Source organism: Zeus faber (assembly GCF_960531495.2).
Source record: "Zeus faber genome assembly, chromosome: 12".
Classification (NCBI taxonomy): domain Eukaryota; kingdom Metazoa; phylum Chordata; class Actinopteri; order Zeiformes; family Zeidae; genus Zeus; species Zeus faber.
Genome location: NC_137196.1, coordinates 8,915,871 through 8,981,068, shown reverse-complemented (window position 1 = coordinate 8,981,068; position 65,198 = coordinate 8,915,871). Strand labels below are relative to the sequence as shown.

The 65,198-nt window shown below is 42.9% G+C and overlaps 2 protein-coding genes across 2 annotated transcripts; both read right to left on the bottom strand.

Moving 5' to 3' along the window:
- Nucleotides 1–8,945: 8,945 nt before the first annotated feature.
- Nucleotides 8,946–15,578, bottom strand: ifi30a (IFI30 lysosomal thiol reductase a). The gene is made up of 7 exons (XM_080011706.1): nt 15,335–15,578; nt 14,718–14,906; nt 14,408–14,482; nt 14,191–14,280; nt 13,951–14,103; nt 11,247–11,315; nt 8,946–9,458 (listed from the first exon to the last, which is right to left on the bottom strand). The coding sequence occupies exons 1-7, from the start codon at nt 15,464–15,466 to the stop codon at nt 9,390–9,392; spliced, it is 777 nt and encodes a 258-aa protein (XP_079867832.1). The 5' UTR covers nt 15,467–15,578; the 3' UTR covers nt 8,946–9,389.
- Nucleotides 15,579–23,188: 7,610 nt separating this feature from the next.
- On the bottom strand, nt 23,189–54,140 carry pik3r2 (phosphoinositide-3-kinase, regulatory subunit 2 (beta); the record flags this gene model as incomplete). The annotated part of the gene is made up of 15 exons (XM_080011439.1): nt 53,754–54,140; nt 37,733–37,825; nt 35,835–35,909; nt 35,441–35,593; nt 35,065–35,275; nt 34,632–34,717; nt 32,892–32,994; nt 32,197–32,295; nt 31,852–32,032; nt 30,219–30,338; nt 29,260–29,402; nt 26,042–26,218; nt 25,868–25,939; nt 24,769–24,942; nt 23,189–23,396 (listed from the first exon to the last, which is right to left on the bottom strand). The coding sequence occupies exons 1-15, from the start codon at nt 54,070–54,072 to the stop codon at nt 23,189–23,191; spliced, it is 2,214 nt and encodes a 737-aa protein (XP_079867565.1). The 5' UTR covers nt 54,073–54,140.
- Nucleotides 54,141–65,198: the final 11,058 nt, after the last annotated feature.

Here is a 65,198-nt window from a genome sequence, read left to right as displayed (position 1 = left end):
AATTATCCTTTAGGTGATGCGTATAACACATGCAAAACAAACAAACAGGTACTGTTGACTTCAGTGAGGAAACGTTCACACTGCAGGCAAAAGTGGCCCAAATACGAATTTTCTTTGCTCATTTGTGACTTGGATCTGTTTTTTGTTTTTTTTGTTGTTGTTTTTTCATAACAGTGTGTACAGCACAGCTGACATGGAATCCAATCTTTTCAATTTCGGATTTGGGCCACTTTCCACACGTGGTCCCAAATCAACTGAAGCGTTATGTATTGACTTGAGAAAATAAAAATTTGCCCTGTTTTTCTAAGTTAATGAGATATGTATGGCGTTAATTCAGAAAAAAAACAACAGCTCTCGTTCGTACTCGAAAGCTCGATTTCACAGAAGCAAACATGTCCCGACTCTTTAGTTAAATCCGGTTTTATTTTGGTTTGGGTTTGAACATTAGAAGATACTCATGTCTTTAAGTAATATAGACGGTGTTGTAGTTAGCTTGTCGACTTTGCGCGGGCACCTCAGGGCATTGCGGTTGTTCAGGCGCAAAGCCCGTTGTGACCTGCTGGTGCTCCTCCAGGATCACTTGAACCAAGATGGCTGCTTCACGGGTATAAGATGATGCATCTGAAATGCATTACACTTCAGTAAGAATGAGAGCTTCTCGCAGGATCACAATCCTGCTCTGTTTGGTGGTATTACTCTGCTTTCCCGAATGAACGAGATACGACCTTCAATTCGGGAAAAGAGAACAGGTTTTAGTTTTCCATGAAAACGTATTTTTGTTAATTCAGAAAAACAGTGAACGCTTCCCCTTTCTGTATAAATCAGGTGCAAGTCCGATTTTTTTGCGACGCGACCTCAGTCTGAACAGTCAACTCGGAATTCATGCAACTTTTACGCCACTCTAGAGCGACATCCGGCACAATTCTGCACTGACGGGAGTCACTACGGGAAAACAAACATGGCAGACAGCTGCGAGGGAGGTGGTCAGTGGAGGGGCAGGCGCTGATCCTGACGGTGCTTCCGAGACAGGGTGCCCATCCGTCCGGTTTTAGGTCGACAGTCTCGTTTTGAAATATTGGACTAAACGTTGACGTTTTATTTGACTAAATTTCCTTATTTAACACCGTCCCAGCAGTGTGAAGGTAGCCTTTTGAGACATGAGTGCTCATATGCTAAAAGCTCCGCAGAATGTCCGTTCAGCTTCGGGTCATAATGCCATGTCGGCAGAAAGCAGAAAGTTGCCAAAAGAGAAATGATCAACGGCAAAAACACCATTATTTTGTACTTAATCAATGAACTTATCGATCCAAGGTACATTCCCGCTCAAATTAAACCATATTCACCTGTAATACTGTTTAAATCTCATTTGCTACAGGTGGAGGTTGAAAGCTAGTGTACCTGGAGTTCACCTGGGTCAAGTAGGAAGAGAGCATTGGAAAAAGACAAACAGACAAACAAAAATCCTTCCCATCGCTGCCCCACTCCCCAGTCGTCTGGGGCTCCAGTGTGGTGCACTCTACAGTACCTGGGCGTGTGGGCCAGAGTGAAGCGCCGTTGGAGTCTGATGCTGCGGTTCATCAGCAGCTTCCTGAAGAGCAGAGGGGAGTTGCGGGGGGAGGCGCGGGGGGAGCCGCTGGGGGAGATCTTGGGGGAGCCCGCCGGCGAAGCCCCTACGGGCCTGGGCTTGAGCTGGAGGAAGGGCAGCCGGTTGGCGCGGCGATCCTCCGTGGGCTCCTCAGCTCCCGGCCGCTCGTCCTCGGAGCTCTCGGAGCACGGCTCGCTCATGGCGCCCGAGAAGACCACCGCTTTCCCGAAGACCGGCCCGTCTCACCTCCCTCGCTCTTCTCAACGACCCCTCTTCTGGTTTAACTCCGGAGCCCCCCTCGAGGACCTCGTGCGTCGTCACGGATACTCACGGAAATCTCTCTTCACGTCGCATTCATGGCCGGACCGAGCGCCCGCCCCCCCCCCCCCACAAAAAAGGACCGGTTTCAGTTCGCCTGACCGGCTCTGCCTTTCATCCCAAAGTCCAGGTGGAGCTACTCAATCTCGGGTCCATTTCTCTCTGGAAACAGAACGGAGCAGAAACCAGAAGTTCTGCTGCGGGTTTGAGACACCAACTCAAGGCCACTTTGAGACTGCACAAAAGGGGAACTCAAAGCCTTCCCCGAAAAGGGCCGCTCTATCCCACTTTTCACTTTTATTGGAAATTTGATCTGTCCTTTTCCATCCGTGTCCTCCGGGAAGACCACACCGCGCGTTGCGCCCGGCGATAGATGCAAATATTACCGTCGATGTGCTCTCCCCCTTTCTCCCCTCCCTCGCCTCGGATGTGTTTACATAACTTCTAGGCCTTCCCTCTCTCTCCATCTAAATATGGACGTCGGACTTACAGAGAGGGCATAGAATGATACATGGCCGCCTCCTGGCTTATCCCCCTCCTCCTCCTCCTCCTCCTCCCCTCTCTCTGCTCCTGCTCTCACTGCGCATATTCTTCATCAATTTCATACCGTGCTTCATAACGACTTCCTCTATCGGTCCCTCCACAGAGTAAACATTAAGCCGCGGACGGGTCCGGAGCCGGGGTTGCTCTCGCCCGCCGAACACACCGTACACTATGGGGCGTTTTTTTTTTTTCCCCTTCTCTTTTCTTCTCCGCCGAGGCCCCCGAAGGAGCCCGCGCTGGAAAGAAACCTCATTTCCTCTGAGTCAGCCCGTTCGCCTTTCACATGCTCCGAGTGTAGCGGGAACAGTCACATGCAGGACCTCTGACTGTGGAGGAGGGAGGGAGGAAACCCCCCCCCCCCCCCCCAAAAAAAAAACAGAGGTAGATAAAAGCTATAAAGAGAACGTGGTCCTGTCACGATGGCGCTCTCGATCCCTGACTGGAGGCCTCATCCTACTAACCAACTCCAGCGAACCCCCCCTCCCCACCACCACTCCAACTCCCACTCCCACTCCTCCTCTCCTCTTCCTTGGGCTTTTTGTTATGTGCTACACCGGTGCTGTCTGGAGGAGCTGGAATAACCTGGGGAGCCGAAACATCTGACGCAGCAGCAGCGAAAACCTATGACAACCAGCCGGCGGCCGCCGCGGAGGAGACGGCGCTCTTCTCGAAAAAAAAAAAAAAAATAGAAAAAAGAAAAAAGAAGACGGAGACACACGAGTTGTTGTTTTGTTTGTTTGTCGGCATGTCGGCCTTCACCTGACAATGCGCCTCCTTTCGAAAATCGAGGACCGAGGTTAAAAAAAAGTAAACTATGAGACAAACCGTGCCTTGTAATTGCCGTGAGATGGGTTTTTTGTTTTTTTTTGCCGTCACATAAAAATAACAACTAAATTGTCCAACCCCCTAAATTGTGTAACTCCTCCATCTGATCGAGCATCGAAACTACACCAGCCAGGCCGACACATGGCCCTTCCTCTTCCTAAACAAGGAACACGGGAGGTATTTCAGTCCATGCAAGGAGAACAGCAGAAGTCGGAGGCAGCTTCTATGAACTACCCTGGTTATAAAAGCGCCGACCCCCACCCGCCCCGCCCCACCCCCGCGCTAGGTGCAGCACATACGAGAATAGCGTGTTCTGTCTATTGTCCAGGACTCCTGCAGGTGGCCTCCGTCTACTCCTCCCTTTCAAAACGCAGCCTCTACTCCCCCTTCCCCTCTCCGCCGAGACAGGAAGGAAAGTCCGAGAGTGACGGGGGAGAAAAAAAAAAAAACCCCACCAAGTTGTAATTATTTGGAGGAAAAAAAAAAAATCATTGTTTCGTTTTCAGAGTACACATACACTATACTGTATATTTGTGTTGTAGTTTTGGAGACGGCGCCTCCATTTATATCTACTACTCTCCAACTTTCAACGTCAGAGTTTGCCCCCCCCCCCCCGGGGCCGTGGTGGTGGTGGTGGTGATGGCGGTGGTGGTGCTGGCGGTGGTGGGGGTGTTATGAGCAGTTTACAGTGGAACAAACACGACGTTCACTCCCTTCTCTGCTCTCGGCGTCGTCAGGACCACAGCAGGCTCGGCCTGACAAAAGCCAATAACAACTCCCTCTATTGCCCCGTTAGACAACTGCGGGGGGGGGGGGGAAGAAGCCCTGACATTTCAGTGTGCGGCTGCAATGCGTCAGGTTGGAGTAACTACTGGAGTACGGACGATGTCAGCATCTTCTGGTTTTTTTTTTTTGGTTAATATAAATAAATAAATAAATAAATAAATATATATATATATACATGAAGTATATAATAATACAATAATTAATAACCCTGAAGTCAGTTGTGAGGAGAAATAAGTAACATTGACTCACACGTTACATCGGAGTGTCCGTTGTTGTTGAGTGACACAGCTGTGACCGTGAACCCTGTACGTATAAGCTGGTTGTTTTGGCGATGCGGTGTTGAAGATAACCGCGAATCGCCGCGGCGAGGACTTTACGTTGAGCGTACGTCCCGGTTCGCCGAGCGAAGAAAATGGTTATCTCTCATCACCCACGTCACGCAGCGAGTGGCAGAGATAATGTCGTGTTTGGGACAGCGGCGAGCTCCTTCTCTACGCTGGAAAATCAATGCCGATGGGTCTATTTCTAAATAAAAACACACGTTTTGTCCCTTAAGTCCCAGTAGGCATATCCCGAACCAAGGGGCAATTATTGATCGACCACAAAGACAAAATCGGATGACATCAGCAATCAGCTGAGGGGGCCCGAAAAATATTAAAGAATGATTATCATTTTTTGCCAGAACTATGCTTCCGGACGAGCGATGCCTCGTAAACACCACAAGACTTCAGATAGGACGCAGACACATTTGAGTCTCAGACACATTTTGAAGAACTTCATATGGAAATGGCGCGCTCCCACCAGCGGCATTCCTTGGATTTGAGAAAAGGTCAGAAACTCTTTAGACTCAACTCCTGTAGTGTGTGTGAGAGACACCCAAGATCTCTGCTCCCCTGTGATCACGTAAAGTATGGGCCGCGGCCCCCTGGTGGGTCCTGAAGGTACTGCAGGTGGGCCACAAGAGGTCATTTACAATAGATAAATAAATAAATATAACGTTTTTAAGTTTTAAATTTTGTAATTAAGTTTGAAATAACCATTCAATATTTATGATTATATATTTACATTTAAGTAATCACAACTAATAAAACAAAGCCATGGGATTTACATTACATGCCGTTCTTCATTTATCTGACCTATTTATTATTTGCTAACCCTAATTTTACATTTGTTGCTTTACAAATTGCTACGTGTATGGGGATGGATTATTATTTGCACTGCTTTGCCGTAGTCCTAGGTTCAAATAGAATTGTTCTGTTTATGAAATAAAAAATATGGAGGGAAATATTTCATCTTAGTCTCGTGTGTTGATCAGAATGATTAAAGGTTTGGGTGGGCCACAGAAGATTTTCAAATTTAGAATTTTTGGCCACCGCATTCTTAAGTTTGGGAACGGCTACTCTAGTGTGTGCACTACTGAGATGGAAAAACGTATTTGATTGTGTAATGCTCGGTATTGCTAGGAATTTAGAAGTGTTTTGAAAGTCTTTTGGTGCATTCCAGTCATAACGGTAGAAGTGAACACTATCAAGGCTTTTTGTGTATGTTTTTATGTGTTAGTATTGCATATTACAGTATATTATAATATACACCAATCAGCCACAACATTAAAAGCACCACTAATAACCACTAAAATTGTGTAGCTCCCCCTCGTGCTGCCAAAACAGCTCTGACCCGTGAGGGCATGGACTCCACAAGACCCCTGAAGGTGCCTGTGGTATCTGGCACCAAGACGTTAGCAGCAGATCCTTTAATTTTAAGTTGTGAGGTGGGGCCCCATGGATCGAGCTTGTTGTTCCAGGACTTCCCACAGATGCTCAGTAGGACCCTAACCCCGACCATCCACATGATGTAGAAGAAAACATGATTCATCAGACCAGGCCACCTTCTTTCATTGGTCCAGTTCTGATGCTCACGTGTCCATTGTAGGCGCTGTTGGTGGTGGACAGGGGTCAGATGGGCACTCTGACCAGTCTGGAGCTATGCAGCCTCATATGCAGCAAGCTGTGATGCACTGTGTGTTCTGACACCTTTCTATCATAGCAGCATTAACTTTTTCAGCAACTTGTGATACAGTAGCTCTTCTGTGGGATCAGACCAGACGGGCTGGACTTCGCTCCCCACTCGCATCAAAGAGCCAAGAGCAGCCATGACCCTGTCACCGGTTGTCCTTCCTTGGACCCCTTTTGGTAGACACTGACCACTGCACACCAGGAACACCCCACAAGACCTGCCGGTTTGGAGATGCTCTGAGCCAGTCATCTAGCCATCACAGTTTGGCCCTTGTCAAAGTCGCTCAGATCTTTGCGCTTGCCTATTTTTTCTGCTTCCAAAACATCAACTTCAAAAAACTGACTGTTCACTTGCTGCCTAATATATCCCACCCCTTGACAGGTGCCACTGGAAGAAGATGAATTTGTTTTAAGATGAGATTTTAATGTTGTGGCTGATCTGTGCATAATAAAATGACTTTGCATTGCTGCTGACAAAATGTCATACGATTTATGCCAAATTAGTATATCAATGTTTATAGTACGTCTATAACCCTAGTATACATCAAATAATATGTGAAAAGTTCCAGAAAAACATTCTTCATCTGGCTTACAACAAGTGTTTCCCACAATGCATTGTGAAAGACTAGCAAATATATTTTGATATATAAAAGTGGTTTCCTATTCCCACTGAAACATAATTTTTATCTGTTCCTCCGAGTGACGTACCAAATACCTCACAATCTGGAAAAGAAATTCTGATTGTAAACGGATAGATGATAGAACTTCTAGTGTTTCAATTCATCTGTCAACAAAGGAAATCAAAATGTGATCTTGTTTATGTGAAGAACTTAAAGGTTTCTTTTATTAATTTTTTTATTTTATGGCATTAGCCCTGGCTTGCAATTCTTTGTCTCACGGTGGACAGAACATCCCCTTTCCAGAAACCCATCGTCGGGGTCAGCTCGGACGCCGACCACATGAAAGATCTGCGACTCACTAGGCTCTGGGGATGTGGCTGGTGAGAGTCCCGAGGCTCTGGCCGGCCCGGACGCCGGGGGCCGGGGTCACACTAAGGGTCAGCAGGGGCTCCTCGTCCGTCCACACGCGAACGGGCGGTCGGCAGGACAGCCTGGGCAGCTGCAGGCGGCCGGAGAACAGCCTCTTCACAGCAAAGGTACAGCCGGGCAGCGGCAGCGGCTCCGAGTCCCACTGTCTCTGGGCACCGGAGAAGTGTTGAGAGTCACAAGAATTGAATTGCCACAAGTCAGACTCTAAAGGGAACTACCAATCATTTCATATGAGGTTCATATGATTATGAGCCCACATGATTCCGATCGTCTAAAACGGTCTGAACCGGAGGGCAAACAACGAGGGTGTGATTGATTGTTTCTGAGTTTCTTTTTACAGAAAACATTCGCACTGGGAAGTTCGGCCTGTAAGTTGCTGACTTAACTGGATTTGAAGCCCGGTTTTGTTTCTCGTTTCCCATATCAAGATGTGCGGTTTCAAAGCTTCCTCTGAAGTGTTTTTCAGATCACTGGTTTTGAAACCTGGAAAAGGGTTTCTCATACTCGGAAATATTCACATTAACCTAGATTATCCCCATTTATCTCAACGGAAGTAACTTTAAATTCGGAATCCTGCTCCAGCAAGATCTCTGGCTTTTGGTTTTGAGGACTTTTATTAACATTGAAAAATCAAAAGACTTTACTTGTCTTTCCATGAATATTAGCCATTAACTCTTATCATTCTTTAACACACAAATACTCTCAATGAAAATGTCACCAGAAATGGCATTTTATTTTTTAAACACCATTTGTCAAGCACATGAGCAACATAAATCATGACCTCAAAAGAATATCTCAAAGCATTAAAATACATATAGTAGTAAATATTTTGCACTGAAGGGATACTTAAAAATACTTATAAAGCTCAATAACATTCCTCACGTATATTAGTTATATTACATTATAATTTATGTTAATACAATATAAACTTGTATATATAAAGCTGATTACTAAACTACGATAAATGGATTTCTGGCTGATATCGCAGTGGTTTTGTGTAAAAATAAAAAACCAACATGGTTTAACGAGCAAAATGTTTTTCTAAGATGAAAATTAATTTTAAATCAAGTTTCAATTCAAAATACGGTTTCTTACCTCATTGAAGGTGACAAACGTATTCGACAAACCTCTCCTCATTCCCAGTCACCTGTCAGTCAGCTACAAAAACACAGGACCACTGGGAAAAATCCACAGAGAAGGGGCGCTTGGAAGGAAATGAAACACATCAAAAACACCACGACAGAACCGCTGTTTTGAATCTCCAACATTGAGGAAATACTTTGGGACAAATGGCGTAAGAAAATGACCACAGTGTGACAACTGTGAAAAACAAATAAGGCAGAGATAAGAAACAAAGGCATTTCCTGCTTTTGAAGAGAAAGGTAGGCCATCATCGATGTGTGCCTATCTGAGGGTAAAATCAAAACACTCAACCACCCAGAGATTCTGGTTGGGCCGGGCCACAAATTCCCAAAATGTTTACATCACAGTTGACCCGAGTCCACCTTTAAATAAAGCTACAACATGTTTAATATGAGCCGAGTCCATGTTTAACACATGATCTGCACCAATTACTGAATAACTTTTACTTCACGGTTTGAAGGTCTGCTGCCTGTGTCCCAGCGATTAGAGTGTTAAAATCCTTTAAAAATAAGATCAAGACACTTTAAACCCCGTTGAATGAAGTTTGGTCCAAGGGAACCCAGAGCCAGGCAATGTTTTGGTTTGATCTTTTATTGTTCTTCACTAGCGTCGGATACTAAGATTGAGACACCGTCATGTTGTGGTGAGCAATTTCATTGGCCTTGATGAAGATAAGAAACATGATTGTGATTTCTCACAATGAGGTCTGAAGTTTTATTGAGATTTTGACCTAACATAGAATATCTCTTTATTGTCATTGTACAGGTAGGATACAACAAAAATTTGTCCTCATAATTATAGTTTGATTCATCTTTGAATGTATAAGCAGATATGATTATGCAAAGATTATATTTAATGCGTATATTCCATATGATTGTCATAAAAAAATTTACCATATTCAGTAAAAAAAAAATTCTTTTTCATGCGTGATATATAATTGATACAATCACTCTTCCCTTTATTAAAAAATTAAAATTAAAAGACATTAAAAGACTACAGGTACTTCAACCATGTTCATCCGCTCTAATAAAAGAATATGTGCAATAGTGCAAAGTGGCAAAAATACAGCATGTTTACCACCTACGCCGAGCAAAGAACCGACGTTAGGCCGGCCGTGCTGCTGATCGTTCACTCAGCGTGACAGTAGTTTTTGTACCGTCTCGACTGACCGTACCCACAGGCTTCAGGCTTGTAGCCCTGAAGGGAGGAAAAGGAGGAAAGGTCAAAAGGTAGTCAAACAGAAGCACATCACCCCTACAAAGCATATTGTATCGCCCATGTACACTGTAGCATTGTTCCACCAATCATATTACAACCAGAGCTTATTCACAGAGAAGGAGTTATTAGAGGATAAGTTTACTGGTTTTCAACCCAGGCCTTGTTAGTAGTTAGTTGGTATCCATCATTTGTAACTGTTCACAGCCCCACTTTACTTTTGAGAAACTTACTGATCTGCTGCAACTTCTCACTGTGCCAGAGTGCAGCCCAACAGGGCAGGAAAGTCCCATGTCTACGAGTGTATTTGTGTGCGAGTATTACATTCTTTTTTACATGTTTTGAATACATTTATTACGACTTTATGCAGTTGCCGAAGTCCATCTCAAGTGTAACGGTTAGCTACAGTATGAAGCGGCACAACTTCCTGTTTCTAGTCATACGTTGGCATGCAAATGCAGGATTTGCTACCATTTTCTTATATCTTGGGTAACATATGACACAGTCTGACAATATTGTGAGCGTGCCATTTTCGAAATAAATAAATAAATAAAACAAATAAAATCTGAAAAAGATTTATCATTAAGGCTTATGTGTTTCCCCCATTGGACTGCATTGAAACAAATAGAGAGAAGCTGTAGCAGAGTAGTAAGTTTCTCAACTTGTATAGCATTTAGCGAGGTTGTGTTCTGCACAGTTATAAGTGGAACCAACATTTTCATAAGATGTGGGTTGAGAAATGGCAAATATTTTATTAATAATAAATAATAATAATAATAATAATAAATACAGTTGCAGGCAGCAATACACAGGGTCCAATTTAGTCGTGTTGGGTGCCTTTTACAGTTTCCCGGGTTTCTCTAAAACGCAGCTCGATTTTCTGAGTTTACTTGAATGTACCCCGGTTCCCCCCGGTCTCGTCTCCTGGTTGCTCATCTGGAGGAGCAACCACTATACAGTCTACGCAGCGCAACCCTCCTGTCTTTAAAACAACCGTCCATGTAAGCCTGTAAAACCTAAATTCTCTTTGTTAGAACACTCCGTGTTGTCTGTGGAAATAGAGCTGCTCTCTCAGTGACAGACAGGTGACCGTTTGGTGCCGTGCCGGGCAATCATGACGTAGTGACAGAAGCTAGTTTTCCGATGCATTTTGAGTCCATGAAACGCATCATGGACTCCTACAGATTATATCTTACGACTTCCTCGAATCCCGCAAAGTAAGGAGTAACACAACGCCACACCTAACAGAATGCCTTCATTTACAAAAAGAGAAAAATAAAATACGACGTCAATCAGGCGACGTGCGCATACGCACGCATGCACAGATGCACACGCATGCACAGATGCACACGCATGCACAGATGCACACATTTTGAAACCACTACAGAGAATTGGAGTCTACACTACGCAGCTCGCATGATACGAACAGACGTTCGGAGCCACAAGCTGTACATATATAAGGAATTGGATGATTCTTACTCAAAAAACGAGAACCACCCGAACGAAAGTTTTAGAACGTTGGCGTATCGGCATGAACGTTCTGCTACTTGCGATAAAATTTAACCGGTTTTTCCACTAATTCCTGCTCCGAATGTATATCGATATGGATAACACTTGAACCATGAGATGTCCCGGTTCTAATGAGACTTCAACCATGTCCTTGGGTCCAGCGGTTGTCGCGTTCCAGACACTTTGAGCCCGAAAAACACCAAGGAGAGTAATAATAAAAATCTGTGGGCTAGACCCCCAATAATAATAGTGTAACGCTACCTTGTACGTGGTGCAGACGAGCGCCATGAGGGCATCCATGGCTTTCTTCTGCAGCTCATCTGTGTGCTCCTGTAAAATAATGTGTGTTGAAAGCAATGGGCAAAGGGGTTATTTTGGGAAAAACTATATGAAATTTAAAACAAACATATATCCCAACAGCCCCCACTTTTACACTTACGATAAATTCAAATCAATAAACATTACATAAGAACAATCCACTTTATTCCAGCTCATGACCATGCAATCCACTTTTCTGGCTGAACCTTTGTTTGGCTCAACTTGTCATTAATGCTCCTGCAAAGTATTAAGGAGCCAATGGGCTTGATTCACCAAATGTGCAAAATAAACATCTAATTGCAGGACCAAATTACACCCTTTAGGATCACTTACAGTATTTGGTAAAAGGCTTGTGGTTAATGATGGGATATAAGCTATATGGATCAGCCACAACATTAAACCACCACTAATAACTAACACTGTGTAGTTCCACCTCGTGTCGCCAAAACAGCTCTGACCATGGAGGCATGGACTCCACAAGACCTCTGAATGTGTCCTGTGGTATCTGGCACCAAGACGTTAGCAGCAGATCCTTTAAGTCCTGTACGTTGAGAGATGGGGTCTCCATGGATTGGGCTTGTTGTTCCAGCACATCCCACAGATACTTGATCGGACCCTAACCCCGACCATCCACATTATGTAGAAGAAAACGTGATTCGTCAGACAAGGCCACCTTCTTCCATTGCTCCATGGTCCAGTTCTGACGCTCTGTTCTGTCCATTGCAGGTGGCTTTGGCGGTGGCAGGGGTCAGCATGGGCACTCTGACCAGTCTGCTGATACACAGCCCCATTGTCAGCAAGCTGTGATGCACTGTATGTTCTAACACATTTCTATCATAGCAGCATTACCTTTTTCAATAATCTGTGCTACAGTAGCTCTTCTGTGGAATCGGATCAGACAGGCTAGACTTCTCTCCCCACGTGCATCAATAAGCCATGGGCGCCCCCTGTCGCCGGTTCACCGGTTGTCCTTGCTTGGACCTCTTTTGGTAGGTACTAACCACCGCATACCAGGAACACCCCACAAGACCTGCCATTTTGGTCTGAACCAGTCGTCCAGCCATCACAATTTGGCTGCTCCATGGATCTGCGCTTGGCGCTCGTGGCCTGCTGGGGCGTCTGGTCGGCTGTGGTGGGGCGGGCTTCACACTTGTGGAGCGGAACGTGGGTGGGCATGAGGGTCCCGCCGGCTCGCCTGCTTGGAGGGCGGGGTCTCAGTCTGTCGGTGTGGGGCCTGGATCAGGCCTGCGGTCCGTGCCTGGCGCCCGTGGCCTCGGTTCTGTGCCTGCGTCTTGTGCCTGCACTTGGGGGGGGGGTTGGATGTGTGCGCCCCCTGGGGTGGGGGGGTCTCCTTGTGCTCCCTGGGACTGGGTTATGCTCCTCGGGGCCAGGCGTGGGGTTCGTTCCGCGGGCCTCCGGCTTCTCTGGGGGCCCGGGGGTCTTCTGTGGCTGCAGGGCAGGGTGCTCGGGGCATTCCTGCAGCCATGGGGTGTCTACGCAGCTGCGGAGTTCTGGGCACTTTCCACAACATAATACCAACCTTATACACCACTACCAATTGGGATAAGTCTTGTGCATTCCCTGGTCACACACACACACACACACACACACACACACACACACACACACACACACACACACACACACACACACACACACACACACACACACACACACACACACACACACACACACACACACACTCCTTCCTCATTTACTGCCATAACCATGCCAGGAATAGGCCACGTGCCCAATAGTAGTTCCAGTTCTCCTGTTTTTCAATACATTTTGTCATCCAATGTTTATGTTTTCATGTAAATGTTGTTTGGTTCTATCTTTAATTGTCACACCGTGGTGAATCTCCCTTTCTTGAGTAGTGATGAGTTGTTTATAGACCCAAACACGGTAAATAGTTCTCCAAAGAGGGGGATTGGTGGTGATTCTGTATAACCAAAAACTGTGTTTTCATCTTCTTATAGGTCATGCACAGGACAGAGTTATTGCAGCAGTTCATGATGATTTAAGAATTAATAAAGAGTTGCATTGCAGGTTGAGATGTATATTTAATACAACACAGACAATTAATTCTATTATATAATTATAGAACCCAGAATCGCGATTCTGGCGCTGCCCCTTGAGGCCGCCTGCGCGAGCACCGCGTGTCGATTACGCACATTTGAGTATTTTTCAAGCTTATTGTGCGTAATCACCAGGTGTCATGACATTTCACTGCATATATGTATGACCGTATGTATGTGACAAATAATCTCTTGAACTTGAGAACGTGAACTCCACTTGCAGACTAACTCTGTCCTAGATGCAATGGCACAAATATGTGTTGTGTCCCCAGCATGCTGACAGCACAGGTTAAAAAATAAATATATAAAAAAAAAAAAAATTATTCACTTCACCTGTCAGTGGTTTTAATGTTGTGGCTGAACGGTGTATGTTTATCTCCTGTATGTAAATCAACATGGGGAAGCACCTGAAGCCACGCAAAAATCGAGGGACCGAAACCATGTTTCATGAATCCAAAGTTGATTTGCTGTAGGTGTTCACCAAGAGCAAAAGTAAGAAGAATTTAAAATTGTTTTTTGTAAAAGTAACCAGAGATTTTTTCCAGCTACTCAAGGCGCTGACAACATACCCCGTTGATGGTCACCCAGGGGACATAGTCGTGAGGAGGCTTCAAGGAGGCCGTCTTCATGGCATTCTGGTGCATCAGCTGGTTGCCCTGGTCACCGTCCACACAGCTCTGGATGCTCTCCCAGCTCAAGTCAGGTTGGTAGAGTTCCACACACTGTGGCCCCAAAGCAATGAAACTCAAGGTTAATAATACAGCCATGACAACTGTGAAAAAAACAAATAAATACAAATTTCCCCTTACGCTCTTGGCAGAATGAACGACATCAGTTGAGGATTCCATGCAGTAAATTATCTGGAAGGCAGTGCTTTTCGCCATGTTTAGTAGACACGTCTGTGGGGTTTAACAGCGCATACTTTTAGGAACATGATTTGCTAACAATTTGGAACAACCCAAGACTGTTTTATTAAAATGTTATTAGAACAATAACCATTGAACCCGAATGTAGGAGGTTGCTTACCTCGATCATGTTGCCCAGACACTCCTGTTCTCCGTGCTGGCAAGTAAAATTGTATTTCTGCCCAACAACCGTTTCCTGGAAGAAAGCAGCAACATTTATTTCAGAATTTCCTAATACTCCTAAAGAAGTTCAATCTCAACCCTAGAAAATGGGCGTTTCTGATATTCTTGATGGTGTTGCGGTGTCACTGAAGGGATTCAAACTATCAAATAAATTAATTGGGTCATCTTAGCGTTTCCTCATACCTGAACTAACTAAAGACAAGACACATATCTGAGCTCACTTCCTACTCGAATCGTGAATTCCTTACGTGTGCGTTGCCGTACGGCACCAGCGTGACCTCCAGGATGTCTTGCAGCATGGACCACGTGGGGAAGAGCATCTGGGTGAGGTATCCCCTGCAGCCCGGACACAGGGTCTCGTAGTACAGCTCCAGGCGGACCGGCTCGTCCGTGTGCAGGGATCGGGTCAAATTGGCTTCCAGACACTGCTTCACAACCTTTGGCACAGGTGAACAACGTTCCTTCAGTGTGTGTCAGCACACACACTATTTTTGACCTGGTGGGTCATGGCCTTGATAACCATGATTGGGGGGGAGGGGGGACGGACTAATTCCTTTCCCCTGCTTGGGTCAATATTGGCCCTTTATGCTACTCCCTTACTGGGACTGAGCCATCTGATTTGTGAAAGTGTTTTTTTTCATGTGTCTCTTCTTGACAGAGGATTCGGTGTGTTTAAGCGAACGTGTGGTTTGAAAAACAACGCAACAATGCACATAACAATACTTATAAATATACATATGTCATATATATATATATATGTAATGAAATATCTTTTGTATTTCTTTCCCACAGGCGTTTCCCGCATTGTTAATAAATTCGACTTTCCTTATCTTGAAGCCCACCGCATAAGAATGACATGTCCTACCCCACACTGGATGGCAGACTCCTCGGAGGAACACCACCGTGCCGGGGAATACGAGCAAGAGGAAGAACGAGCCGACAGCCCGAAGTCTGCACTCAGCCAGACCGTCAAAAGGAACAACGGAGCCGCCCTCATCTTCGGCTTCGGGAGGGGAAGGTTTCGGTTCTCAAGGGGGTCGTCGGCGTCCGCGCAGCTGCCTACGGAGGTCCTACCGGGGAGACGCAGCCCACTGCGTCCGACACATGCAACTATATAGCGACACGGCGCTTCCGGGTTTTGGTCCCCCCCCTTCCTGGTGATTGGCTGTCAAAGTCACGTGACCGCCGCTCCGCGTGAAGAGAAGCGGCTCAGCGTGCGCGTGACGTTGTTTTGTAATGAGTCAACACATCACGAGGAAGATCAGGGTCATTAACTTTGAAATAAAGAAAAATGGAATTTATGAACTGGTCTCACACTCACTACATTACCCCGCCCCCCCCTCCCTCATTTTTGTTTTCTAGTCCTGTCATTGCAGACGGTCGGGTGCCTCGACCCCCAAGAACCCTTGGTCCAGAGGTCCAAGTGAATGCACAGAAAGTGGACGACCGGCATCGCCCACACTGAGCGCGCTGAAACATTAAACTGTCGTTCGCGAGTCGGGAGCTGACCCGAGTCAGGAAAACGGTTCCTGGAATATGAGACAAGATCAGACAAGATGGAGCTCATTCGGCTTTAACCCTTCGATGCCTGTCTGACGGTAGCGATTGCGCCCATCCCGACTGACCATCCACCCGTTAACGAGAGAAGTCTTTTTTTTTTTTTTAAATCTGTTTCTTGTCGTAGTACCGTTCAAACGACTTCTTTACCCCATCCTAAAAGACAGAACATATGAGCAGAGATCCGGTCTAGGAAGGATTCAACCAAGCCGGTGTTGTGACAAAGTGGCGTGCTGTAGGAAAACCGTTCGACTTGACTTGTCTGACTCACTTCCCCGTTTATCAAATTCCAATGAAAGACATTTGTGGGCAGAGCCCTTTCACAGACAGACAAGACAAGTTATTTTATGCATCTTTTATTGTTTTGTTTTTGTTTTTCCTCATGTTTTTGTTTTTAAATCATTGCATCAACCTAAAAGAAGGACCATACAGATGAATGAGTACCTGTGTGTGGACAGCAATAATTCTGTAGCAAGTGGTACACGAGAGAGAGAAAACAAAAAGGCGAAAAGTAAATCGGAATCGTCGCATCTGAATCGAGACGAGCCCGAAAGCGACGAGGACACACGGGAAAAGAGAAAAAGAAGAAGAAGCGTCTCCCGTGCATAGAGATCGTGCACACCGCGACCAATAGCCCTCGAAACCGGCTGAACCAACAGTGCTCCCTCTGAGCTGAATTGCACTTTGGTGTTTGGGTTGCTTCCACCGACCGCTGCGTTCGATTCCCTCCGTCGACGCCCAGAGAACACCGGATCAAACGGCGGAACGTCTGTGTGATAAACCAAGTGATCATGTGCGCGGGTTAAAGTTTGATTCGAGATATAGACGACAAAACGTACCTATAGCGAGCGTGTCGAGGCCGCACCTTGATCCACCGCCCGCGAAAAAAAACGGGCCGTGAACATTTTGCAAACGTATCGTAGCCGCCCTGGTCTCCAAAGCGGAAGCAGGTGAAGGGACTACGATACATCCGTGAGAAGTACACGGCCATCGCATCAAAAAAAAGCGAAAGAAGAAAAAAAAAAAATATATATATATATATAAATCTCAAGTCAAAATTTACAGTGATGATTTGAAGAGATCGGATACAGGCGGATATATTAGAAAGGTGTCAGCCCAGGCTTCGCTAGGCTTCGATATTTTGGTTTTTCAAAAGTCTATTTTCTACCGACAGCACCTGTTCATGTAGTTTTTTTGTGTTTGTTTTTTTTCATGCTCATGTAGTGTGTGTGTGTTGTATGCCGTTTAGTGCAAAATCAAGTATAGCGTGCCTCCTGACTCCCCCCGCCCCCGATTGGCCAAGCATCACCCCCGAAAACAAAGCGCACGTTTTCCCCGAGCAGCGCCCTCGGAAAAATCTCTCGGCACTCATGACTCCAGAGAGGCATGGCGATGTAGGCGGTTCAACTGCAAATGCTACTAATGAAAATGCACGCCCGCACACACGCATACAAACTCAAAACACACTCACACGCACGCACACACACACAAATAAAATGGCGCCGTAAGTTAGTCCTGCGCGTACGAGGGCCAGCGTTAGGGTGAAAACGTCAGTCGGCGGGAAAACTTCTCGCGAGGCGGATGAACACACAGTTTAGAACGAGGGGCCCCCGCTCTGAGCCTCGGTGCGATCGATCCGACCGTTGATAACGACAATCACTGAGGGAGCACTGTGCAGACGAGGAAAAGACAAACAAAATAAAAACAAGAAGTGGAAGAACAAGAAGAGTGACAAAAAAAAAAAAAAACAGCGGAGGTGGGGGGGAGTGACCTGAACATTTTCAAGTTTAAAATGACGGAAGGAAGGAAGGAAAGAAAGAAAACTCAAATCAATCCATCAGTCACTTTAAGGGACATGCAGACTGATTATTTTCCAACGCAAAAAACTTGCCATTTGGTTAATTACATAGTGTAAACATTTGTATTCATTTCTGTACGGAGGAACAAAAATCCAAGCTAGCTTATCTTTTCTTTATAGGTTCTGTAAAGGTTATCATAGAATGGATATAAACAAACAACAAAATTACAACAACAAAAATAACAAACTGACAGACAAATCTATTTGCTTTTTTAAAAAGCCCCAAAAAAAAAAAAAAATAAGCCAATTATACTCAGGCACCATAAACAAGCACTTTCTAATGCCATCATTGTTCCATGTACAAAGGTGTGTATTTCAAAAAGGAGTGCTTCTCAACCACTGGATTGTGTACCTGATTTTCCTGCTCGTCGGCAGTTTTGGCCGAATTAAACGTTCGCCTGAATGTATTGCTCGACGTGAAATGCCCCTCTTTAAAAAAAAAAAGAAAAAAAGAAAGATAAAAACAATAGCGACCACAGAGACATACCCAAGTAAGATGCGACGGGGTGAGACGGCGACTGGATGGCGCCAATTCTCACCAAGCCCCAAAATCTCTGAAAAGTAGATTCTCATGATAACAACAACAAACTACTCTTAATTGTCTATTAAATGCAAAGCAGCCGAGACCTCATTTAACAAATAAATGACTGTGTGTACACAAAGGCCAAGCTCTGTGAATAGAAACACGTCGTCTTGATCGTTTTCTATCCTAACTAAAGTCGCTGCCGATGATAAAAACGTTTTCCGGCCTATTTAGTCAAAGAAAAAAAAAAATGAAAAAAAAAAAGGAGATCTGCTCGGTGCATTCGAGCGATCCAGTTCACATCTTTTCTGATTTGTTTCAAGTATAATCCCAAATCAGAATTATATCATCTAAAAAATATAGATATCTAAAAAGGATATATTTCAAAGTATTTCTTCTCTAGTAAGCCTCTCGTTTTTTTCTCAAATCTAAATAGACATCAAATATATTTGTTTTTTTCTCTTTTGTCTTCTGTGAAAGATGTGCTTTATCTACAACAGTCATTCAAGAAATATATTTTACAGTGTACCGAAGCTGACAAAATCATTACCCTTTTCAAGACAATTTCAAATGAAATGAGTGAATAGCAGAGTTGGAACTGAACACGGGAATCGGAGCCGCCTCCGAGTCGAATCAGCATCGCTCGGTCACCAGGGCTCCATCGTCACAAGTACTCTTCCCGAAAAGTCGTTCCGTCTTGCGTTCCGCTTAAAGGGGCAATAGACAACTTTTCAACCCCCCCCCAGCGTTTCCAAGTGGTATTATTGTTTGCACCACTATCGCAAAGGCAACCGGAACGCTTGATGATCGCTCACGACTGACAGCACTCTGGAAATAACAGAAGAAGCATCTTCACTGAAGAGGCGGATTGAAATTGTCAATTTTAGTTGTATTGTGTTTCTGTTGGGCAATAATAAACGTATGTACACAGACGCCGCATCAACTGCTTCGGCCCGTTGCCGTGACACGTCAACGTCGCCACCATATTGAAACAGGCAAGACTGGCCTGTAAACAAAAACAAGTAAACGGGGGAGCTGCGGCCTTTCTGGATGAAGAGCACTATAACGTTTACATTTCTCAGCCGATTTCGTGAGTCGTTTTGATATTTGATATTCAAGGGATTCGGATCTACCTGGAGTAGATTGCTCCACCATCCGCCATTTCCGCTAATGGTTGTGCATTGGTTGAAGCATTGCCTGTGACGCACTGCCGTACGTCAGTCACTTTCCCAGGAGTTTGTTTCCGGGGGCAGTCCGAATGTGATCATCGTGATATCGAGGCTCATAGGGAACCAATCGGAACGCCGATGATGTCATTATTCCACAGCCGTTACACTTTGCAATCAACTACTTTGTCTATTGCCCCTTTAATCCTAGTGTTCGGAAAACAATTCACAAAGGTGAGCTGGGACAATTCCACCTTCCATTGCAGTTTTTTCAGCATCTCAAAGTGAGAAAATGAGGATGCGTCCACTGGTACAGCAAAAATAACTCGGCAAGGTTTCTGAGTGGACAAATAATGAACACCGAAACGAGGGCTCTGCTTACAGCTGGACTTCAAGAAGGGTTGCTATCGACTGGAGTTGGGGTTTATCGCCAAAAAATAAAAATAAAAATGTTCCGATGACGATTGGTCAAAAACAGCAGAACGACGTGACGGTCGCTGACCACACCACAGCCCAATATGTGGACTGCACACTGTGCATCGCTAGTCAAAAATGGAGAATATTCATCACTGCTGGCGTACTGTACTGTGTGGAAGGACCCTCAAAAATAAAATAATAAAGAAAAAACAGCATCGAAAACTGTCACGGATACCAATTCAAAAAGTCTTTGCATTGCTGCGAGTTACAAATAAGTGCGGTCGCGAAAAAGGGTTGGTCCGAGGGACGACGTTGGGGGGAGGGGGGGGATACGACAAGCTCAGGCCTTGAGCGACCGAAACCGAATCGTTGACGCCAAACCCGTCAGAAGAATAGCGTCGTTGGGGGAAGAAAAAAAAAATAACAAAGAAAAAAGCAGAGAGTGGCTGTACGTCCCCCTCGACGCACGCAGCATATGTAACAACTGAAAATGTAACAAAGAGGCCCGCCCTCACTAGTCTACGACACACACACACACACACACACACACACACACACACACACACACACACACACACACACACACACACACACACACACACACACACACACACACACACACACACACACACACACACACACACACACGCGTCCCACACAAAGTGGTACACATCTAAAATGTGTTTGACAGCCTGGTGTTATAGTCAATCGCAATGTGAGCGCCCGTTCCAATTTATCCAAAGGGTGTACATCTATCTTTCCTAACAGAAAATTAACTCTGGAAAAAGCTACACTCATAGACGCCCAAACATGCTACCCCTGGAAAACGATCGCCTCCTCTCCCCTTTTACTCAAACTCTACGTGCATTCTACAAAAACATCTTTTACTTTTATCGACGAATTTATTTACCTTTCTTGGAAAACCAGGTCTGCTGAATCTGACGGTCGCCCTCCCTGCAAATCAAAAAAGCACCTCAAGTCGCGTGTCTCGATCCTAGTTTCATTCCACTGTGCTTTGAAAGAGATATTGTAAGAGATGGTAAATTACCCAAACTGCGCGGACATCACTGAACGGGGGGAGAAAAAAAAAAGAATAATAATAATCACAGACGACGGAACGCGGGGCAGGGGGATTACCCTGGGAAGTGCTGGCAAAAGTGGGGGGAAAAAAATAAAAAATAAAAAATAAAGTATTTTAATCCACATACTACTGTCATGTGCGTTGGGCTTACGACACAACATACTGTATATGCACTAGGAAAAAAACAAACAAACAACAAAACAAAATCATCCCAAAGAAAGACTCCATGCACACCTTACTAATCTCTCAGACCAATGTGGCCATGCTAAATGGCAAAGGATTGGTTTTCTGTTGTTTTTTTTTGTTTTTTTCTGCTACATGTGAAGACATCCTTCATTTGGCTCATATTAGCTGGATACCGCGTATCCCCAAAAACAGAATCTGAGAGCAAAGCGAAATCAGGAAAAAAAAAAAAAAAAAGCAAGAACAAAAAAAAACAACAAAAAAAAAAACAAACAGCATATGAAAACTGCGCCACAAGTCACATTTCGACCGTACGTTCTTCTGTACAGTATGGAGACGTGGGTTATAATTAAAGTACTGCTTCACCTTAAAAAGAGCTTCACGTTGCGTTCTGTACATTTATATTCTACAGCTCTGTGGCGAAAAATGAAACGGTCGAGCGCAGAGAGTGAAGTACTGCGAAACGTGCTCCACGCCCAATCACAAAATATTTGCCAGAAACGTTGTACCGAGTAAATAAGTCTGCCTAGCTAGACACGAAGCAAATACAGTACCGAAGATACCAGAAATCACATAGATCGGTTGTTGTTACGTCATTAGCATATAGACACATTTAAACAAGTGCTGACGGTTACACCTTTAGCCATTGACCAAAGGCAGCTACAGTATTAAAAACAGATAAGAAGAGGAAGAAGAGGGAGAAGAGGAAGAAGAGGAAGAAGACGAGGAAGAAGAGGAAGAAAAAGAAGAGAAAGAGGGAGAAGAGGAAGACTAAGAAGAGGAAGAGGAAGAAGAAGAACAAGAGGAAGACTGCATGTAGCATCTAGTGTGCTGTGATTCCGGCGTCAGAGTCACAGCACACTAAACATGTCCTCCGCCTCTTGTGACTCGTGTTGTACTTGTACCTCATCGACACAAACTCAAAGTCGAGCCCGGAGAGAGAGGGGGAGAAGAGCAACGACGAGAGCGAGGGGAGCGTAAATAGCCACAGCAGATAGATAGATATCATTTTCTTTTCCGTAAAAAATTTTTTTTTTTTTTTTTCATTTTCAAAGCTGTAGCTTTGAATTGTGGCATCTAGACGCCACATCCTCTTTCCTTCCCTCCCTCCCTCCCCCTCTCCCCTTCCCTCCCCCTCACAACACAGGCTCGTGGTCGTTCCAGGCTTTATTACTATGGCACTTAATCGAGCTTTGAATCGTTTTGACTGTTTTCAAAGAGCCTTCACTCCCACAAGGGGCTATGGGGCTGTGACACCCGCCCTAATCCACTCATGTCCCACCCCGCCACCCACCCAGAAGCTCCAGTGACTCCCCCCCCCCCCCCGTCTACGTCCTCCAGCATGAGGCTTCTGAACCACGAGCAGGTCCATTCACGTTTGGGGGGACGTCAGCTCAGGCCTAAAAACAAAACAAAACAAAACAAAACGAAAAAAAAAAAAAAGGCAAAAAGCGCCACATTTTTCCATCGCTCCACTCGTATATCAAACGCTCTCTCTTCATCCTCATCTTCTTCGCCGCGTCTCTCCGGGGTCTGAAAATCAAGTTCTGTGTGCTTATGTCGTCCCCTCGCCAACAACAGGGAGGCCTACCCGTTCCTTTTGTACAAAAAGAAAAGGTCATTTCAAATAGCTGGCGCACGAGTCTGCCCCCTGGTGGTGGTAGTGTGCTATTTAATTGACGCCACCCTGGAGGGCGTCCTCTGCCAGACCGGGTTCGGCGGGGTGGGGGAGGGGTCACAACGGATGCCACCGAGTCGGCGCCGGCTGGAAAGTCTCGTCACGCCCACAGCGTTTAACAGGTCGACAACCACTGTTCCAAAAGCTTGACTTTTCATAATATATATAGATTTCTTTTTTCATTACGAATGAGTCGAAAGGTTTAGTTTGTGCCCCGCTGCCCGGGTGGGAGTCTGTTTATCCGCTGGCCGCCAGCTCATCTGGGGTGCTGGTTCTGATTCTGAGAACGGGCTAGGACCGGGTAGGCGAGGTTTACATTCAGCTGGTCGTTGTGTTGGACCAAGGAGACGTTCTTGTAGTGAAGCACCAGGTCTTTCAGGGACGAGTACAGGTTGTAGGGCTCGGCGAAGCCGTAACCCGTGGCCGTCTTGAAGATGACGCAGTGCTTGGCGTCGCCCTCCACGCTGCAAACGAGGGAAGCAAGATGTTTATCTCAAGAGGGCACACTATATCTACCCATCAATCTATCAATACACACACACATATTACGCACACACATATTACACACACACACACACACACACACACATTACACACACATATTACACACACACACACACACACACACACACACACACACACACACACACACTCTACAATACTTAAATACACTGTGCAATACTTCTGGGGTGTGAATCCAATGCAAAACAACAGTAAATTTGCGTTCGTTGTTTGCTGTGTATGGTTTGTTTTTTTGGCTAATTGACTAAAATTCCCTGGATTTATACTGCTTAAGTGTTCAGATTTATTTTCCATTATCTGGCCATATTTTGTATTTTATTGTGCAACAGTAAAATTTTCAGGTTTATATTTCCTACATTTTGAAAATTTCAAGTTTATCTTCCATCATCCTGCCACATTTTATTGTGTATGTTTTACTGCGAGGCTTATCGTATTAGGGCTGTGACGATAACCGCATTACAGAGGTTTGAGATTATTGAGCCCATTACTGTCATCACTGCAAATTTATTTATACACACGCACACATGTGTGTGCGTGTATATATATATATATATATATATATATATACATACATACACGCACACACATGTGTATATAAAACACACACACACACACACACACACAGTATTTCATATACAGTATATACTATTTAATATGAAATATAAACACAATAATCATTGTTTAGTTATCGTCATTCTCTTCCATCCTATGTTCAAGGGCTTCTGGAGAAACAACTTTTCAGTTTCTCTGCTGAGTCCGCTCACGCTTGTCACTTCAGCTTTGCTCGTCACATGCGAGGAGGAGGGACAATCCATTAAACATGTAGAGGATTTATTTTGTGTGTGTCCGATTATTATTATTAATTATTTATAGGGCTGTACCCGACTAAATTTTGCTAGTCAAATCGTATTCGGCTGTTCAATGCGAATATGAACGGGGCACATCTCTCCATGATCAGGGCACACGGACGATTCACATATTTAAATTTATATATAAAAATATTAATATAAAAAAATATATTTATGATTCCTCTTTTATAATTTATAATTCTTCATTGAAATGTTATCCCTGTGAATTTTGTAAGCCTCTATCTGTTTTATCCTGTTATTGTAATGCACATTTACTGACAAAAATTAAAAAAAAAAAAAAAAAAAAAAAAGTGCCGGCGCCCTTCTGTCAGTTAACCACACTACCCTGCTTATACGATGCTTTTCACAGCGGTAAGAAAAAGGTCATGTCCTCACAGCTCTTTATTGTATATTTCACTTTCCCCCCAATTTTCATTTTTCTATATGTATGAACAAATAAACTCACACTACGGAGCAAGCATAGGAGCCCTTCTGCGACTGGCTCTCGCGGATGAGGAAAGTTCCATCGCTTTTGCCTCGGAGCAGCTCCTCGGCCTGAGTGCGCTTGATGTCGCCCACGTACCAGGTGCCCTCGTCGTGGTGAGGCGAGCTCTCGTCCTCCTCCACCAGGGAGTAGGAGCTGAAACGAGAGAGCATTGGCAACGTCAGTCTTTTCTTTTCTTCCTCCAACTCCACAAAGAAGGAAAGATGCCTATTTACTACTAGGGTAGGTGGTAGTAAATAGTAGTTTTGGTCACTTATATTTATATATTTTTAAATTATTCTATAAAAATTATTATTATTAAATTATTTCTTAAGTTATATTTTGTTGTTTATCATTAGGTTTTAGTGTATATTGTCATATTTTATTGTGTACAGTTAACCTTTTTTTTTTTAGTATTTCCACATCTATTGCCATGCCATTTTCTTTTTTATACATTTTAGATGTATTATTATTGCCTGTATTTTGAAGTTCTGGTATCACAAAATGAAATTCAAGGCCTTTCAAGTACTTTTTTAAGCACCATTTTTTCACTGTCATGGACTTCACGCAAAACAAATATAGCTATATTAATATCCAGATACATTTTCAATATGATCTTTATCAATACAAATATAATATAAACTCATCTCATCTCATTATCTATTGTTTATATTGGTATGTCAATATATCCATCATTGTCATCTACTATTATAAATGTCTATTTCCAACCATGCTGGATTAAATGTACATTTCCCTGGCATCATCTATGTCGGAAATTTGTTATCACGTTATGATTTCAGTAACAAAATTAGGAGGAAAATCACAGGTTTTCAAATATGTTTTTTAAGGATAATTCAGGCATTTTCAGCACAAAAGGAGCTATTTTCAAGAATTCCAGTAATGACATTTCAAGTGCCTCAAGAACCTGGGATCAATGTGTTGCCGACACTGCAATTTCCAGGATTTCCTCTCCGTCTGTCCTTGAAATATTTATCTTTTTAACTTTTCCATTTTCCTCAACCTAACACTCAAAACTCTTGATTCCACTTTCGGGTTTCAATCTTCCGCTTTGCACACTTACTCATCAGCGTCGTTCTTGATGCCGAGCCACTCGTTAATCTTCTTCTGCCTTGTTCCCTTCTGCGTCAGCCATCTGCCAAAGCGGAGAATCCACAATCAATATCGGCCACAACCAGCGACGTGTCAAATACATTACGTCCTCTCTTGTCACAGAGCTTCCAAGGCTCGCCCTCACATCAGGTATTGGTCTCTCATCTTGCGGAGCTGCATGAGGTCAGGCTTGAGGCTGTTCATCTTCTTGTCAATCTCCCGATTGTCGGACACCTGCTGCCTCAGGTCCTGTTCCAGCTTGCGCTTGCTGTCGTGGATCTCCGTCACGCGAGACTTCAGCCGCTCCGAGTTGCTCTGGATCCTGATTTGGAAAAAAGTATAAACCAGTTTCAAAAGGCTTTTAAACAACAGTTCATTCTGGCGTTACAAAATCAAATTTAAGGACTTTCAAGTACATTTTTAAGCACTATTTATTCATCTTCAAGGACTTCACGTAAAACAAATATAATACATTTTCAATGTGATCTTTATCCATTAAAATACAATTATTTATATATATACTGTTGGGATCTGGGAAACGGATCCCTCCCAGGTTGGTTGATGTGCGAAGCTTCCTCAATAAGATGGAGACGGGTGCGATGCAAAATGGATCCTTTATTGGCGCTACTGCAGCAGGGTCAATTAGCAACGTCAAAGACGAAGAGACGAGCCAAAAGACAATGACGACAAAGACTACAACCCTTATATAGTCTCCCCTAAGCAAGTCGTCACAAACGGATATATGGGTCACAAAGAAATGTATACGTGCAATAAAGCACGAGCAACATGTGTGCGACTGGTCACAAAGAGACATTTCCAACCAGAGGCGCCATTTTGTAACAGGCGCCATTTTGTAGCCCCATACTACATCCAACAATACACACTGTGGTGTGGGGATGGTGTGGTTTCACCTGACCTGGATCTAGGTAATTGGGATCAGAGTGGCTGCATAACTCCTGCATGGGGGTTTTATCTGCTGCTCGTTAGACCAAACCAACGAGCAGCAGGTAAGACTGCCATCCCCACAAACACTGAGAATAGGAGCCGGTGTCATGACACATGCTATCTCCTATTGGGCTAATTCCAGCTGGCCCACTCTCTACAATAAACAGGTGTTTACTTTATTTTTTATTTATTTAAATTTTTTTTAACCTGTGTTGTCAGCATGCTGGGCATACAACACAGTAGTATTTGTGCCATTTGCCTCCAGGACAGAGTTAGTCTGCAAGAGGAGTTCAAGTTCTCAACCTGCAATGCAACTCTTTATTAATTCTTAAATCATCAAGAAATGCTGCAATAACTCTGTCCTGTGGATGCCCTGTAGAATGACAAGAGCACAGTTTTGGTTATGGAGAGCGACCACCAACCCCCCTCTTTGGAGAACTATTCATCATGTTTGGATCTATAAACAACTGATCACTACTCCAAGAGGGGGTGAATCACCACGGCGAGACAAATAAACAACATTTACACAAAAACATGAACATTGGATGACAATATGTATTGAAAAACTGAATTAGGTCCAGTTAGGTCCAGGAAAACTGGAACTACAACTGGTCCCGTGGCCTCTTCCTGTCAAAGTTATGGCAGTAAATAAGGGAGGAAAGGAGGGGAAAGCACCCCCGGTTGCTGGGGTCCACTCCAAGCAGGGGTGCGTGAGTGCATGTGTGCGTGCGTGCGTGGGTGTGTGTGGGTGTGCGTGTGTGTAAGATGTCCACCGGTGAGTGTACATGACTTATCCCCATTGGTACTGGTGTAGAAGGTCGGTATTATGTTGCGGCGCCTCCAGGCAGCGCAAGGGGCCCCGAAGCCCCCGAACTCCACAGCCCCGTGGACAACCCCCGGCTGCAGGAGATCCCTGGGTACCCCGCCCTGCGGCCACGGAAGACCCCCGGGCCCCCAGAGAAGCCAGAGGGCCGTGGAGCAATTCCCGCGCCCAGCCCGAGGAGCATGACCAAGTCCCAGGGAGCACGAGGAGGCCCTGCGCCCCAGGGGCACACACAAACAACCAACCCCCGGGTGCATGCACAAGACGCAGCCGCACAGAACCCGGCCCAGGGGCAAAAGTCACGGACCGCGGGCCCGGATCACGGGCCCCGCACAAGGGGGGCATGGGTCCCTGGTCATGCCCCGCTCCCCGGCCAACCACGCCTCCACACCGACCCGCCAGCAAACGGCCACCCCGGAAAACCCCAGTGCTCAATGTGTGCTGTTGGTAATTGCAGTTAAAATTGCAGGGCTGGGGGTGCGAGTCAATCAGGCCAGTCGAACCCAAATCACTCGCACCCCGCCATCCCACAAGCCGAGGCCCAGGTGTTTACAACCCCCGTCTTCTGTGTCTCTGTGCTGGAGGTCCCTGAAAATCCCACTTGGGTGGGGGTGGTAGGTGAAATTGCCACAATGGCACCTGAACAGTAGGTCTCCAGCACTGGGAAGGAACACAGAGGGGCGCCCTGGAGCCAACAGGCGGCCCTAGCACCAACCCTCTGCCCACTGCTCCTGGCTGACCACCCCTCCAAGCAGCCAAGTCTGGCCATGCCTTCACCAACCAGCACAGCAGCCCGTCTTGGGGGAAGGCGGCCGGTCGACCGTGCTGCTCTGGGGAACCAGGTCCCCTGGAAGGGGACCATTTTTTTTTGTATTTTTTAATGGACATTTGTTGGTTTAAGGTATGGGAACCCTGTTTTAGAGTCTGTTAAAGGCATTTTTTTTTTCATTTTTTGTTTTCTGCTTGGTGGTGGTGGTGGTGGTGGTGGTAGGCTTCGGCCAGGTATTCTCCCTGTCTCCCTGTCATGACACATGCTATCTGCGCCTGGGCTAATTCCAGCTGGCCCACTCTCTACAATAAACTGTTGTTTATAATCCCCGTCTTCTGTGTCTCTGTGCCGGAGGCCCCTGAACACGCCACTTGGGGGGTGTGTGGTAGGCCAAAATGATAGATATATATATTTTGTCATCTACTATTATAAGTGTCTATTTCCGACCACACTGGATAAAATGTACCTTACCCTTTTATTATGTTACGAATTGAATAATAAAACCAGGGGGAACATGACAGCTTTTCAATGATCATGTTTTTTTTCAACCATTTCAGCATGAAATGGGCTATTTTCAAGGTATTCCAGGACTTACACTTCTGAGGAGGAAATTCAAGGACCCGATAAGAACCCTATTCAAAAAGGTATTTTGTGCAGTGCAGCTGAAAGTACATCAAAGTGAAGATTTACGCCCGTTATCTCAAATCAGAGGACGTGTGCTAACCCGTGCTTCAAGGAGTCCTAATCATTGTAAGACACGCGGCCCTTTGAAGCCGTGATGGTTTTTATGATTTCCAAAGGAAGACGAGTGATCTTTTCAACTCACTTCTGAATCTCCTTCTCGTTGCCCTCGCGCTGGAAGCGCTCCAGAGACTCTCGGCTATAGCGCTCCTGGGTCTCACACTGCTCCTCGAAAATCTTGATGGTCTCGTTGAAGGCCTCGATCGCTGTGCGCTTCGTCTGCAGCTCCTGTTGGGTGTGGGAGGGAGGAGGAGAGAGTTAAGAAAATAACAGAGGGGGATATATTATTTGGCAGGCACTATCATAATAGTTATGAATTTGTTATCCAAAAAAAATGTGCTTTGTCATTAGACAAAAGCAAATTTGGGATTAAAGCAATTTTTCAAGTTTATTTAAAAAATGCTTTCACTCACTGAACCTATATTGTTTTTTTGTCAATTTAAATTGTATACCTTAGTTCCCAAGTTGAGGAAACTTGAATTGATCTTTATTTCTTCAAGGCAGAGTCCAATGACAATCCCATGACTGACAGATTTTTATTATTGAGGATTTTTTTTAGTGTACACTTTAGTATATACCTTATTACCTAAAAATAGGAAAACAGTAAGTAAAAAAAAGTAAGAAAATTTATTCAAAAACCCTGTTTAAACTGTTATTTAAAATCCAACAGAAACCACACATTCATAGCCTACGTTATCTGTTCATGGCATTATCTGTAATCATAAAACTGTTTTAAATTGGAGATTTGACAACAGACATTTATTCTGTGCTTTTGAAGCTGCCTTGGCCTTGTGATGACCTCTATAGGGAGCTACAAGCAGAAAAGAAGCTGCTTGGGATGACCGGTTGGTGTGGATAAACAGGATTCTACCGTACTTGGTGTCCCCAGTCTTATCTTGTTTTGCAATCTATCAAAAAAAATACATTTGGAGAGAGAGAGAGAGACAGAGCTTGAATTGTGTGTGTGTGTGTGTGTGTGTGTGTGTGTGTGTGTGTGTGTGTGTGTGTGTGTGTGTGTGTGTGTGTGTGTGTGTGTGAGATTACCTGTGAAGTGCGTGTGTATTCCTCGTAAAGGGAGTCGTACTCTCGGCTCTTCTCCTGGAACTGCTCGTGGTAGATCTTCAGCTGCTCTCCGACCTCCTCAATGCTGTTTTCCTTCACCAGCTGCCGAGAAACGAGCAGTTGTGAGTTTGCCGTTGCTGTGAAACTGTTCCAATAGATCCTTTTTTGGTTCATTGCACCGATCCCAGTGTGACTGCTAGGGATGCAGAACATTTTAATGTCCGCCTCGGGTTTCGTCTTAAAGGTCCATTTAATTCATTAAGACATATTTCACACACAACATAAACAATTCCAAAAAGTTTCAAAAGTCCATCAGGCGATTATTTATAAAACGAGACTCATTTGAAGAGACTGAACAAAGATTTAAAGGTCCCATATTATACTCCTTTTCAACAAGTTAATATAGGTCTCTGAGGACCCCAAAGGACACCTTTTTTGGTGAAAATACCACCCAGATTATGCATTCTAGCCATTCTAAAGGCTCTGTTATGGTTGCTGCAAGCGAGCCGTGCAGCTCGTGGCGTGCACTACCAGAGAGCATGAGCGTTGAGAGCTGTGCGTTGCCCTGGCGATATGCTCCTTAAAGACAGGTTGGCGCTGGGCACAAACCACCAGGGGAAACTCAAAGAAGTGACTTCTGGCTCCTTGACTTCCGGCTTATATTACTGGAAGCAATGCAAATGTAAACAGACCCAGTCTATGAAAACAGACATGGCAGTTTACAAGATGGATTTGCTGAACCTCGAGGAAGAAGAAATAATCTGTTTATTATTGCTTTTGGAGAAAAGACGATGCAGAAGGATATGGAATGTCCGCCCTTTACAGGCGGTAATGCACCTAAAGCTGTTTTCCAACTGCCAATAAACACAGAAGAAGAAGAACCTGAAGCGCACCTTAAAATAACAGCTTCAAAATCATTTTGATGGTACACTGTAATATGGAGAATGGCACCTCTTTCATTCCCACCCACCCCCCAACACCTGTTCTTGCACTATGTAACTTCTGTGTTCTGGTACAAAACCGCAGGAAAAGTACGTTACACTTTATGCCATTATGTCCCTTCCTTGATGTTTGGCTATGTTAATAACCGTTCATTTGCCTGGAGAAATGTATAATTTATTATTATTATTTTTTAAAACCTATAAATTATAAACTTGCCGGTCAAATGTCTGGTAATAATGCTCATACAAAACGTAGCTGCTCCACTTTGCCGATGGCGCGGATGAGACGGGCCATTGTTGTGTCCGGCACCTACACCTCAGCTGGCGCGCACCGGCCCTCACTTTCATTGTGCCACAGGGTTTCTTTCACCCTCTGACTCACAGGCTGAGCACATCTGGTACCTACACCGGTTGCAAGGGGCCCTGTGCCGTGCCGCCCCTCTCCACGGCTTTTCATTATATATCCACTTTAAATCACATCTGCTGAGTCTATCATTTGTGATCAGAAAAAAAAGAAAAGTGAGCATTTATGCTTCAATTTTCCGTAGTTCATCTCTGCAGAGCGATGCAAATATTACTTTCAATTCACAAAAAAAAAACAAAAAACATCCCACTCCGCTCCCACTAGATAATTCCTGTATTTTAGTTATTGAATTATTTACAAGTGGACCGACCTGTTGGTACTTGGAGATGGGGAAGAGGAGCTTGGTGTCCAGTTTGGCATTGTACTGGGCCAGAGACTCGTGTCGATAGTGGTTGATGAGCTCCACCACAGACAGGAAGGTGAGAGGCTCCGAGAAGCCGTACCTCCCCTCCCGATGGTAGATCTTGATCAGCTTGTTGTTCCCTCCCTTCCTGCGGTGGGCGGCGGAGGCGGGAAGTAAAGTGAGAATAAAAAATATATATATATCGACCGTAAAATTTAAGGAAGTGGGGTAAAGTGGTATGAAAGTGGTGTAAAGCTGTCCTCCTCCCAATTAGTTTATGGAAACGAATGCAGCGGCATCGGTGTCGCGGACCTGAGGGTGAGGGTGTACTCCCCCTCCAGCTTGCTGGAGGCATCTCGCACCAGGAAGGTCCCGTCAGGAGTGTCACGCAGCTTCTCGTTCACCTCCTCTCTGTGAAAGCAGGGAAGCAGTTCTCATGGCGGAACACCAATCACGTTTAATACGTTCCCACAGTTAAAAGCTGTGTTGAGTAGCACGTAGTGAGCAATTAGTGCGGTGGAATAATCATACCTGACAAAGTAAAAGTTGTGTTGTGCTCTGCACCTTTAAGTCCCCGTTGCGACTTAGAGGTGATTGATATGTCAGTGCAGGGAAAAGTCATTTCATTATCATGCCACATAATTGCTTCGGAGTGAGCAGACTGACAACTCGATGGATATTAAACACAATAGCACTTGGTGGCAGCTGAGTCTGATTCTGTGAAGCCGCATAAGCTCATAAGTATGGGAGGTTATGACAGAAAAAATATTAATTCATAATGATAATTCTATTTAACATAAAAAAATGCGTAGACTAGAAAATACTTCAAGTCATACAACTTTGAAGACAACAGCCTTGAGATGATCTGCTAGGTGGTGTCAGTTTGAGTCAGGCATGTACATTGTCTGTAGCAGATATAACAGATGGAATATATACGTTATAGACTATTTTTATTTACCTCTATGTAAAGACAATATTAGGCAGTACGATAATTTGTAAATATTTACCTAGAGATTTCTCCCCAGTACCACTCTGCATCGTTCAGCAGACTGCATCCATCTGTCACCGTTGGCGGCATAGCTTTAGTCTTCACTGGCTTCGCTGGGAGAGCTACGCATGCGCACACACACATGCACACGGACACAAAAGTAAAATTTGAAAGGGGTTCAAAGTTAAGCCCTAAAAGTAAGATCCAGGATGATGTGGTAAAATCTCAGATTTTTACCACATCATCTCACCAGATGCTCACAATGAACTGTTCTGAGTATCTTCTGACATCTAGGGTTTGAGTCGGTTATTTCATAATCGGGCGAGTTCATCGACACACAAAAATAACGTTGTAATCGCCAGTTGTAAATGTTTTTCTAAAATGTAAGAATAATCTACCTTCCCTATCAATATACATAAATAATTTCATGTAGGCTTAAACACCGCACAATCCCTCTAAAACAAAGTCGGCAATACTTCTCCCTGCAACAATCGCTCTGTCTCTAAAGTGCGTCTTTGAAGTTTACCATGCTGCTCCGCTAATCTGGGAGGAGGATGGGCAACACTGCAAAGCAAGCATTGTATTTAATCTCCAGTTTGCCCCTTAATCCCGTTATTATAAGATATCCCCTAAATAATAATAACGACAACCTCATAATAATAACAACAACAACAACAACAACCTAATAATAATAATAATAATAATAATAACCTCATAATAATAATAATAAGAAGAAGAAGAATAATAGCTGAACAGCTTCTGCTATTATCATAGGTAAAAACAAACAGCTGGAATTGTAGTCACACCCCCCGCTTGTGCCTCAAACCGGAGAGCTGAACATGCTCGTCTTCTTGGCACGGAACCTCGACAAAGTCAACTGAAATTCAAACAGGCCAGACATTTCCTTTTATTTTGTTTGTTTGCTTCTTTGTTTAAAAGGGACAAGTTGAATGATCGGGGACTGTCCGAGAAAAGCGCATTTTGGCCTAAGTTCAAGTTCAAGAGATTATTTGTCACATACATACACATATGGTCATACATATATGCAGTGAAATGTCACGACACCCGGTGATTACGCACAATAAGCTCTATAAGCTCGAAAAATACAAAAAATACTCAAATGTGCGTAATCGACACGCGGCGCCACAATCGCAATTCTGGGTTCTACAATTATATAATAGGATTAATTGTCTGTGTTGTATTAAATATACATCTAAATCCTCCTAAATGAAACTTTACCATAACTTAAGGCAATGATGATCTATTTGATTTAGTTTTATTTATTTACCGGTACCATACTTAAATGTTATATTGTTTCACATTTAATATCTGAGAATGTTAATAAAGGCTATTTCATTTTATTTGACTTAAAGGTACAATAATATGTTCATCACATCCGGGGTTCCCCGCATTGCCCCGGAAGTTATCGCAGTAGAGAGGATAAAGAGCATAGACACCATGACAGGTGACCTAATGAAACGGTTCATTACCAACATTAAAATTACATTAAAATCACGGATTTCCATGGGATGAAAATTGTTGGAAACAAACAAAAGCAGTGTAAAAATAACCATGTATTCCCTATACTCTTGGAAATGCTAAATCTTTGTTCTGTTTAAAATAAATAAATGTTATTATTATTATGTTAATTATCGCCTGTATTTTCGTGAACGATAATGCCGATTGATTCGATTATTGGGTGACGATCAATTGGCAGCAAAAATTTCATGACCGGCCCAGCCCTAATGACATCCTGTACCTGGGGGTGTCAGGTCGGGTTCAACACTTCTCTCGATCAGCAGCCGCTCAAGTGCCAGGGCTGGAAACTCGTCATCCAACATGAACCTGCCAAACATTGGATCATACACTTATTCCACCAATCAAATAGTAGCAAGGCCACTTACAGTACAGTGGCCAACAACATTGGCAGGTATGAGAACATTATTCATATATTAATGTTGTAGTTTTATTATTCTTATAGTCCATGGATGACCGTGGATTAATTTAACTGCGGCTGAAAGTCGATAAACACAGGGAGAAAGAATGCTGATGTCATTTGCTGAATAACAACCCCTGGATTATTTGCACATCCGACAATCCTCAAATTACACTCTTAGACGGTCAATGCCAACAGAATGTGATGCAATCCCTAAAAGCCGGTGCCAAAAGGCCAAAAGTGATTCCCGACTCACCCGGGGGAGGTGGAGCCCATCCGAATGAGCAGCGGCCCAAAGATCTGTCCGAGGGTGTGAGTGTCCAGGCCATTGTGCGCCTGGGCCTGGGCCACCTTGGCCAGGTGCGTGAGCAGGTACTGCAGGGTGAGGCGGTGGTGGAGGGGAACGCAGGAGGAACTCTCCAGGGCCAGGCTCACCTCCCGGCCGCTGTTGCCAGCTACAGCGCCATCTGCGGGAGGAGATAAATTGGAAAAAATACACAAAACTAGAACTCTGGAAAAATTCCAGAGGTCTGAGTTGCCGTTTTGACCTTGTTTGACTATTTTTTAAGCAGTTTAAGATAAATATGAATAAGAGCGGATCAAACAAAGCAGAAAAACTCGTCGAGACGTACCGGCCACCTGCTGCAGGAGCCGCTGCTGCAGGGCGACAGCAGCCTGGAGGTCAGGGTAGACAGTGGGTGGGATGACGGGCAACGGGAGGTCCGTCAGGTAGCCGAGCACGCCCTCCGACAGGAAGCCCACATCACTTTGAAGCATCTCGCACTCTGTATCCCCGCGGGTTGAAACGAGTTGAAAGAAAATTCAATCATTTGAATTTTTGCCAGAGTGGTTTATTAAGTTAGAGGAAATAGGATTTTCTCATAAATGTAACATGTGAAACGGAACGCCTGCTACGGTGAGGTTGATTGTTCAGTGCAATGTAAAATTGGGGGCTCCGTTATGAAATGAGCTGCGTTAATGACGGAAGCAGCTAACGGTTTTGAACTATTGGCTGTGCCAACTCACCGGTGCTCAGGCTGTAGACCGGACTATCTGCGGGCCAACTCTCAGGTGTCCTGTACAGTGTTTTGGAGTCCAAACCTAAGGGGGTTAAAAAAATAAGAATGAATACACACACGCACACGCGCACACACACACACACACACACACACACACACACACACACACACACACACACACACACACACACACACACACACACACACACACACACACACACACACACACACACACACACACACACACACACACACCACCCCCCCCCCGTGGCAAGGTAGTTGTGAATGCACATCGCATGCTGAGTGTGTGTAACATGTAGGGCTGCCGCTTAAAGTCGACGAGTCCGACATCTGTCCGAGACCCGTCAACCGAGGGGGGGTGCAGCGACCTATTTTAGCTTTTTTTTTTTTTAATCCGTCGGAGAGAACGACGCCATCTGCGATTGATTAACTAGTGGACTCTCTGGTATTACGTTAGAAGATGAAGACAGGGCAAGAAGCGATGCTGTGTAGATGCGAACTCAGGAAACTGCAATTTGTTTTGGAAGTGATGCTGAATATTTGTATTGAACAGCCAAATCCGAATTCGACTGACAACTTTCTGAGTCAGGTACAGCCCTAGTAATGTGCAATAAGTATGTCCAGGTTGATCTCAGAGGACAGACTAAGGGGTTGTGTGAATGGGGTGTGAGGGAGGGTAAATCCAAATGTGTGCTAGGTTATGAGAGAGAGAGAGAGAGAGAGAGAGAGAGAGAGAGAGAGACTGAAGTCAATGACAGCAGAACTATCTTGCAAGTATGCATGCTCACAGACCAGCAAGGGAGATGTATAAACCGAGAAAGACAAACTTCATGTGTTGCACAATGAGTATTTTCTCATAGTGCAGCCACATTTGAGGCTTTATATACATGGATTGTGGCTGTGTCAAATGGAAGAATTTATTATCACAATAATCATGGGGATATCTTGGGAATATATCATAAAATCTGTTTATGCATTTAAAATCCCGCAATAAGGAATAAGAAGTAATGTCTGCCGTCAGACCCAAACTACCAATAAAAGCACCTCAAATATTTCTCCATGGGGGAAATCTTGGGTCATATATTCCAAACAGTCATTAATGTTATTAAGGTTGCCAGTCTTGAATGTATCCCTTACAAGAGAGTAAAAGACTGACATCAAAAACAAATTGAGAGTGGATTTGGGGAGAGAATGTGTGTGAAAAGTATTAAAGCTTGAGAACTCTGAATGGAGAAATTACTTAAGTAAAAGAGAAAGTACCACATTGACAATTCCAATTACTCACTCTTACATGTAGTTAAAGTATTAAAAGGAAAAACGGTTATCTTATCCTGTGCCCTGATATAACGGAGCCCATAATACAGGGCTCTGCGATGTGATCTGTTAAGTGGATTGGTTCGTCTTGCTTTGGCTTGATTTTGATATACATTCAAATAAATCTTGATAAAACAACCGTGTTGTAGTAGAGTAAAAGTCCCAAAGTCTACAAAAATGAATATACTTAAATTCAGATAATTGAAAAATGTACTTGTATTTTGTTACTTCCCACCACAGTCTAATATCCACATGTTTATGGTGATAACACATTCTTCCATGCCGGCCTAAGCATCAAATAAAAGGAGGTGTGAAAATGAATGTGATGTGAAGCATGTATGGGGTATGCATCGCTGTCTTCCTGTCCGCCCGTCCGTCCGGCTGCCTGTTATATGGTGCATGTGTCCGTAAATGTACCTGTACACGTGCGTGCAAAAAGTAAGGCAGACAGACACCATTAGAGAGCCTTGCAGTTCCTCTGTAAAGGCGTCCGGAAGGGCGGCCAGGGAGAGTGAGACACATAGTGAGACGCAGCCCGGGGGTGGGGTGGGTGACAGTGGCCGACCGTACCTCTCTTCTCGATGGCCTGGATCAGGCTGACGAGGGCCGGGGGAGCGGTTTCTGGCGGCGCAAACTGCTCACTCAGGTCCGGCACAGACGCAGCTGAAACAACAACATAAATGTGCGTTACGCTCGTGGCGCGGGGGGCTCTGGCGGGCGGGGTGGGGCCAGCGGGGCAGGGTTACACCACGACACCGCCGAGCGGCACCATGTTCCACTGTGTGGATCTGGTGTTGTAAGTACCTAGGGCAGCTCAGAGGGAACTCGATAAAATCGGATAGGCCGGGTCCGTTTTTGCCTGGGCGCAGTAGAGGGGTGTAGCGAGTGGCTGTTAAGTTACACTGGAGGAACGCACTTGGAAAAAGTAAACAAAGAATAAACAAAATAAAAACACATTGTATTGTTACACTCCTGTGAGGAAGTCAACAGCTTCTGATGCGTTTTTATTGAAATGATCTTCAGCAACGTACAATGAAGAGTAGATGAATGACAATAAAGAAGGCCACAATATAGCCCTCTAAAGATATGATAAGGAAAAATAAATAAAAGTGCATGAGGGTCAAGAATGAGTATAAGAAAAGGCAGAACTGCTGACTTGCAAAAAAAATAAATAAAAAAGTTTTTATCTACTTTACAACTCCCCACAGACTAAATCAAACATCTTTCAGCCTCTTTCAGAGAAAGGCAGAAAGCAGAAAGGGAGAGAGAGAAAAAAAAATCCAGAGATCCAATTTCTCTCCCTCCCCTTCAGTCTTTTTTTTTTTTCCCCCTTCTCTTTTCTTTTCACGCATCTCTCTCTCCCTCTCTCCTCCCCTCTGGGCCTGTCCCGCTCAGCGTTTCGCCTTGGCTCTTTGCGTGAGTGGAGCACAATAAAGGATTTAATCAAAACTCCTGAACAAGCAAAAGCACTGTGGCAGCACGCCAGGCCGAGCCTCCTATCTGGCCCCAGCGCAGGCCTGTGTCAGTGTGTGTGTGTGTGTGTGTGTGTGTGTGTGTGTGTGTGTGTGTGTGTGTGTGTGTGTGTGTGTGTGTGTGTGGAGGGGGGCTGGGGGGCGCAGAGAGGGCCTGGCCTGGCCGGGGTTTGGCAGTAGGCTCCTGCTCCTGGCACGGCTGGGCCAAACCACTGCTGATTATTAATTTGGGGAGTTCAGACAAGAAAAGCCGCATCAGCACATTCCGTTCCCTTTCCCCTCTCTCTTTAACTCTCCCTCTCTGGTTCTCAAGCTCTTTTTTTTTTCCTCCCCTGGATTTCACACTCTCTCACTTTCTCAGAGTCCTTTGCATTCTTTCTATTTCTCACTTTCTTTTCTCTCTCTCTGCATCCTTTCTCGCCTACATTCGTGTTTTTTTTGCGGTTTTCCTACTCCTGTAACCCCGGCCCCGCTGCTCAATGTCTGTTGGTTAAACATGGAAACTTTGCTTGGCAGAGTCTCTCTCTCTCTCTCTCTCTCTCTCTCTCTCTCTCTCTCTCTCTCTCTCTCTCTCTCTCTCTCTCTCTCTCTCTCTCTCTCTCTCTCTCTCTCTCTCTCTCTCTCTCTCTCTCTCTCTCTCTCTCTCTCTCTCTCTCTCTCTCTCTCTCTCTCTCTCTCTCTCTCTCTCTCTCTCTCTCTCCCTCTCCAGCACTCTCGCTCTCTCTCCAGCACTCTCGCTCTCTCTCCAGCACTCGCTCTCCTTTATCCCCTCTGGCAAGTTTGGTTTTCAGGCCCCTGCCCCCATCTGAATCTCTCCATTCAGTGTGTTATAAAGTTCACATACGAGCACACATTCACACAGCAAGACAAGCATCTTAGTTTTGTCTGTTTGCTTAGCTTGTTAGCTATTGTTTAATGCACCATTTGGGGGAAACATAAGAAAAAATAAATAGATTTAGCCAACTGGGTCTCCTAACTTTATCGTTTTGTTTTCACAGTATCGATATGCCGATTATTCGATTGAGCTGAGGGCGATCCTGGTGAAACTCATACGCAGCTGAGGTCGGACGGACCGCAGGCAGTGAGAGGGGAAAGTCAAATGTAACAGGGAAATAGGCACAAATATAGAGTACGAAACCGCAGGACAAATGTGTCCCAACGGTTTGGAAGGTGGGTGGGAAAAAAAGGAAAAAAAAGTTGCCATGTTCTCCTCAAATGGACGAGACTTACACATTCAAGCGCAAACACACACAAAATGGCATGCACGCACACTCCTTTCCCTTTCTTTTGACCCCAAAGCAGCAAAAAAAAAAAGAAAAAAAAGTGTTTTTTTTTCTCTTTATCCACTCCTGCTTTCTTTTCTCAGAAAGAAAGGTGCCTTTTGCCAGCACCGACTTTTGCGCCAAGGAATAAAGATCGTATTTTTTATTTCAGCCTATTTTCCTTAGAAAGCAGCCTTGGCCCTTGACGCTTCTGAGGAATTTGGAAGTGTGGACTGAAAAGAGAGAGAGAGAGAGAGAGAGAGAGAGAGAGATAGAGAGAGAGAGAGAGACTGAAGTCAATGACGGCAGAACTATCTTCTTGCAAGTATGCATGCTCACAGACCAGCAAGGGAGATGTATAAACCGAGCAAGACGAACTTCATGTGTTGCACAATGAGTATTTTCTCATAGTGCGGTCACATTTGAGGCTTTATATACATGGATTGCGGGTGTGTCAAATGGAAAAATGTATTATCACAATAATCATGGGGGTATCTTGGGAATATATCATAAAATCTGTTCATGCATTTAAAATCCCGCAATAAAGACTCAGAATAAGAAGTAATGTTAAGTCTGCCATCAGACCCAAATAACCAATAAAAGCACCTCAAATATTTCCTCATGTTGGGGGAAATCTTGGGTCATATATTCCAAATAGTCATCAACGTTATTAAGGTTGCCAGTCTTGAATGTATCCCTTACAAGAGAGTAAAAGACTGACATCAAAAACAAATTAAGATTGGATTTGGGGTTTTTCCTTTCCCGTGTGAAGATCTGATGAATAGTGGCAGATATTGTCCGCAGAGGTTTGTGAACCTCCCTTACACAGGCAGTAATCAAGCCAACTCACACTGTGAGAGGCAGTGCTATGTCAAGCTAAATATTTCCCCGGTATCTGCTCCATCAGTGTAGTTATGTAAGCCATGAGGGCCGGCCTTCAAGCTTTATCTCTCTCTCTACATCTCTCTCCACTGTTAAAGGACAAGTTCGCTGTTTTGAAACACGGGCCTTATTAAAATGTTGGTCCCCGTCATTTATTACTGCTCATAGCAAAACGCTTTGCTGGCGAGACACCTACCACTCTGCTGGAGATTCTTCCTGTGTTTGAGGGTTTTAAAAACAGCGAACAAAAGCTCCAAACAACTCGACTATATTCAGCATTGAAGATCCACCCATAGGAAGGGGAAATCACTGCTCAGGTGAAATTAGTCTTTGTTCCCAAACTAGGCATCTGAGAGACCCAACAAAGGGTATCAAATTGAAATGAGAAGCCGCTGTTCATTCTGAAATGTCTTTCATATAAAGAAATTGCCTCTAAGGCGTTGGCACTAGCAGAGATGGAAGGAATGACTATTCAGGTAAGAGGTTATCTGAATCATTCTGCCTACAGCAAAGTATAATATAATATTTTTATAATATTTTCACATGGCGTTCCCTTAGGGCAGGGCCATATGGAAGACTTTATTATGGCCATAATCACTTGGAGTATTCTCAACAATATTAATATGTACCTGCTTATGAATTCAAAATATCTGGTTATGATTCATAGTTCACCCACTGAAAAATCATGTGAAACAATAATGAACAAAAATGTTTTTGTCAATGTTTTTGTCATTTTAAAACTACAAGAAACATTTCAGACCTCATATGACTCTCCCCCAGCTCTAGGAGTGGTAGGACTCTAAAGCATCTCTATTTGTGGTTCTGTGGGATGAAAATGTTTTGAAGTCCATCTGATATAGTGGAGGCAGTAGCCCAGGAGATAGAGCAGATCTAGAGCAGAGCTAAAGTGTCTGGCGCTGCTATGTGGCAGCCGACTGCTCCTAGAAACATCAGTTACCAAGATGGGTAAAATGAAATGCATTTCATTGCCTTAGTGCTTGTACTTTGTGCAATGACAATTAGTTGAATCTAATCTAATAACAAAAATGCATCGAGGTGAAGATCTTTGTTACGCACCTAGATGAAAATGCTCACATTGGTATAGTTGATGTCTGCATTCATCTAACAAGATAACAATATCGGTGAGGTACATTTAGAGTTGGGTTCCATAGTATTAGGCGATATCCAAAATGTTATATTGCGGTGGAGTCCTGCCCAAATATCATGATACACAATATTTATCGTTATTGTTGACAAACACTCTGTATTTGTTTTCTTTTGAGAAATGGTGAACCTTTATGCCGGATCATGAGAACCGATCGCTGAAAAGGGACCCAGAGTCGTACGTAGAAGAGGTAAGGCTCTGATATTATATACTGTAAATGGAGGAGCCAGGCGTATTTCTACTCTATGAGGTGAGTACTGGAGGTTGAAGTTATGGTGAAGTTTCATTTAGGAGGATTTAGATGTATATTTAATACAACACAGTCAATTAATCCTATTATATAATTATAGAACCCAGAATCGCGATATGTGGCGCCGCCCCTTGCGGCCGGCTGCACGAGCACCGCGTGTCGATTACGCACATTTTAGTATTTTTCGAGCTTATAGAGCTTGTGCGTAATCACCGGGTGTCATGACATGTCACTGCATATATGTACGACCGTATGTGTATGTATGTGACAAATAATCTCTTTAACCTGAACTTGAACTTTATGCGTTGGGCATTCACGTAACATGCGTGTGGAAAGGATCTCCCGTTCACAACAAGAACAGTGACAGGCACCAAGCAAGCCCAAGTGACGAAATATATACGTAGAAAAAAATAATAACAATAATAATTTTAGTTATTTTGGGATTCTCAGCGTGAGAAATACGAGATGTGGCATGAGTGTGTGAACTGGTTGATATGTGTGAGTCCCACGCTCAAAATGTGACACTTTGGATAACAATTTATTAAAAAACTTTTTTTCAATGATAGAATTTTAGTAGGTATTTATGTAGGTAATAGAGCCACAAAATGCTGGCAAATGTCGCGAATATCGGCCAAAGCCCATTTCATAGTGGGTAAGCAAGCTTGGATAATCATATGTAAAATTTTAGTACTAATCATTACATAATCATATGCAAAAAGTAAAGGTACTCCTCACTTAACGACTGAGTTCCGTTCCTAACACCAGGGCGATAAGCGGACCCGTGTTATTTCACGGTAAGGGGGCGTGGCCATTGTGAACGCTAGTGTAGTGAATACTGACAGACTGTGGGAACGAGACTGGAAACAGTGATGCAATGTATACAGTGTACATAGTGTATAAAGTATATATAGTGTATACAGTATATATAGTACATAAAGTGTATATAGTGTATATCGTATATTCAAGAGATTCAAGAGGTTTATTCGTCACATGCATATATATAAAGGGTGATGTGCGATGAGATGCTTGACGCTGAGATGCCGCATACGCAGTGTGCACGCCACGGTATTGTATCCAGCGTACAATACAGACTGGTCAGAGAGCTGGTCGTAAGTCTGAACGGCCGTTAAACAGGTAGGTTGTTAAGTGAGGAGTACCTGTAATAGTTCAAACTAGTGTTTCAAACTTATCCAGTCGGCCGATTCATTTTTCCGATATTTGCACATTTTGACATAACCAGCATCGGCCGATGCCTGCGCTGGCCGATAAACAAAAAATGTCTGCAGACTAGTGTCAAACATATCTATACATATCCATTCCGAATACTTGAAATGGTTTCAGTACTCATTTTCCACATTATTGATATACCGGTACCAGCTGCGCTTTCTTGCCCTCTCTTCTCTCCGACAGCGAGTTGACACAGACATCCCACTGCAGCGCCCACATAGCCCCCTAACTCTCACTCACTCACGTTCTTATTGGCTATGGATTTTATGATGTTATCTTACTGAAGATGGCAAGTGCAGAAACCTCACGACGGGTTTTGGAGGAAGCAGAAGTGCTGTTTGGATAGACTGTGCATTTGAGGCAAAACGTAAACGTAACTCCGCGCGTGGGTTCCTGTGGCGGTTTTCCTGTGTTTTTATTTTAAATCTATGTATTTTTGTGTTTCCTACTTGTATGAAACAACTTTTTATTTTTTTTATTAAAAAATTTTAAAACACAATTGAGTCAAGGGACTGCCCCGTTCCATGCCCAAACAAAAACCCTGTGTGTCCCCACTGTCCCATGGCACGTCATACTGTCTCCCCGTTGCCTTCCGTTGCTATGGGACTTCATTTTGTAAATACTGGATGTTTTTATCTAATTACTTTACTTGGAAATAATAAATCCTGAACTTCTGTGACGGGGAGACAATTTACCGAACAGAGTTTAACATGACGCTGTTTATTGTATTTTATTTAAATCGCTTATAATCATTTATTTTCATGCATACGTTTTTGTTTTTACAAAGTTTTGTTTTTGATTACCTGTGGACATTATTTTAGTTCATACATTTTTTATTTAAAATAAGCGCATTGACACAATAACATTAGTGTTAAATACATTTTCATTTAAGTTAAGCAGTTTTGTGTCTCATTTGTTATTAAATTGTTGTATTTTATCCAATGCCAAAAACAAACAAAAAAAAAATAAATCATCATATTGGAATTATATATCAGCCATCGCCCACCCCACTCTCTAAATATCGGCATCTGCAATTGAAAAACCCATATCAGTCAACCATTAGTTGAAACAAGAGCATGACCATTTGCGTGAAACGCTGGAGATGCCGTTTGAAATCAAATAATTTGACCAACCGAAAATTTGAAAGGGAAATTAAGAGAAGTGTTCCGAGAAGACAGAGGTGACAAGTACAATTGGTGTGTGGCTCACGTGCGGTGTGAGACATGGCATGTATGTTGGCGATTGGGTTTCACGGCAGACATGCGTTCCCTTGCACCCCAACCGCACAGACAGGGCAATGCATCATGGTTGAGCACAACCGATGTCAAGGCCTTTGTCACAGTGGGCTTCAAAGCAGCGCGCGTACCAATGAGCGCGACTGGACCAGGTGTCCAACCATTTACAAACCTCAAGGGCACCCTTTCAGAGGGATATTGGTTTATAGACCACAGGCGCGAGACAAATATTGCCATAGAAGCTGTGTTGCTGAGTATTATGAAATCAGACTCTTTGTGGGGTTTTTATAACGTTTAACTTGAACTGAGCGCGGAAGGACATTTATAGATGGTTCATGTGATGAATATGACAATGGGAATGTTTATGTTTGCTGGTTTTACTGTCATGATGATAAAATATTTTGGACCGGTTCTGTCTTGCAATGTGCTCAATTTCACCAGTTTACCTCTGCTGTAAAGAAACTTTAAATTAGCCCTAAAAGTATTTATTTATTTCAAAGGTTTTTTGGTGAGTTACATAACAAATAGACAATTTTTGCAGAAAATAGATTTTAATTTGTATTGCAGAAAGAAAAATTCCAAAAATCCTTAAAGAGAATATTGAAACTGAACAGGATCCAAATACAGCTGGTTCCTATATTTGCAGTTGGCCAGGCTGGCCCGAGCTTACAGCGTAGCCCTCTCTCAGATTCCCTTTCATTCTGTCCATATCTTTCCCCATTCTCTCTCTCTCTCTCTCTCTCTCTGCCCCACCCCTTCCATGGGTTCTTTGAAAGTGTTTTCTTGGTAAAGCACAGGGAGTGGAATAGAGGCCTCTCTTTTCTGAGAACTGGCCCTGCTACATGGTTTATTGCTGCCCCGAGACAGTATCAGACGTGTATGTGAATCAGAGTAGGACGGCAGTAACGAGAGAGGGAGTGTGTGTGTATGTGTGTGTGTGTGTGTGTGTGTGTGTGTGTGTGTGTGGGGAGGGGGCAGAGAGACAGATAGTGAGGAGAGGAAAAAGGGGAAAAACATTGAGGGAGAGGAGAAGGCAATAGCGACTGCGGGGGAGGTGGGGTGTGTGAGAGAGTGAGTGAGAAGGGAGGAGTTTGCAAAAATGCCAAGCCATGGTTCACTTCAGCAGGCAGTAAAAGTGAGGCCAGGGAGAGGAGAGAGAGAGACAGAGAGAGAGACAGAGAGACAGACAGAGAGAGAGAGAGAGAGAGAGAGAGAGAGAGAGAGAGAGAGAGACCCTCGGCCCGTAGAACTATTTCTGCTGGGCCACAAGTTGAGAAACGATAGGCCTGGGTGTCGAGGGAACACAAGTGATTTCCAGTCACCAACTTGCCAGACAGTGTACAGTAACAGCTATTAATCCGAGTCGTAACCCAGGCAAGTCAGTGGTATCAACAAAGTTCTGCTCAGTATACAGCCAGCCTTATTGTAATGTATACAAGGGTTTCATGGCTAGTGTTGAACCTGGACAACCTCAGCTCCAGAGATAGGATGATACTAAACTGGGTGTGAGAGATTTGGTACAGCACATAAAGACTGCAGTATAGTCCTTCATCGCCATTTTACAAAGAACAATATAAAGGTATTAGCTTTGCAAGCCTTAAGTTTCATGGACAGTCTACACGTAGGAGTCAAGTGATGTGCTATGTACACATCAAAAGAGCAGGAGATGCTGTGTATAGCTCCCCCTGAGCGGGGGGGGGGGGGTTTAATGACTGTGACAAACAAAAGAAAATCATTATTGTTGCCAGGGCATCATGCAAAATTCCCTCTAAGTGAAGTGTCTGAATTTTGTACAAGATACTTTTCTAGAGAGAGATTATTAGGGCAGTCATCTTTCCTTCTAAAATACTAGTGTGGAATCTATGTAAAAATCTACATAGAAATACTGGTATATAGATTGATAAGGATATATACATTGCTGAAAAAATACAGACGTACAGATTGTTTGGAAATCCCTGGGAATGGAAACATACCAGCTAGCTTTTTAAAATCTTTCTTTACTACCCATGCTTCACTTCCGGTGAAGTGGCAGTTCAAGTAAGGGTGCACCAAATGTTCAGCGACGGGAAACATATACAACCGCTAATTGCATTTGGTGTAAACTGAATGAATAAAAATAATAGTGCTGCCCGCAAATAGTCGACCCAATGTTAGTCAACCAAGGTATTCATTGGTCGGTTTGTCGCAGGAAAATAAATAAATAAATGGGGGGGGGGGGAAACTCCATTCGGGAGCTGCACCTTGTCAAAATGAACCTTAAAACCTATATGGATGGACCCGTGTATGAGACGCTAGAGGGCTTTGAATTTGGAACCAGCTGGTTGTTCCGACACATTCAGAACAATAAGCTTTCAATGATCAGCTTTTGCCAGTAATTTACAGGCAGTGCACTTCGTGTGTGCGCACAGTGCTTGTGAATTTAACTTATATTTTAAAGGCTGGTTATAAATGATTGTGTTGGTTTTACTGATACATTAGCAAAATGTTCAGTCCTCTTGCTGGCTGTTGGGGCTAAACAATTTCGTAAAATAATCTATTTGCGACTTTTTAGACCAATATTGCGATTGCGAATTTAGCATGCAATTTTCTTTAAAGTTCCTTATCTTCTGTATTATTCACTAAACACAAGCATTAAATCATTCTATAGTATGACCAACACAAAATTGGACACAGTCATCATATAAACTGTTCTTTCCTGTAGGCCAGGCCTACGTGTCATAATGAAATAAATTGATGCATGAATTGATATGAATATATATTTATTTAACTATTGAGTTGTAAAACAAAAAACCTTCAATCTCTGTAGAATATCAGCTGATTGATGGAACTTAAAGTCTTGTTGTTGTTTGAATCTGAAAATTAACATCCGAAAAAAATGCAGTGTTTCAGCAGGATGTTTTTTTTATTTTATAAAAATGTTGCTCGTTCACATACATGGAACACTGCTCTGTGCGCTCAGTGACAGCTTTATGCTAAATAAATTAAAATAAGGTTTATAAAAATAAATAAATAAATAAATGAATAAATGATAGATGATAGATAAATAAATAAATAAATAAATAAATAAATGGGTAAATAAATAAACAATAAAAAAAAAAAAACATCCTCAGTGTTATTTGATTTGAAACAGTTAATCAAATCCTTCAATAACCATATCGTATTTTAAATGCCCCAATTTAATAAATATTTTAAGGGCTGGTTATTAGGTTTTGTAGTCCTCTTATCATCTGTAGCACAGTGTTAAAAAAATGTTAGATATAACATTGTTTCTCAGCCCTGGAACTCAAATCATTTTCTGATGCCCCAAAAACATATACTGTATTTAAATAATTAAATGAATATCATAAACGTGCGACAACGAGTCGACTCATTGTCGACTGAATAACTTGAATTGACAAATAATAGTTGACTAGGAAAATCTTGTCAGGGGCCCAAAAGAAAAAAAGTACTGAACTGAAAATTTGTGTTTTTGCTGCTCATCGGCGCCATTTGTCGTTAAAACTGAAAAATGATGGCATCAGGACGGAAGGCCGTCCCTTTTTACCCTACTCCTGTTCTGTCGAAGTACATCACTACCATTTCCAACAGAGAACATGTCAACAGGAACCATTTCAGGGCAAAGCATATCAAAGGGTAAGCTTAAAGTAAAGTTAGCCGGGAACTTGGGGGGGGGAATATCTGTTTAACTTTCAAGTGAAAGCGCAGTTTGGTTATTTAGCAACTACTGCCAAGCTGCGAGATGTAGGCTAAAAACCCTAATAGAAGACAGTACAGCGAGGCAGTCTGGAGGTATAAAAAGAACAACAATACAATTCTCAAACTTGTTGGAGAGAGCAAATCTTGCATTGATCCTCGGCTCTGCTTCTAATGGCTTCAAAGTTGATAATCAACGTTGAGTTCCTTTAGTAGGCAGTATACGACATAGGAAGAAAGAACCTCGGGAATAACTATTTCATGCATTTCGCGGAAGTGAAATCACTAAGTTTAAGTTTGAGGCAGGGGGCTTTCTGCACAGAGGAAGAAAAATGCAATATCCTTTAAGAGATTTGGGGGGGGATTTAAATACAGCATGAAAAGTGTATTACAGACAAAGTAATACATACAACATGGAAAACACTCCAACCATCACTGTATTTTAACAATGAATTAGGGATGCATATCATACACGGTATGATATTGAACCGTTCGATACGCCCCCTACGGTTCAATACGCACACGTGAATCTTGGTATAACGATCACGGTAAAAGTCCACTGGGTGCGTTGGCGCAGCGTGCTGTAAGTACACGCTTCCTATTGAATCCACTGTTGGAGCTCCACTGGCCAGGGTCAGCGCGGCCTCTCTATTTTTGTGCGAGAGGTCTATTGTTTTTTTTCCACAACTGCACGCAGCTACGCAAGCCTTTTCAATAGAAACACCAAATAAAACTACATAGAAACGTTTTTGAAGCGAGTGCAATCAATTGAAATGTGTTTTATATGAATCTACATTGTACCAGAGACACAGAGCTGCTGTCGGACATGACTTGACAAGACCCGTTTTAAATACAAAGAACAAACATATATGTATGTAATACGTAGAAGTAATGCAATACGGTACAAACACATCCTCCTTACCAATTTCAACAATTACAGTTGCAGCTCACATTTCAATTATAATATAAAGCTTGGCGGGGGTCGGCCAGACCGACACAATGAAGGAGGTGCAGACGGAACCTCCTTGTATAGCCGAAGCCGGTTTTATTGCCTGCGCGAGACTAACTCCACCGGGAGTTGAGGTGTCCAGTTGGAAAACAACCCCCTGGGATGGCCGTGTCCCTTCTTATTACGAACTTCTCTTTAGACACTTGCGCCAGGCGCACGCCTCACTTCCCTTTCTCATCTCCTTCCACACTCTGACTCTGCCGGGAACCCGGTCCCCTAGACACCTGGGCCAATCACCTAATATCCACCATAGACACCTCTCTTCCAATCAGATGAACTTACGCAAATTATAACAACCAACCAATGAACTTGAACCCCCTCCTCCCCCCATACACACAGTGCGTTACCAGCATTTCCGTTATCTGGTAATTGCCAGTTTTTGACCGGGAAAATCTGTTTAAGTCCGACATATTTAAATCTCACCAGTCAAAATGTCCGGTGAAAATAATTCCCTCCAAGCACAATTTCAATTAGTACTGGGTGGATGCCAACGGGAAGCCAATCAGTTTGGACAATCTAAAGCTGACCGTTCACCTCCGACCAATCACGTTTGTCGATATAGAACTAAACTCCACCCCCTCCCTCGTGTACAGGTTGCTTGGAAACTCAGTAGACACACGCACGGAGCAGCGACAGAGCACAGCTTCCACAACTCTTGAGTAGAAAGATGATGTGTCGTTGGGACATATATCTCCACAGTTTGGCTTTTTTTTTTTATATTTGAGTTCCGACCCAAAGCAGACAGTAAATATTCATTTTGTAAAATATGTCGATGGGACGTCCCGACGAAGACGGACAACACCAGAAACTTTATTATTTACTCAGACCTACTTGCCATACTTTTTGTTTTTTATTTGTTCAAAAATTTTATTTTAGTCAAGTATTGATTAAAGCAGCCACCCTTGTTATTTATTGTTCATGAATGGAAATTACTTGATTTCAAGTAGTAATATTCATGATATTTATTTATTTTTAAAACGGCGTTTCCTGATGGGACTTATTTTATTTTGAATATTCAATAAAAAATATTATACATCTATATGCCTTGATGATGTCACTGTATTTATAGACTGCTTATCAATTGTTTTTAAGCTGAATATACACAGATAATATTTGACCAGAATCTCTCTCGTTTGTCTGGGAAATTAAAATCTTCCAGGACACGTTGACCGGCACCAATTTCTTCTAACGGAAACTCTGTGCGTCACACTAATTATTTATGGCAGACTACTATAAAAGCATTTTTTACACCTTTTAACTTTTCTTTTGCTTAAATATAAAGATAGATAAAGAAACCATACTGTGACTGTGGCCCAAAAAACGCGATACATACCGAACCGTGGGCCCACTGTACTGTTGAATCCCTGCAATGTATGTAGAAATGTAAAGTAAAAGAATAAATTCTGCATTTTGCATGCATTTATATGATGCAAAAATATACGCATTGCTTGTTAACATGTTTGGCCGTTGTACTAAACACTAACACAAGTACTTTTCCATATCCTACTAACCAAGAGTGGATATAAGCACACGTTTCATTGTTGCACTGGACAAGTGATATCAAATAGGTTAATCAGGAGTTGCTCATCATAAAGAACTCTATTGGCTGCCCGTCACCCCTCATTCATTGTTCACTATTGTTCACAAATGTTATCACATAAATTGGTTAATTAAACACCCACCAATATGACAGCTGAGTGTACATGCAGTGTATTAATTCAATTTACTACGTCTTGTCTTAAACTTAAAATCAAATGTATTTATTCTTTGCTTCCAATAAATTTTTTTCAAGAACATAGTTAAGTATGTAATAATGGAGCTTAGAAAGCAGCATTCTAAAACAGCACTTGATTACTTTAAGTAGAAGCCACTGCCCTGCCATTACATTGGTGTACTGACGCCAAACAACACTAAAATATCCCTGAGTAGTTAGCCAACCTTATCCATCTCAACTCATTTCTGATCTGAAAAGAACTTTAGATGCAGCAAAGCAAAACTTCACTTCTGCTATCAACAAGTTCTCTCTCTCTCCCCAACTTAAGGTTTGACTATGGCCAAAATACATCAGGACTATAAATCATTTTTCACATTAATGATGTTATAACAACTTGGCTTCCTAATGGTATCAAGAACAACACTGGTTTTGATGTCACTTCACTTTGTTAGGAAAAAATGAACTACTAATGTTTCTCCTTTCAGTATAGGCAATTCACATTAAATCAATGTTGCAAATTATTTCATACTGTTGCAATAATACATCTGTAATATTCATTCTGCAATGTGTATTTGGCATTTTGGCAATAATACAAAAAGGTTTGTTATACTTGGTAGCGAGTTGTATGTAATAATAATATAATGCACAATGTATAGTGCCTAGACCTGGTCAAACAGTTGATGCTCTTTTTCACCATTCGTCTTTTATACTTTGCAGCTATCCTAATCGTGAATTGAGAAATTCAATTTCATACAGCAACAAAAACTCCATCCAAGTCCTGGATAAGCTTGCACAGCTTATATTTCTTGGATTTCAGAACTTCCCAAGAGTTGAGTATGAAACGAATGAGTTTGAATAAGGCCTGTGAAGTGTGCTTCGTTGTACATTATGAATAGTCAATCACCTCCACCAGAGGTAATTCAGAGTTCACAGGCTACGTGCTCAGAGTGGTACTCAGCCCATCTGTCAAGGAAGCCACGGAGAAATTACAGACAATATGGCTTTTGACAGGGAGGAATGTATGGTTTCATCCCAGTGCAAATCACATGAGCTGTGTGGTATATATATTTTTTCCAAACAAGGAAACCATAAATCATACAGTAGAGGCAGATAGCAGGGCGAGTGTGAATGAAAGGAACATGAGATAAATCTTGGCACCTCAGACTGAGTTTGGTAACAAATAACAGTTTTCGCTGGAGGCTGGGCCTGCTTAGGTAGGCCTATCTATGCCAATGAGATGTTTGAGTTGGAAGCCACTGCTGTTGAAAGACGCCTCTGACCGCCATGAACGAATAGCAGTTGCACCAGGTATGGCAGTGCAGAGATGTGTAAAAGAACAAAGAGAACTTTTCACCATTTCACAAATAACACACTACACATTCAAGGATTTGAATTCATATTCTTTATAATAGATACCGACTAAGGCTATTTGACTGCCAATTCAAAGCAACTTCACCATATATGATTGAAAAAAAAATAGGCCAATAGGTAGATAAGTAAATTAATAAATCAGTAAATAAACACCTCGAATCGTTCAATGAATTAACACAGAAGTTGGAACAAATTACTGTAGTTAAGTAATTTGGGAGGCCCCGGCTGTACCCCATCACCATCCCTCTCCGTTTCCCCACCACAATGCAGCAGAGTTGAGTGAAGGGTCAAGATACATTGCAGACTGCAACACGCATTTTTTGTCCAGATAAGCTCTCTCCAGATGCAATTTGGATGCACAAGACACAGGTTGAAGTATAGTGCAAATCAGGCTACGGAGACAGAAGGAATGAACGGACGAGGGCCACAGACAGGAGAGTCTAGTCAGGAACTGAATTGGCCCTTTATTATGGAGCAGAGAGAATTCATTTAGCTGTGTTTCCAAAGAGGTAGGGCTTATGACGCGTCTCAAGTATAGATTAAGGGGGTCAGTTTGCGGTCATGGCCAAAGTGAAAGCCCTGCCCAAACTCTCAAATTGGGCAGGCAGGAAAAGAGCTCAACCCAAGAAACCCAATAGTGATTTCACAAATGTGAGTCTGCTAAATTATAAAAAGGTATGCAACAGGTGTACTAGAAGAAAAGGAAGCAATATATAATCCTTAAAGAAAACGTCATTAAACTTGAAGAGCAAAATTAGTTTTTGATGAATACAAATATTATAATCCCAATGTATCAAGGTTTTGGCATCAATTGATGTAAATTTTCGGTTTTATTTCTATTTTATGTTGGTCATGCACATTATGCGTTTATTATGATACACCGCAATTTAGCATGAACAAAAGTGCTTCATCAACACCATGCATGCACTTTGTCACACATGACTGCGGGCACTCACCTCCATGGATTGAATCAGCTATTATCTATCCATCATTTGGGGGGGGGGGGGTGGCTTCAAAGAATGAATCAAATTATGGTTTTTGACTTGTGCGACCATATTACAGATAATGCAATGTTATTACAGACCATGGGATCAGTTTTTCGATACACATTATTTCTTTTTTTTACACCTTGACCTATTCTGCCAGAAAATAACTTAAAGCATTGTATAAAACACATTATTTGGAGTCTATAAAGACTTGATCGAATTAGAAAAAGCATGTTACTACTACTACTATTACTTTTTTTGTTATTCAATAAATGATGCAGAAATGTCCACCATGTCATAATATAATGCATTTTTGCTCCCTTACCTTGATAAGCATCTGGCCGGGGAGCAGCGGGGAGGGGTCGCTGTGATCTGGGTTGGCTGGACGGGAGCACCATCTTCACAGGCCCTACATATTCCACGTACGTCCCCGGGAAGTCGCCCCTCTGCTTGGTGCGCTCATTGTATCCCAGGAGCCAGCCCATGCGCCCGGGCCGCTCCGCACACCCTTCCTGGTAGCTCTCCATGGAGAGCAGAGAAGCTCTGCTGACAGTCAAGATGTCGCCGGGCAGCAGATCCAAGTCCTCCTCCTGGTCCTTTGTGAATGGATAGAGGGCACGGTACTGAAAACCCTCGGCCGCCATTTTGAGCTGCACGCTAAATTCAAAATGGCCACTCAGAGGGGTAAAAGTTGTTCGACAATAAGGCCAAATGCAACAGTATGGTTACAGCTTTACGGAATTTCACCCCGGACACCTAACGCAGAGTCGCTTTTTTTTGTTTTGTTTTTTATTCCGGGGGATGTTCCGATGTTTCGACGGCGGCTTCGGTGAGTTGGGGGGTGGGGGTGGGGGGTCGGGTGGAGGGGTGGGGTGGGGGGAGGGGGGGAGGGGGGTGGGGGTAGTCAACTGAGGCTTCGAAGCATTTCCGAAAGAATACAAGGTAGGGCGCTGCTGCGGTCCACGTCGCTGCAGCAGCCGTCTTAGACCTGACCAGTGTTGGTGGACTGGAGCACTTCCCTCAGCTTCATTCCCCGATTGAGCCAAATGATGGAGCAAAGGGAGAGCGTTGGAAACATGCTCTTTCAAGCGGCAAAAACCTGCTGGAGCAGCCTTCTAGAACACTCTGCTGTTGCCTTTCTAGAACGCCAGCCAGCCAAGGGCCCTGCGTCGTTGGCTTGACCCGGCAAGGCTGAGCGGTGTGATTGGAGGATGAATGGCAGAGTGGGAAGGTCTCTAATCCTCTTCAGTTCTTGCGGGCTCCTGCATATTCCGGACAGGGATTACGACCAACCTACAGGACATGAAACCAAAATAAGGGAAAAAGAACAAAATGATAAAAAAAGATTAAACACAAAATTAAAAACGCATTAAAAAGATCATATAACGGGATAACCAGATGGAGCCCATGATGAAAATTATGATTTCAGTCAGATATTTGGTATTCAAAGAAACTGACCAAGAGCGGAACAGCGGCGATCTATGTGACCGAGGCTTAAAGCGAAGCACGAAAATGGCGAGATGCGGCTGCTCCACGCATTTGTGCAGTCGTCAGTTGGGATGGAGGGATCGGATGATGCTACTGCGTCATAACTAACAGCAGACCGGGTCCCTGGACGAGAGCCTCCATTCCCTCCACTCTACAGTCACACACTCACAGCCTCCACTGACGCATCACTATTTCCACAGGAATGGGAACTTTCACAGTAAAACGACGGTCCCTTCGACGGATTCGACGCCTTCAATATTCAGGCAAAATGCTTCCGAAAAGGTCCGAAAAAGTACGAGCATGCGGGAACAGATGAAGACCTGCACCAGAGTTGTGGGGCATTCAAAATTTTAAAGCCCGCAGAACGCTTTGCAACAGTTTCCTCTTTCTGATATGTGTGATAAAAAGGATAAATCCTCTACTGTCTTTTCCGCCAGAATTTCTTTCCCATTACATTATTTTTAAAAGTAGCCAAATCACACTAAACCATTTCAGTAACCAACAGCCAGATTCTGGCAAATAATCTTTCAGTTAGTCGTGATGACTTCAGTCAAATGATCACAAGACCCGGTAAATGCCAACTATATTGCCAGAATTATGACACACAATAATAACAGTGGCAAAGAAATGAGGCAAAAATACACATCGATTGAGATAAATGGTTCTTTCATCCGGATATTTTGGTGGAGATTATTAAAAATTTAAATTTTTTTATCATTTATTTAATGATCACTGTACTAATTGCAAAATATAGATCTCAATATTCCTTTTCCGATAACGCCCGAGTCTGGAGAAACAAGTCAAGCAAAAGCTACTAAAAGCAACTTTAAAATGGCAACGACGCCAACAGAAAAAGGACAAAGAGAGAAGAGGGAGAGGGAGAGACAGGCAGGCAGAAAGAGAGACAGACAGACGGACAGACAGAGATTAAGGTTTTCAGACGGAGTTTGTGTCTGTGGTCCGTACAGCATCGAAGGACAATGGTATGGTACGTCTCTACACCTGATGAAGGGATAGCCATTAAAAATAGAATTGGACCAAGAGAGAGACTGAAATAGACAGACAAGTGAAAGGAAGTGTTGGTCATCTATGTCGAAAATAAGGATCTTTTTTTGGGGGGGGTTGGGGGGGGGATTTCTCGAAATATCTAAATGAATATAACCATAGGCCTGGTTCGAGAGGCCCGAAGTTGTGCAACTACTTAAAATACATTCGTCGAGGTTTCACATGATAAATTCAGAGAGCAAAAGTAACATTTAATCGGAAGAATAGAAAAAACGTTCGGCGTAAACCTCTGTGGTGCATCTTTGAACATGGGGGGTGCATGCATTCAAACCTCAAGCCTACATCATCCTCTCTTCCCTACGACATTAGTAAAAAAAGCGAGCAAACGTTTACTCTGAACCTTCGTGAGTTAGAATACGCATTTTTTGCTTCTTTTTTTTTCTTTTTTTTTTTTAGAAAAAGGATGTAAAAAAAAAAGGAGTTACCACAATAACAGGACACAGCAGAGGGCAACAACCACTCACCCCACTTTTGGTTCAGAGAGAAGCCGGACAGGCTCAGACTGACTCACGGTCCGACGTCCTCCGAGTGGGGAGGCGAGGGGTGCCAGGCGAGACACGTGGCACTGCCGTATCCAACCACAGCCCGCACTGCTCACACCACCATAACCCCCACCCTCCCTTCCTCTCTCCACCTGCTCTTCAACAGCCCACCCACCCACCCCCAACACAGTCCTGCCTCCAACTGGCACCCTCCCTCTAGCTCCTCATCCCCGAGCGAAAAAAAAGTCCAGTTGTTTTTCTTCCACTCTCCATTTTTGGGCTGTTTGTGTTCACAACACCGCTGACGAAAAGAAGGGAGAAAAGGGCTGAGAAGATGGAGCAGGAGGTGAGGTGTCCGCTTTGCACTTTGATACGGCCGTCGTCCCGGTTTGTTATTGCGTCGGAGTAGAAAAAGTGCGGCAACTAAGAGGAAAATCATCTCTGACTCAGTCCCGGTGCGGTGGTGTCGGAGTAGCCCAAAATATAGGGCAACGGCAGCGGCTGGCAAGCTCCCCGTCACTGAATCCATCGCTTTTTAAAGACTTTCTATTCAGTGAGTGAGAAAGAAAGGGCAGAAGGAAAAAAAGAGAGGGAGAGAGGGAGAGAAAGAGAGAGGTAGACGGCGCACTTTGCTATCAGAAGAGTCCAAACGGCTGAGGGAGACCACAGGAAAATAATTAATGAATAGGCAGCAAGTAACTCACTGTTGCTAGAGCGAGGGAAAGCTTGTCCTGAACCCTCATTGGCTGCTGTTCTGGCCATGTGCTCCCGAGTCACCAGAGAAGCCGGGCAAATCAAGGAAACGTTCTAATATTAGAAAAATGTATCTAGGCAGTGATCAAGCATCTGACCTAAACAACGGCACCTTTTTCCCCCCCACACACTTGACTTTTAGGTCTAAATAAAAATCATTGATGCTGCATCATCTGCTTTGATGGTATAATTAGGGAAAAGTAAATGAAAGGATCATAGTGGGAAGATACAGCATGACATGAAAAAAGATTAGAAATACTCAAAAGAGAAAACTGAAAATTCCATACGACTAGTAAAACTAGTAGACTAGGAGAAGTAATTGTACTAAAAAATAAATAAACATTTTTCAGCAAACCATCAGAAATGTGAAAAAGGGTGCTGGATAAATTGTACTATATTTTTAAACTATAATTTTGGAACATTTTATCTTCACTGGCTCAGAAAAATATCAATGAAAAGTACTTTGCTAAGATATGAGCAGAGACAAAACTAAAAACCAACTCCAAACTAACCAGATAGTAGTACATCAATATTGAACCAGCAATTTCAAGTGAATACAGTATGACTAGGACATAAGATGCTTCAATAAATAAATAAATATATAATATTATTTGAAGTGCCTTTCAAATCACCTGAGAACAGGGTATAATATGAAAGTGGTAAAAGCTAAAAAATAAAAAATAAATTAAAAAAAATTAAAAAAAAACGATTCCCACCGAAATCAAATTACATAATGCTATCGATATCGCAAAATAGTCTTCTTATAGAGCATATGCACTGATATATGCTCATAACTAGCGCTGTCACTCATACAAATAATTGCAATTAAAAATGGAATTGTCTTTTTTTATTTAATGCCACTATAATGGTATCTCGTATAATAGTATCTTATAAGTTTAACAATACATGTCTTCATATTGGAGCCATTTGTTGACATTGAACAAAACAATTTGTCCAACTGATGCAAACACACCCAAATGTACTTTTTGATTATTGCAGCTTTCCTGACATTGGTTTAAAATCCTTTTTAAATTTTGGTCGAAGCATGCGACTATGGAATAAAACGATTTTAGAAAAAAAGTTGCCATCTGCTCAAATAATTGTGATAAGGCAATTATGTCATACTTGTAACAGCTCTACTCATAACTGGCATATGTTCAGTTGGAACTAAACATATGCCACATATGGTTAATTTTCTGCTATTCACAGGCAATGAAATGGCTATTGAATTTCCTATTATTGCAGGGCAATATAATATGCATATCTATAAACCTGGTAAATTACATGTCAGTAGCCAGGATTGGAGTATTTAAGTCATCTTGTCTCAGACTTGATTGTGTATTTAACATGTAAATAACTTTGAACATTAAAGTAAAAAAATATAGACAAATGTAATTTAATTTGTTATTTTTACTTTGAAAAAGTTTTGTGTTCCAGTGTCCAAGTAGATTCACCACCTTAAAGTCTTCATAATTTGAACTTGATAAGTCGAACTTGATAAGCCCGATAAGTTTCTGTCTCTGACCTGGAACTGGCCCTCCAAAGACTCAGCCTTGACTGCCAATAGTACGATTAACAATATGAACACTACATTTTCAGTCACTTCAATGCACCAAATTGACGTGTAAAGCCAAAGAATATATAAAGAATATGCAGCATATTTATTTATCGCTTCCCAACAGAGCATTTATATCACATTTTTCAATACATGAATCATGTGACAGAAGTACACCCTTTCCTGCACCACTTATTGGAAAAGATTTACTTTTTACACGATTTACACATATTTTACCATTAAATCTCTGGCCGCTGTTTAAATAATTCCTGTCATCCATAAAATAAAAAGTCATTTTTCCATTGAAATGCTGCATTACAGCCATCACGTAAATGCATTCCTGGGGTTTTAGAAAAGGTCTCATGGTCCATGGTCTCATGGCTTATGGCCTGACTTTGGCCTTTTGCTAGATATACAGGTACTTCTCACTTAACGACCCACCTGTTTAATGATCGCTTTCGGATTTATGACCAGTCGGCATTGTGCACTGCGTGCAATACAGCGTCGGCAAGCTTTGTGCGCGGTGTCTCAGCGTCAAGCACCTCATCGCACATCACCGTTCTCAGTCTTGTTCCCGCAGTCTGTCAGTATTCACGACACGAGCGTTCTCAACCGCCACACCCCCTTACCGTGAAATACCACGGGTCCTCGCTTATCGACCAATTCTCTTAACGACCTGGTCCTAGGAACTGAACTCGGTCATAAAGTGATGAATACCTGTATTACCTGATACCCTCCCCACTGTTGCTGTTCAACTGAACTCTTCAACTATCAATGAACATGCTAGCAGCTACTAATGCAGATGAACCAGTTTGAATGTACCTGAAGGTGTATGGTACACCACAATTCACACCAAAGAAAAAACAATACAGTATCTATAAATGATGAAAATAATAATACATAGAATAAATATGTGTACGTTTGCTGTAACACCGCAAACATAAACCTTGTCAGACTATACAGGTGACACATTGCAATTATTAATGGTGCTTGTGATGTATCTGCTATGTTCACCCTGTATTCGCCCTTAAGTGTGGAGTCGAGTGGAGCCATCACGCATGCAGCTCGGCACGTGGCCATCTGTACACATGGAACTCAAAAATCTACTGCGCCACAGGCAGAGAGGATAGGCTAGAAGAAGAGGTGGGGGAATCTGAAGAGGCCAAAAGTACGCTTACCTCCCAAAATAAATGCTTGTCGTGATAAACAACAACAAAAAAGTCTACTTTGGCAAAAACTTCAATCTACTACATACTGTATGTGAATTAGGGGGCACGTAACATCATGATGGTCTGGAAACTGGTAACTATGGTACGCAGATTTGCTCTCTAAAGTAAATTATCTTTGAAAAAATTAAGACATAGGCATCTGAACAATAAACCAAATGTAAAACTCAACCACATTCCTTATATCCATGATTTAAAGTCACAATGTTAAGGATTAGGACATTCTACATAGGTGGAAGAAGCCGCACTGTGAACCCTTCTGCACTGTTATTATGCAGAAAATAGTCTGCACAGTACTTGTAGTTCTGTTCTGTCATCTGAAAAACAATAGCATAGCATCAAGTATGATGGATTCCCTTTAAATTATATTTAAAATACCTTTTTCTTAAGAATTTAATGAAAATTGTTCATCGTTTTTAGTCAAATTTCTTACCATGAAAATGAACAGATAAAATCATATACAGCAGGACCAAGGATGCCCAATCAATCCATCCAAATCCAACATTGTAACATTTCATGATACTTTAATTGGCCGCAACGTTCAATGTAATAAATCACAGTTGGATGCTTTAATATGGGACAATGAATTTACAAGCAGATTTTGTTATATAAATAATATTGTGCAACATTCCTTATTATTATAGTCCCAATGTATTCTGCCCCTACCCTATATGGCTCAGCCTTTACTCTGGCTCAGCCAGTACTTTAAATGGTGATTAAAGTATCTGTGATTACTACTCTATTAGTCTGTGATAGATAAGACAAAGTCAAAGTAAGACACATTGAAAAATCAGTTGAACTATTCAATGTTTCGCTGAAACTTAACCCACCGCAGCCATGATAAAAAGATACATACAATCTTTATTACCCGGTTCTGAAACTCCTGTTTTGCCAACACACATATGGCAAAGCTTTGAGCTGTATGGAGAAAAGCGGTCAAGGAAGAGAGAGCATGGTTGAAAGGGGACAAATATAAATTCCCTGACATCAAACAACCATATCAGAGAATGAGGTGTGAATAATTTACATGAGCAAGGTGTGTTATTCCCCAACTAGGAACGGATTTCTTTGTTTGGGGGAGTTAAAGTGTGACTCAATGCACCAGATTTCTTGAGACCTTGTAAGCAGCTAGGTCTACATCTACTTCTAAATTTGATTCACAAGTAAATATTTGTTTCTTTAGTAAGAAAAAATGTTATTTTAACTCAGAACTCTAAAGCAACGTCTAATCACCCCTAGAAGCAGTGTTATCATTTTCATCATGTAGGCATATCTCAGTCACAATTTTCTTTGCTGAAAATACCTCAGAGATTGTGCATTCTAGCCATTCTAACATGCCTCTAAACTCCTCCTGTTCCTGATGCAACTGTTTCAGTGTGCGTCGCCTCCTTCCTGAGGCCCCTAGTTCTGCGAGCCAATGGGGTTTGAGCATGAGCAGAAGTGCCTGATATCAGACAGAATTGTCAACTCATTCAACTCTTGTTTCCATCTTCATCCTGACTTCGCCTCCATTCTAACCGATTTCCATTGGGGAGGGGGATACGATTTTCCCTATCCAATCACTAGAGAGACCAACATATCTGCCTGAATCTAATGTCATTTCAAGTCGACACTGATGGTAGCCATGCCAACATACTGGTTTCGCCAGGGTTTTAAGAGTGGAGCGAAGTAAAAACAAACTCTCATGTTAAGCGATATTGAGAAGACACTGCGTCTATGTAAAATAAAATAAATGTGTTAATCAAGGGGGTCATGTCAAATTCAAGAATATTATTCAGCAGCCCAAATGCGAAAGAGAGACCATTAAGTTAATGTTTCCGAGATGTCTGGGTAATCCTTCCGGGTGACGCACAGCTTGACAATGCTTGACAACAGCTTGAAAACGGGCATAGTCCCACCCGTGGTGCTGATTGGCTAATAGTTAGTCCCCCTGCGGCAATCATTGGACCGCTCATGTTTCAACAAATAAACCGCTCTTTCATGTCATGATGCCAGATCTTAAAAAATAAAAAATAAAAAAATAAATCCGTCCACTCGGTGGAGTGGGCGGATTCAAAAAGGTCTGGAACCAGGCAAAGTGTTTCAAACTTTCACTTATTTCACCTTATCAGTCCACCAAAATCTGTGCGGAGCAGCCTACAGTCAACCTGCCATATACTTTTTATTTTTTGAAAGAAACTCAATGCACAATGTATTTTTTTTATACAGGTACTCCTCAGTTAACGACCTAACTGTTTAACGACCGTTCGGACTTACGACCAGCTTTCCGACCCGTCTGTATTGGACGTTGTACGGGAACTTTGGTCGTGGAAACAGCAGCGCGGCATTTCAGCGCCAAGCATCTCATCTCGCATCACCCTTTGTATAATATATACACTGTATACATCTCATCTCGCATCACCCTTTGTATAATATATACACTGTATACATCTCATCTTGCATCACCCTTTGTATAATATATACACTGTATACATCTCATCTCGCATCACCCGTTCTCAGTCTCAGTCTCGTTCCCGCAATCAGTCAGTATTCACTACACTAGCGTTGGCAATCTCCAAGACTGAAATATTGGTGAGGGGGCCGGTCCTGCTTAACGACCTGGTCGTGGGGAACAGAACTCGGTCGTTAAGTGAGGAGTGCCTGTACTTACATTTCCCTCGTCCGCAGTTCTGTCACAGTTGGTATTAATTCCTCTTTTTTTAAGATTTGTGCTGGTCTGTGAAGCCAACAGAGTAGTTCCCTTGCTTAGAGGGTCCGGCGGGGCTTGGTAGTTCTCCAGCCGTGGGTGGAGTTACTCAGATGGAGGGTGGCTCTAATTATAATGTGTGACAATGTGATGTAGGAAGGAGACACAAATCAGAACAGCTGAATCGCTCGTTTTCTGACAAAGGCAACCAACAAAAAACTGACTGAGTTGTCTTTTATCACAGTTTGTGTGTTAGTAGGTCCATCAGAGACCCAAATGTATGTGCACAAGCGACTTGGCAAGTATAACTTTGTTTTTTTGTTAAAGCTTTGGTCCTTATATTTCCTTGAAGTCATTTAGTGAAATTCAAAAAGATTATTTAGTCCCAAGGGGAAGGAATATTTAACGAGATATGCGATATGCATTACGCATTGCACATTAATAAAGCAGCACAATGCAGATTTGGTCACATAATAATACAATTTGTCATTCAAAGAGTTTCTTCACACCGCTGAAGTGTTTAACTTATTATATGAAAGGGGTTTAGTTGGTCAAACAACTATGAAAATGACACAGTAAATGTCTATCGGTATAATCAAACAAAAAATGTCCATCCCATGACAATCATATAATCAAAAGGCGTATAAACTGTCACGTTTACAAATTAGGGAATTATGTTTATGCTATAACACCAGAAAAACATGATCAAGAGGCGTTAACTGTGTAAAAAAAAATAAAATCTGCATGACTGTCACATTTACGGTGTGTACAACAACAGCAACACGCAACTCAAGCGATTGCTCAATGTTTAAGGTTTGTGGAAAACGACAGTCTTCTAACGCTCATCCTTTGAACTAACATTAGAACTATCAACTATTACTGTACATGTACAAATGCAATCGAGTAACAGTCTTCACAATGCCCCCGAAAGTGATTAAACTCTTTTAAACGTGCTTGTTACTTGGATTTGTGCTGACTATTCCAAATTCCTTGTTTTGTTTTGGTGGTTTTTTTTTAATCCAATTTCAACACCAACTTAGGAGAAAGTGAGTTTTATCTCTAAAGCGAATACGGAACAATTACAGAACGGCCACCCATAAAAGTGCAGCGCTGTGGGTGAACTTTTGGGGCTGTGGATACACGTCAATAACACTTTCAAAACGTGCTTAACCAAACCTACTTTTACCGACACGGTTCTCAAAACAGAAAACTGTTTTCACTTTTAGAACTTTGCATGTAACCGTGGGGTTGCCTCTCCCACCATTTTTTTCCAGCGCAGCGCCGCGGCTGCGCTGGAAAAATGTGCAACAAGTTGAGGGAGGGGGGGGGGGGGGGGAACTCACGTATTTCCAGCCTCTTCGCACTCGGAGCCGCGGCGCTCACCCTTCGCGGAGGGAAATAACCCCATTCCTTTTTTTGTTTTTCCCTTCTTCGTCTTCCTTCGTTCGTCACGGGCGAGCTGTCGCCGCACGTTGGACCTGGAGCTGCGGGTTACCTGCCCCTCTTCGTTCCTCCGCCGTACTTCGCTCCCAGCTCGCTACTCAGCCATTTTCCAGCACGGCACGGCGCAGGGGAAGGACGGCGCGTGGGAACTAATAGGAGGGGGGCCGGAAATGGACGGAAAGAGCCGGAAAGTACCGAGGGCGGCGCATAACGGGAACTCGATCCGGGCGGCGCGGAGACGCCCGACTCCGCCGCTTCCGACATTATTTTCTCTCCCACCCCCGTTTGTTTTTGAATGGAGTACCCTTATAAAATAATAATAACAACGATAATAATAATAATAATAATAATAATAATAATTGCAAAGTAGTGATATATCACTAGATATTGACATATCAATAATGATGACACAAATATACTAATCATAATACTACTACTAATAAATTCCTGTTTCATGTGTGTATATCTTTTATTATATATATTTGCTTCTCGTTTTTATCTTTTTAACGTGCCGTAATTCTATTGGATGTTGAAAAATGTATTGAATGTGACAAATGAAAATGTTCTTAACAATATGAATGATATGTTAGTTATTTATGCCGTATAATAATGTCACATATTATATGTAATTTCTATATGTGTGTGTCTTTGCATGTTTATTTTACTTATTTCCCATTTGTGGTTTTTTTTTTTAATTTCTGCATTTTTATAGAAAAGGCTTTTTCTAAAGCATCTTTCCACTAATGCCACTTGCATGTTTGTGAAGCACTGACAGTGCTTTTTAAAACGGTGCTATATACATTAAGGATTTACTTACTCACCATATCATATTTTTCCTAATTACAAGGTGTAAATGTTGTTCCAAACTGTCGTGCTTTATGATGTGTCTAAAATTGTCCAATGCATTCTAAATGTCAGAGACTCACCTGGCAAAATAAAAGTAAAATAAAATATCCTATTAGATTATAAAATTGGAATAATACAATAGTGACGACAGCAGAAATATAAAATCAAATGTTGTATTAATGCATACAAATAAAAGTCAGACAACACTTTATAGTCCTTTGCCACA

Bases quoted from the DNA above. Each gene is read 5' to 3' on its own strand.
- ifi30a (XM_080011706.1), bottom strand. From the start codon at position 15,466: ATGAGGGCGGCTCCGTTGTTCCTTTTGACGGTCTGGCTGAGTGCAGAC. The intron at 14,907-15,334 runs GTAGGACATGTC...CCTGTGCCAAAG, and splicing joins AGTCTGCCATCCAGTGTGGG to GTTGTGAAGCAGTGTCTGGA. The intron at 11,316-13,950 runs GTATGTTGTCAG...ATTATTTTACAG, and splicing joins CCTGGGTGACCATCAACGGG to GAGCACACAGATGAGCTGCA.